The sequence below is a fragment of the Micromesistius poutassou genome (genome assembly GCF_964030765.1).
Source record: "Micromesistius poutassou genome assembly, chromosome: 9".
NCBI classification, from domain to species: Eukaryota; Metazoa; Chordata; class Actinopteri; order Gadiformes; family Gadidae; genus Micromesistius; species Micromesistius poutassou.
The window spans coordinates 3120158-3189784 of NC_140279.1; the positions used below are offsets into that span (position 1 = coordinate 3120158).

At 44.7% G+C, this 69627-nt stretch overlaps 2 protein-coding genes across 5 annotated transcripts; one reads left to right on the forward strand and one right to left on the reverse strand.

Moving 5' to 3' along the window:
• Positions 1 to 3415: 3415 nt before the first annotated feature.
• LOC311352897 (guanine nucleotide-binding protein subunit alpha-14-like) lies at positions 3416 to 14101 on the reverse strand. 2 transcript variants are annotated; one of them, XM_084472726.1, is made up of 8 exons: positions 13925 to 14101; positions 13519 to 13680; positions 11409 to 11593; positions 9890 to 10044; positions 8425 to 8553; positions 7456 to 7585; positions 6435 to 6588; positions 3416 to 3646 (listed from the first exon to the last, which is right to left on the reverse strand). In XM_084472726.1, exons 2-8 carry the CDS (start codon positions 13667 to 13669, stop codon positions 3441 to 3443), a joined length of 1110 nt encoding a protein of 369 aa, XP_084328852.1. In that variant the 5' UTR covers positions 13670 to 13680; positions 13925 to 14101; the 3' UTR covers positions 3416 to 3440. The 2 variants fall into 2 exon arrangements, with proteins under 2 accessions (XP_084328852.1, XP_084328851.1); XM_084472725.1 differs by lacking the exon at positions 13925 to 14101 and adding an exon at positions 13772 to 13848.
• A 3354-nt stretch (positions 14102 to 17455) lies between these two features.
• On the forward strand, positions 17456 to 39938 carry LOC311352800 (guanine nucleotide-binding protein subunit alpha-11-like). 3 transcript variants are annotated; one of them, XM_084472610.1, is made up of 8 exons: positions 17456 to 18722; positions 30907 to 31091; positions 31891 to 32045; positions 33374 to 33502; positions 34125 to 34253; positions 37327 to 37456; positions 39060 to 39213; positions 39688 to 39938. In XM_084472610.1, the coding sequence occupies exons 1-8, from the start codon at positions 18587 to 18589 to the stop codon at positions 39876 to 39878; spliced, it is 1209 nt and encodes a 402-aa protein (XP_084328736.1). In that variant the 5' UTR covers positions 17456 to 18586; the 3' UTR covers positions 39879 to 39938. The 3 variants fall into 3 exon arrangements, with proteins under 3 accessions (XP_084328736.1, XP_084328734.1, XP_084328735.1); XM_084472608.1 differs by lacking the exon at positions 33374 to 33502 and having other exon boundaries at positions 39688 to 39937; XM_084472609.1 differs by lacking the exon at positions 34125 to 34253 and having other exon boundaries at positions 39688 to 39936.
• Positions 39939 to 69627: the final 29689 nt, after the last annotated feature.

A 69627-nucleotide genomic window follows, 5' to 3' on the forward strand; every position in this document is an offset into this window, starting at 1 on the left:
AGGCAGGGCGAGCCAGCCACACAGAGGCCACCTGTTGTCTAATCCCTCCTCCGGCAGCTGGGCTGAGTGCACGCCGTATCGAAGTTTAATCAATCACTTTAAATGTCAGCCATGCAGAATTGGATTTATGCCAAAACAGAGCTTCATTCCATGACTTCTGTGGGAGCGGAAGTCAGTGCATACTGTTCATCAGACAAAGAGAGAGTTTTCAAATTTCAGTGTCTGCCAAAAAGTTTATGTCTAGTCCTATTACGTGTATTAGTTCAACTACTTAATGTGAATGCGAATGAGCGTTGGGTATCTTCACTCATTCATGGCATGGAGGGGTTCTTTGTGTTGACCGAAGGTGACAAGGTGCCATGGCTTTGATCTGATGGTGGGGGGATGTCGCTGTCCTTGACTGGGGATATCACATGCATGCACACACACACACACACACACACACACACACACACACACACACACACACATACACACACACACACACACACTCACAAATACACATACACGCGCACATACATGTGTCCATACATACACATATACACATGCACACACACTCACAAACACACACACACACACACACACACACACACACACACACACACACACACACACACACACACACACACACACACACACACACACACAGACACACACACACACACACACACAGACACACACACACACACTACATACACATACATACATACATACACGCACATGCACTCACACACGTACAGCGAGAGAGGAACAGCCACCTACGGCCCCCTCTGACGCGTGAGTTGGCAGCCGTGAGAATGTCAGTGTCTGTGTGAGTGACAGTCACCAGGGCCCATGATGCACTGCAGTGGCAGTCACTAGCCGATAATGAGTGGGTGAACGCGGGGCTAAGTGAGCGTGCTTGTCACTGTGCGCGCTTGTCTCTGCCAATTTGTGGATTTAAGTGTACCCCGCAACATGACGTGTGTGGCTCTCCTTTTGTGCGATATGGAAGATCTAAATTGTTTTTGTGTTTGCGCGCACTTAGGCTTCGGCAAATTGACTCGCTCTAGTCGGACACTGGCAAGACAACCCCTGCTGCTGCTATGACTACCGCTGAAAAAATAAACCAGCGCTGATATATATACACAGAAATACGCACAGTGCGTTTGACAGTGTCGCCTAGTTCAATGGGCGCTGATTCATGCCCCAGTGGAGCACATCCAGGAAAGTAATCTGTCTCATTAATGGTTCCGGGAATAAAGCAAGGTTTTGCAGGTCTGCGAGAAGTTGTGTGTTCACTGACACAAGCCAGTGGTGCCGTAGAGAATCGTCAACGCCAACGCCAGTCAGAGCTACTCAGAGCCAGTGAGAAGTCACAGCCACTAAAAACCAGCCAGAGCTGGTCAGAACCAGTCTATGCCAGTGAAAGCCAGGCTGAACCATTCCAGACCAGCTCAAAGCCAGTTCGAACCAGTGAGAGCTAGTTAGAACCAATCAGAACCAACAAATCAGAGACCACTTTGTCATGTCATTTTTGTTTTTAATTTCGCTTACAAATTCTCCCATCAAAAAACATATAACAACAGCCTACATCCACCAGTGTCTAAACTTCACTGTCACCAATGTATGCCCATGGTCAATATCTACAATACAGTTAGGCCTACCCAACAATATAAAATTACATATAAAAACTGGCAAGTGTTCCGTAAATATATTATTAACATTTGTCTTGAAAAGGCATCAATGCAAAACCCACAGCCTACGGTGATTTAGATAAAATAGAATAATAACAAAATAATAAAAAACATCTGAACACAAAAATGGTGATGGTTGGGAAAATAGCGATTCCTTCCAGCAGTCAGACCTTTTAACAATCTGTCTTCCCAAGAGAGGTAAGAGCTACTGTTTGTTTCCTATCTTCAATGTTACAATTATGGATTCCCCATCTTCACCTGTAAACAGAAATAGGTTAAATAGCAATGCTTGGTTTACTCCAGCAGCTTCTAAGAAAATTGTCGTCACCTTTAACACCAGCACTATGCTGGAATCACTAAACAGCAAAGGGGTTGGAAACTCTGTGGGGAACTGGGAAATTTCTCTACTTAATTCTCTGAAGATAAATAAATCGTGTTGTCATCTTCTGATATCATAAAAAACAAACAAAAAACAAACTTTTTACTTTCCTTTTTAAAAGAAGATTTTAACTTTGACACAAATATGTCTGGGGGTACATTTGTGTGTGTTTCCTTGTACAGATGTGTACACTGAAGTACTAGGCTTTCAAATCACACATTGCGCTGGCATTAATACTGAGTGATGTTGACAGTACCCAGAGTGTAATGGTTCAGAGGCCCTCAGGGGCCACATGGGGGTCCATCCAGCCCCCATTAAACGGCTCTTGCTTCAGTGCGTCCAACTTCCAATCATGGTCGATCGGTTGTGGAAGAAAGCACAATGCTGCATCTCAAACTCTTACCAGAATGTTATCGCAATCATTTCATTATATTATTTTCACTATTAGTTTGACTGTGATTATGGATATAAATATCTGCTTAAATAATTCAAAGGAATTTGGGTTCTGATTTGCAAATTAAAAAATGTAATTGAACAGAATTGTATTGCTGTTGTATATTTGGAAAATATCAGTGTGTTACATTATCCTATTGTCATTACCCTTGGGACATTAAGTATGGCTGTGTTCAGGGCCTCAACCACTTGGAGTTTCTTTGTAGCCGCATATCCCAGACAGCAATCCATCAATCCTATTGTTTATCAGCGAAGAGTGAAAAAAGTCCCTCTCAGAGAGTGGTGACCACATAACCTAAAACAAAATGGGAGCATGTGGTTGTTTTGTGTGTGTTTGGTGTGTGTGTGTCAGTGATTGTGTGCAAACACACACACACACACACACACACACACACACACACACACACACACACACACACACACATACTCACACACACACACAAACACACACCATTTAGAATTTTCCTTGCGTTTGAGCGTCAGCGAGTGAGTCCACGTGGGAGACGGATTGCGGTTTCACTGCCAAGACGCCCGGGTTCTCCTCGGCAAACCGTTCCTCGTGTCTACGACTACAGACGCAATCTCTAAAGCAATCTCTTTAGAGATGGCGGCGGATGCTGCTGATGCCCTGCTTTCCCCCTGGCTCGCCTGAGCAGGACTCTATTGACACGTCGGAGATCGAAGAAGGAATTCAAAAAGGACATTCCAGAAAGATTTCCTGTAATCCATGGTGTGACAGTGGCTTAGTTGTCCGTGACTAATAAGAACCCAGTGAGTGAGCAAAAGCGATTCCTCAACGAGTCCTCCCTTCCACCCTCCGTCCCTCCTACCCTCCCTCCCTCCCTCCCTCCCTCCCTCCCTCCCTCCCTCCCTCACCCTCTCCGGTCCTTCCCTCCCCTGCCACCTCTCTCTCTGCTGTGCGGGGGAAGCCCTCAGATGACCCCGTACTCGATGAGGGACTTGAGCAGCACGGTGTCCTTGATGTCGCTGAACACCTTACGGATGTTGTTGGTGTCGGTGGCGCAGGTGAAGTGAGGGTACAGGGTCTTGCTGTCTTGCTGCCGGTCTCGGTTCTTGGCCTGCTGCACATACCTCTTCTTGATGAACTGCTGGGCCTCCTCCGCGTCCCGCCTCCTGCCTGTGGGCGGAGAGTGGGGTTAAAGGTGACGATACCACCAGGTGTGGGTGTGATTAGCCGCCACAAGCCGTTTTGAAAATCAGCCTCTTCTGACATCACAAGTGGGCGTGTTATACTTTCTGAATGTTTACATTTTATGAATGTTGTTTACATGTAAATATGATTGTTTATTTACATTTGAGATAAATACAAAAACGAAATGCAACATGTTATAGTGGATTGGAAATTAGTTTTATTCAAGCTTTATTCATGATATCCATTATTCTTTGTTAATTTATTCAGCCTTTTTATTTCTGTACTTGCAGTTTCACCTTTTCCCTTGCATCCAATAAACCTGTGGAATTGAGACATAACCTACAGAGTCCTGGGCCCCGTTTCCCGAAAGCATGGTTAGCCTAACGACGTCGTCAAAACCGTCGTACGATCATCGCAGAATTTTCGGACCGTTTCCCGAAAGCATTGTTACGTAACAACGTCGTTAAAACCGTCGTAACTAACGACGGCTACAGGGGTACTCGTAGAGCACTAGGATGCATCGTTACTATAGCCTCAGTGGAGTCACCAGCTGGAGATTCCGTGTATAGGATGTGTTTTATTAAAACACTTCATCCAATAGGCTACCACTGAATGTCCAGCTGGCACTATTTTGCAATACCCCAAAAACAGTGGTTCCCGCATATATATTACTCGTAGACTACTGTTAGATTTAAACAGCAAAGACATAGACATGTTAGAAGTCAACAAAAATATTACTTATTGCAGCAATTTAAAATTCCAAAAAGAAATGTAGGCCTACCGATGAAACGCCACGTCACAAGGCAACCCTATCACAAGGCATATAATAAAATCAAATGATTCCATTGCTCGTGTGGGAGGTCGCTTCACTTGCTGTCGCCCTCTGATTTTAATTCAACCATCGTGGTTAAAATGTCCTCATATTGATCAATGACAGAAGACATACTGTAGCCTACATGAATCATGCTGAGACCAGCGGGTGTCGGAGAATTTCTGCAGGCATTTTTTGTTGCGATTGTTTGCCATAAAGCACTGTAGGCACGTCGGTGAGGCTGTGATGAAGTTCACTATTTATTGGACCGTGTCTAGACAGTTATGAACATCCCTGACCTAAGTGGAGTGCACAATCGCCAAGTTGAGAGTGTGGTTTCTGCAGTGAACGTAGACTGCTGCGGGAAACTGTGCTGCGATGCGTGCTTTTCCCGCTTACATTGCCCGCATCATCATACCCCTGCCCAACAATATGGGCAGGAATCGATCTAGACCAGCAACAGCAATAGCCGTGTCAATGCCTCTGCGTTTGAATGATAATGAATGAATGGAACGTTGCATTTTTAATGTTGACACCAAAGTTTCTAGAGAGTGCGCGGCGCGTCAATCACTGAATGAATGAATGAAACGGAATGCAGGAATCAGAGAAAGTCTGCCCTCTTTGCGGCACAAAGCATGTTTCAGAAATCAGCACATTTAAATAAATGCTATAGTTGTCACACAGACACATGCTATTTTTTATTTTTGTAATATGGAATTATTTCAGGGGAGAAAATGCCGTGAAACAATGTACGCACGGTGCGTTCGGGATTAGGACTGATATAGCATATCTCGGCCTAGACCTAATCAATTGTGTTTTAATATTTGTAGCATTCATATTAGTCTATTCTTTTCGTAGGCTAATCTGCTGTTGGCCTTGATGGGGAGATATTTTTTTTCTGCCACAAAATATAGTTTAATCCAACAACATTCCTGCGTCTCCCCCTCCTACAGAGCCCATTTCAGCACCGTGTCAGTAGACAGCTACAATCCTACGACGTCGTAAGAGCAGAGCACGCGCGTTCATGTTAAGAGTTTCGGGTAACGCTCCCCTAAAATGAACGATGCATCGTGAGATCCATCGTACGATGAATCGTACGAGCATGGATCCATCGTTATCGGGAAACGGGGCCCTGGTGTTTGGGAGAGAGTTTAGCTGGCCGTCAGGGTATACGATAGACATACCGAGGACGGAACAAATATAATATAAGCACATCTCAATATACAAATCTTAAGAATGAATACTTTGTGATGCCAAACAGAGAGGGGATCGTGAAGGAGTGAATAAGTACCTAATGCAGTGAATAAGACCTCCTACCTCATGTATAGGCCTGCCTATGGGCCTACGGCCTGGGCTCTACATAGAGGAAAAGCTTTCGCAGCCTTATTTGCCACAGGAACATTATAGTGGAGGCTACTGTTTACAGGAAGTTCCCATTTTCCATTAAAGGGTCAGCATGGACCAGTGTAAACAGTGTGAATCCTCATGTGTCTCTGCAGGTGCACGCACCTGGAAGAAACTCAATAAATTCTATTGTCAACATTGTAAAAAAGCAAGAGAGGAACACATCTCTGTGTAGCTCAACTGAGAGAGCATTGCATTCCCATTGCCAGGGTTGGATTTTGACTCCCACACATGCAAATAATGTAGGCATGTTTGCTATTGTCAGTTACTCTGAAAATATGGACCAAATGGAATATATTTAAGAAAGAAAGAAAGAAAGAAAGAAAGTGGCAATTCTACAGAGTGCCTCACTTGGAATATATCAGGGAACATTACTTTTTATGACATATGGCTGAAAATGTTTCTTTCTAATTTCCTCGAATGTGTTATTTCTATCAATGCTATCTTGTGGATTGCCTTTACAGATAATTGCGAAGGTGGGAGGAAGTAGGAACCATACTGTTTATAAAGTATGGAGACCCACACCAGACACAGCAAACACGCAGACCACAAGCTCACCCGTGAAGTCTGGAAAGTACTTCTGCAGGTCCGACGTCTGGATCTTGTCAGCCAGGATGTCAGTCTTGTTGAGGAAGAGGATGATGGACGTGTTGGCAAACCAGGGAGAGTGGATGGTGGTGTAGAACAGAGCCAGGCTCTCAAGCATGCGGTTCTGGAGACAGAGAGAGAGAGAATAGAGCGCGAGAGAGAGAGAGAGAGAGAGAAAGAGAGAGAGAGGTTTCAATTCTTTCACAATACATATGTCTTATTTAATTGAGAGAGAGAGAAGAAGAGAGAGAGAGAGAGGTTTCAATTCTTTCACAATACATATGTCTTATTTAATTGAGAGAGAGAGAAGAAGAGAGGGAGAGAGAGAGAGACTGTGAGATCAAACATGATAGGGACAGAGAAAAGTTGACAAACAGTGAGGGAGGATTAGGTGAGCATCGTGGGTACTGCCGTGATGAAGAGGTAGTTAATCAGGTTCGGATCGCTGCAGAGGTTAATGAATAGGTTGGCATGTAAAGAGAGGCGTGCAAATGAAGGGCTGAGAGACACAGACAGAATGAGAGAGAGAGAGAGAGAGCGAGAGAGAGAGAGAGAGAGAGAGCGAGAGAGAGAGAGAGAGAGGGGCAAACAAAGAAAAGTGATGGAAAAGCTGATTCCTAACACAACAGTGAGACCTGTTGGTGGAAGGGAGGCCCTACCTGTGGAGAGTGATGCTGGGAGCAGTTTGATCCCTACAAGCAGTACGCCCAGGGCTAACCCAACTAGCGGGGAGTTAATATGTGGCATGAAGGAGGACAGAGAGAGAGAGAGAGTGAGAGAGAGTGGAGAAGAGAAAGAAGGAGAGAGGCACACAGAGATAGGTTGGAGCAGACAGGCAGAGAGATTGAAAAGGCAGGTGGGTGGTCGAACATGCAGAGGGAACTAGAGAGGCAAAACCAACAAACCAGATAGGGCCTATAGAAAACAATTACAACGCTCATACAAAGTCAACACACACACACACACACACACACACACATATTGTTCTTACATCTGTATCCCTCTCCTCCAGGACCTGGTCGTATTCGCTGAGGGAGGCCAGGAAAATGAGGGAGGTGACGTTCTCGAAGCAGTGGATCCACTTTCTGCGTTCAGACTTCTGACCGCCGACGTCCACAATCCTGCTCCGAGGAGAGGAGGGAGAGAGGAGGGAGAGAGGGGAGAGAGAAGGGAGAGAGGAGGGAGAGAGGAGGGAGACAGTAGGGAGAGAGGGGAGAGAGGAGGGAGAGAGGAGGGAGAGAGGGGAGAGAGGGGAGAGAGGAGGGAGAGAGGAGGGAGGGAGGGGAGAGAGGAGGGAGAGAGGGGAGAGCGGAGGGAGACAGTAGGGAGAGAGGAGGGAGAGAGGAGGGAGAGGAGAGAGGAGGGAGAGAGGAGGGGGGGAGGAGGGAGACAGTAGGGAGAGAGGGGAGAGAGGAGGGAGAGAGGAGGGAGAGAGGGGAGAGAGGGGAGAGAGGAGGGAGGGGGGGGAGAGAGGAGGGAGAGAGGGGAGAGCGGAGGGAGACAGTAGGGAGAGAGGAGGGAGAGAGGAGGGAGAGAGGAGGAAGAGAGGGGAGAGAGGGGGAGAGAGGAGGGAGAGAGGGGGAGAGAGGAGGGAGAGAGGGAGAGAGGAGGGAGAGAGCACATCTTTACAGCTCTGATGGAACCTCTCAGGGTGATTGGCATCTTGTACTGCTATGGGTGTGTGTGTGTGTGTGTGTGTGTGTGTGTGTGTGTGTGTGTGTGTGTGTGTCTGTTTGTGTGTTTGTGTGTGTGTGTGTGTGTGTGTGTGTGTGTGTGTGTGTGTGTGTGTGTGTGTGTGTGTGTGTGTGTGCCACCAGTACACACACACACACACACACACACAGTTTTGGGTTTTGCTTACTGCACATGGAAGTAACATCAATAACCATAGAACAGCAAAACCAGCAATACAAAATAAGCCCCCACATTATTGTTCAGTCCAGTGCACTGTAGTGCCCACCTGAGTGTAATGGTCTTGACGTTGAAGGAGTAGTCATGGATCCCTGTAGTCGGGAATCGAACCCGCAGCACGTCTTGGGCAGTGGGGATGTAGTCTGGAGTGGAGATGCGATCCAGATTGGTCATGTAGCTATGGAAAGAAAAAAAGAGAGTTAGGAAGAGAGAAAGAGAGAGAGAGAGAGAGAGAGAGAGAGAGAGAGAGAGAGAGAGAGAGAGAGAGAGAGAGAGAGAGAGAGCAAGCATGGACAATGTATAATATTTCAAATGTAAATGTTTAAATGTAAAAATTAGACAGGTGAAACAAAGTTCTAACGCTATGAGTTATGCCTGTCTGATATACAGTCCACCAAATGGACAAAAGGAGAGGGTGGCACACCGCTCAGAGAGGAGATGGGTGGTGGGGCGGGCGAGAGACGAAGGGGACGGGGTAAATTTTTCTGTCTGAATACAAGAGGAAGAAGAAAATGGTGTGTTGTGGAAATGGTGGAAGGTGGAGGATGGGGGGGGAAGGGGGGGGCGAGTACTTGCCGACTTTGGCAGAGGCGGTGGATGTGTCCGCTTTATGGCTTGTTCTAAAACACCAGGTCATTAACTCAATGTTGACAGAGTGTGTATCTTATCACCGGTATTGTGGTGAGTGAGACGCTTTAATACACAAGGAAGAGAGATAAAACGCCAAAATAGATAAAGCAGAGTGATTGTTCTATTGCCTATTGACTGTGTTTTGAATGTTATTAAATATGGAGAAAAAAATCTTGTATATAAATATATATATATATATATATATATATATATATACACAAGATTTTTTATTGATTGATTGATTGATTGATTTTTTTATTTATATATATATAAATCTTGTATATATATATATATATATATATATATATATATATAAAAATATATTTAATTTCTTAATACATTTGGTTTAGCTGGCATGACAGGAAATGTTTGCCATACATGGTTCTTTCTAGAAGGTTTTTACTGGTGGTCAGAGAACAAGGATGAGAAAGAGATGTATTACCATCCCCCTCTAGTGGGTTGATTCGGAATAACACATCACATTCTTCCCGATATCTCAACATAAGTTTGCTAGTCCCTATAACCCGGCCTATATTCTATCTGATAGTCTAGACTATATGCTTAACTAAAGGCTGGACTATATAATGGACTATAGCTAGACTATAGGCTGGACTATGGGCAGGGCTATAGCTAGACTATAGACTGGACCATAGATAGACTATAGCTAGACTATATACTGGACTATACGCTGGACTATAGACTGGACTATAGCTAGACTATAGGCTGGACTATAGCTAGACTATAGGCTGGACTATAGACTGGACCATAGATAGACTATAGCTAGACTATAGACTGGACTATACGCTGGACTAAAGTCTAAAGGCTAGGACTACAGCTAAAGGCTGAGGGGAATCCTGAGCGAGGGACCCCAGCTAGCGACTCACTACTCGGTGGAGTCCAGGAGCTGGTACTCTCCGCGGCGGCCGTAGCAGATGCGGATGCCTCCGTCGGCCCAGAGCCGGCGGATGGCGTCCACATAGCCGCGGTCCAGACGGGTCACCTTCCCAGTGTCCTCCTCATGGATCCACTTAGCATACATCTGAAGACCCAAACACAGAACCCCTGTATGTATGAATATATGTATATAGAGAGAGATTTAAATCAGAGCCCCTGCCTGTACTTAGACAGGCAGTCTCATTGGGGGAAGCAGTAAATCAAGCTTTCTGTTCATACTTCCTGGTGCACTATACATGTTCTATATATAAGTTATACATGAGCTTCTTTGTGAGTATGAGTATAAAGCCCTGCTGCATATGTGCCAAAGCCAGGTTTGGCAACAGGTGACTTTGTAGTTTTGTGTCATTTGTTATCATAGATTCAAGAAGAAGAATAGATAGATATTTGAGTGGGAGCAGTGAATGGGAGAGGTTTTCAGGTTTTAACTCAACTACTGATTATATTGATACAGCCAACATCAGTAGTGAAAAGGAGCTGCTGTGTGTAAATAGTGTGTGTCTGCAGGATTATGCAGACCTACAACAGAGATTTAGCTTTGTTTGCATTTTTTTTATTTCTGGCTGAGTTGCATGTTTATATGGTCCCAAATGTGGGTAAATATACGTGCATGTATGTGTGTGTGTGTGTGCCTGCGTGTGTGTGTGTGTGTGTGTGTGTGTGTGTGTGTGTGTGTGTGTGTGTGTGTGTGTGTGTGTGTGTGTGTGTGTGCGTGGGTGTATGTGTGAGTGTGTTTGTATTAAACTTTCACATCATGGGCAGTAACAACTAAGGAAACAAAGGTGAGGGGAATTGATCATTGCGTCAATGGGGAGAGTTTAGGATTTGGCCATGGCTGAAGTCAGCCTAGAGACAGAGACATTATTGTTATTGTTATTTTGCAATGCACTATGGGGAAAAACTGACACATCTGCAGGGCTGCAGGACGGATAGAGGAATCTACACATCAAAGAAGTCAGTAGATTGGCATCGCCTCAGTATCAGATTTATTTTGGCTACAGTGGAATGAATCTACACATCAGAGAAGACAGTAGATTGGCTTGGCCTCAGTATCAGATTATGTGTCTACAGTGGCAATGCAGAAATCTCTAGATGCAAGGGGAATGTATACAAGTGCCTTTTCAATCCATTAGTAAGTAGTAATGATATAAACAAGATTTATATCATTTGTATATATCTTTTATAAACATTATGATTAATAATTCCACAACAGTGTGTGTGTGTGTGTGTGTGTGCGCGCACATCCATGTGTGTGTGCGTATGCATGCATGTGTGTGTGTGTGTGTGACTGTGTGTACATGCTTGTGTGTGTGTGTGTGTGTGTGTGCATGCTTCTGTGTGCAATCATATGTGTATGTGTGTGCATGCTTGTGTGTGTTTCTGTGTGTGCATGCTTGTGTGCGCATGCATGCAGGTGTGTATGTGTGTGCGTGCTTCCGTGTGTCTGACCTCGTTCTCTGAGTTGGAGTAAGGGATCTTCAGGGTCTCCATGGCGCTGGTCAAGGCCTGAATGGCAGTGAAGATGTTCTGGAAGATGCATTGAGCGAAGGCCTTCCTCTCGTCATCCGTGAAGCCCCTGCCGTGGATGATCCTCATCTGGCGGATGAAGGTGGTCTTGCCACTCTCCCCCGTGCCTGAGACCGCAGACAGGAAGAGAGTCGTATGCTGTGTCCAGAACTTCTATTCTGGGTTTTCTCATGGTATCATTAAACATTTGAATACGTTTCATTAGGGAATAATGTGCGGAGGGAGGGTGTGGAATTAAGGGTGTTGGCAGGTTCAAAAAGTGCAATAAATTGGTAATTTATTGTTATTTTGTATTATTAATTAAGAGACTTGCGAGGAGACACATGAGTGAATGTGTGAATTTCTTTCTGTGTGTGTGTGAGTGAGTGAGTGAGAGAGAGGTGTCCAATCGTTCAGAATAGTGCACTAAAATGTAATAACCAAAAGTGACAGCAACACACTCCACAACAAGGCCCTCACCCACACGAGAGTTACATCCAGAAAAGAGTCCCCTTAACCAGCTTGTCCTGGGACTCTGTCCAACACACAGCATCCACCACATCAGGCAGAACCAAATTATAATATATATATATATATATATATATATATATATATATATATATATATATATATATATATATATAATATAACAAGAGTGAATTGGCATGTTACTTGTCCCTTAACAGAGAATACACAGTTGCAGAATACCTGACTACCTTGACTGACCCAAAACGGACTAAACAAACACTATGCTTCCACTGCCCACAAAAAAACAACTGGGAACTGAGCTGCACTTCCTATCTTCCAAAACATCAGGAACACACACTTCCCATGGATTACACAGCCATCCAAGGACTTTGAAAACCCTCCGGATGCTAACAAACAGTCATATCTGATGGGAGAAAAACAACAAAATGCGATCACAGCAGCCAGATTTGTCACCTGTGTAATTAAGAGAAAGCAGACGGAGACAGAGAGAGAGACAGATAGACAGATAGAGAGAAAGACAAAGAGAAAGAGAGAGAGAGACTCAGAGCTTGAGAATGTGTCTCATAGCAGGGATGGTTGATCTGACCATTCACAGCAAATGACACATGAGAGGACTGTACCACTCATGCTTTCAAGACCAGGTTTGCAAATACATAGATTAATAATTATGTATGTTCTCTTTTACTTTTACTTACTCTAAACTTTATTGTTTATGTTGCTTCATAATAGAAAAACGTATATGACAATTTTTTCAACATCAAACCTGGAATCCTCAGGGCGAACCAGGGATCGAACAAGGAACCCTCTGGTTACCAGACAACCTGCCAACATTCCTAAGCTTGACCACATTGTTTTGAGATAATTGATTCAGGATTGTGATGCAGTGGAAAAAAGGGAAGAGGTGGTTAAACAACAATAATACGTTATCAATGAGTGTAATGAAAAATAATATTATAAAATGTAGACGAAGAAGTTCATGTGAAGTGCCAAAAAAGTGTGGTTCAGGTGTGTGGTTGAACCGATATTAAGATAACATTCTAATTGAGTCATGGTATATGTATTTTAAAAAATGTGGTTCCCACTCGCTTGCGCGAGACTATGCAATGAATATCATCGCTTCGCTCACACCAACCCATCTGCAGATAAGAGAACAACGTAAACTCGTGGGATCGGATTGATCTCACGAGGCTACCCATACTTTGGAAAATAAATAGCCATGTCTGTAATCAAGGCACAATTCGGCACTCGGCAACATTATCAAACCAAAGGAGCAAGCTTTTAACAACCCGTTCATTCTTTAAATTCTCACACGTCAACACATGTTTGTCATAGTTGACGTTGTTTCAAATCGGGCCATTCGGGTCATTGGCCAGTTGCCACTGATGCGGCGCGCCTTAGAAATAGATCACAGGCCTGAGCGACCACATCTTTATTGTCTTATTAATACCGAATTGTATTATATATAGGCCTAATGTAAATGGATGTTCTGGTCAATGATCTTTAACCAATCGCCTAGTGTCAGGGAATACTTTCAACTATGGATGACGGCAAACGCCTCTTATACCTAGCAGGAGAACTTTAATTTCCCTTCGTTCTCTCTTTTTCTGTTCCCGGAGAATCTTCTGGATTTCTTTGTCCAACACGATGGTGTTCTTGTCCTCCTCTGACAGGCAGCACACACAGGTCCGATGGCACCATCGGAAACAACCGGCCATGGCGAAGACCACTGAAATGCATTGGTTCATTAACGATCACACATGACAATGAGTCTTAAATTATTGGAAATTAGGTTAATGTTGTTGACAAAGTAGGCCTACACTGTTTTACTTGGCTGTTTATCATTATGTGTTTACAACCTCAAATCTGTAAGTCGCGTGAGTCACATGAACCATAGCCAACGCTCTTCTTCAAACCATCAGGTTCGTTTTCAAAAGTCCTCACTCAAAACGCTTACAAACTAATACGCCTACCTTTATGTCTGTCACAATCCTCGGGGAAAATCGGACGCAAAGTTTTGTGTGCGCGTTTCGCTGTCCATTTTCCAAAACCAATCAAATCACAGCATGCTTCTGAAACTCCAGCTCCAGGCTTCTCATTGTCAAAAGCGCGTTTAAAAAGCAAAACGATAAATCCCCAGGTAGCCTAATAATAACCTGCTCCTCGGGTATTACTGGGCTCACCACGGTGGCGAGGAGCACTCTTATGCCGCTTTTCCACCGCCAGTACCAACTCGACTCGACTCGACTCGCCTCGACTCAACTCGGTTTGGTTGCGTTTCCATCTAAAAAAGTACCTCTTCAATGTGGGCGGGTCGTAGAAAAGAACCTCTCCACCATGGGCGGGTCGTCATTAGGTTTTAATCACGGGAGACGCGATTCCCGGGAAATCTGAATCTGATCAAGACTATTTCCTGATTCCCGGGAAAGGTTATGATGGGAAATAAAATAAAATAAAAAGCGCAATGACTGCGCGTCTATTGTTGTCATACGGTAACGTTGATAGAGGCGAAACTCGAGCCCTAGGAAAGAAACGACACTGAAACGAAACAGCGAAACGCTGATCCTCCGGAGCCGGTCCGTGGACTCCAGCCACGCCGGACACACACAACCACGCCGGACACACATAACGACGCGCAGCCTAACTCTAGCCCCGGGAAAGGAGCGACACACACGGCGAAACGCTGATCAGTGTCCCCCTCGGGAGCGGGTTCGTGGACTCCAACCACGCCGGACACAACTTAACTTTGAGTGATTATTCCCATTGACAGCCGCTGGCCAATCAGTTACCAGCAGCCTGTTTACGTCACACAAAAGTACCTACTCCGCTCGCTTGGAACCTCGACGGAGGTAGTACTAAAAAAAAGTACCCGGTACTAGGTACCGGGTACTTTTTTTGCCAATGGAAACGCAAAAAAGGCGTGGCGAGTCGAGTCGAGTCGAGCTGGTACTGGCGGTGGAAAAGCGGCATTAGTGTGTCGTGTTGTGAACTGCACTCTCGCCGCTCTGCCAGTGGAATGCGCCCTGGGTGACTGGCCTGATCTGCGCCATGGATAAAGTTTCGACTGCTGTTTATCCCTCCTCTGGCCCGCTACCGTAAATCCCCGCTCCTCTCCGCTCCGCTGTTTATGTCCGTGTAGTCTACCGAGTTTATAGGCTGGCAAATCTCAACGGCTATAAAACACACAGGGCCGTTAAGGGAGAGTTGATTGTAATATACGCACGATGAAGTGATCGAGGCATGTAGGTCGACACTTCTCTTCTGTCCCTATTCTGTTTATGTGCGTTGGAAATAATTGTTGTGTTCCTTTAACTTTATTTTTTATTTGTGTGGAGCGATCGTGAACGTGTTTTCCTAGATAAAGGCGTTACCTTGGGCACAACAGGTATTTGTCACTCCTACCCCCTCTCGAGTTGTTCGGATGTCTATCTTTTGTGTCTGCCAGCCGAACCGGTTTGTCGAGGCTTTCATTGACTCACTAGCCGGTCTCCGATATTAGGATCACCTGAGCTCCCCATTTCCATGGCAACAGAAGAGTTGAGGGGGAACCGAGCAGGAGCCAGAGTAAGCAATGGGGGGGGGGGGGATATGTGGGGTATGAGTGTCTGTCTGTCTGTCTGTCTGTCTGTCTGTCTGTCTGTCTGTCTGTCTGTGTGTGTGTGTGTGTGTGTGTGTGTGTGTGTGTGTGTGTGTGTGTGTGTGTGTGTGGATGGGGGCACATTCAAAGGGACCATAGATGGGTGATCCATAAGCGACAATGGGAAATTAGAAATATATATATACAGTATATATATATAAACATTGAGTATTTTGGTAATGGGTGGGCCTTGACAAGAATAGAACAAAAAACAGGTGTTCCCCTCTGTCAAGTAAGGAGGTACCCTTTCAGCCGAAGTACAGCCTCCGCCATAAGAGGCCAGTGTTCGGAGAGAGCAGTATAATGGTGTCGCACCGGCAGGGAGAGTTCAGTGCAGCGAGAAGACTTTGTCCCTTGACACTCGCTTACAGTGAACGATTAATGATTAATCTGACGACCGTCAATTGAGTCATATCGCAGCAGCATTTGGTATAATGTTTGCACACCATCCAACAATGAATCAACACTTAGTTAATGCAAGGGTTATACCACAAAGGCACCACACAACCAAGGCTACAGTGACTTTTGAATCAGAAAGAAAAAAAAGCCATCTTTGTCCAGCTGGGCACTTTAAACCAACCAAATGTTGACCATAATAACAATACAGTAAATTAAAAATCCCCATTCACAATTACATGTCTGGAAGTAGACCTATGTTTTTGTATTTGCAATGGGTCTTCTTGGCTATTTGTGAGTACAAACATAAGGACATATATGTTTTGACAATTACACCTTTATGTGTCCCTTTCAAACAATTCGCGGGATGTATATGGATAAACTTTATTGGGCCTATACCATCAGTTTTTGATGTTATGCTGGCACTCATGCAATAACACAACACGTCCACAGGATGTCACTAGGCTAAATTACAAATTATTCTTCTATTTTGCAGGCTCAGTAGGCTAAAAGGATGGCTTAATAAAATAACGTTTCTAAAATAATGTCAAGAGTTTGATTACATCTCAACAATGCTGTTACAATATATATTGTATATATATATATATATATATATATATATATATATATATATATATATATATATGACGTCACTAACCGCCAAGTAATGTGATTCTGCACATGCTCACAATAAAGTTGATCATTCTTTATTCTAAGTTTGCTATAGGCCTACGTGATTGGTAGAGAAGTATAGGAATGCTAAACAGATACAAAATACTGTTGTATTTGACATTTACATTTGTGTTGTTGTATTAAGTGTTGTATTATCATGTAGGTGGTGGTGTTTGACAGAAATGGGCGTTGTCCATCCAGTTAGGCAAAATGCCTGTTTCTTGATACGCCTCCAGCTCTGGATAATTTCCTTGTTTCCTCTCAAGCCAACTTTACAAAAACAAGACTACATGAGCCGGCCAAGGCCCCCCGAGTTGTGTTTTAATATGCCTTCGTTCGATCCCTCACTTCACTTCTATCTAAAGCATCGTCAGTCAGCAACCGCAAGTTAGAATGCGTCTCCTTCACCTCGTTCCCAGGCGTTCTTGTCTCATGACAGAGCCTGGAATGGGATGCTCCAAATTAGCGTTATTGGCGAAAGAGAGGGAGGGACCGTTACATAGGTCTAACAGCGAGAGAGGGAGGGACTTTCGATAGATAGATATGTTTCCGTTATAGGTTTTAGATATTGCTTTAACATATTGTACGCAACATAAGGTATCAACTAGATATTTATTATCCCTTTCGTTGTTGTTCTACTTCTTGCCATGTTCTTTTCTCCACGTGTCGGGGTCCATCACCTGGCGTGCACAGTTCTTTGGAAGTAAGAGACCGGAAATTGCGTTGATATCGACCAGGATAACGCTACACCTCAGGATCCTCTCTCAGCCTAGCGTTTCTTTTACCGGGGTGCTGGAGAGTGGGTGACGTGCGATCATCACCAGGAAAAAGATAGCTGGAACGATACAATGCACGGAATTTAGAGGACCATTCGGGCTGATTTTGGCTGTTTCGCACATTTCACCGAGGCGGGAGGACGTTTTGGATAGCCAAGAGCACGTTTTTTTTTGCCATATGCCTAACGTTACAGCATCAACTATGACTAGCTGATCCAACGCTACGTTAGCAGCGAGCTAACCTAGTGAGCTAACCCTGCTCGTTTGGTAGTCTTCTCCTTGCCAGTAGATCTCACCAGGACAAGCTGAGCTGGACTCAAATGTAGAGATTCATTGCTGGTCGTAAGCTCTATATATATTTATACATATTCGTCGAGTGGTGGTAGGGGCGGTGGGCTACATTGTGTGTTTATATTTAGCTATAGCAGATGGGCAGTGTGACAGGCGTATACTCGCTTTGGGGCGGCTAGGCTTTTCTTCTGGACAGCGAACAGCAGACTTGTACTAATGTGGAAGTCCTGTAAGAGCTAAACTTGTCCCGGTGTCTCTGGTTCCGAGGATTTTTAGATTGTGTCTGGCTATCCGTGTGGTTATTTTGAGATGCTTTGATAGCGTCCACTTGTGATGTTAAACTGACCATTAGTGGAAGCCTTTCGAGTTATTCCCATAAGCAAAACACGACTAGCATTGGATTAACGTGACTGGCGGACGGTTGTTTAATGCGGGTTATAACGTAGGCTCCTAACGTAGAGATACTCTAACTAACTAATTTAACCTATATTGACAGGTAAGGCATAGATACATCTGGATAATCGGTCTGCAAGGGTGTTGATTGATAGCTCATTGTTTGCGGACGTGTAGAGATCCCATTTCTGACTCTCACTTTAGCCCTACGTACAGTGACTTGAAACTTGGAAGAAACTGTCAATATTTGACAGCTGCACGGCCCACCAGTAAGAAGGCCACACTTTGCTATATCGAAGCAAGGACGTTTGCCTCAGGTCTTTAAGAACATATATCGACCAGGGTTCACTTACAAACGTTAGCTGCCATTGGCCCTGGCTATCCAATCTATCGTTTTTCTTGAGGTTGTAGTTCGTTGACTACAGCTCGGCGACTCCATGTAAAACGGGATTTTCATTATTGATGCGGTGATGACTTTAGAATCCACGATGGCTTGTTGCCTGAGTGAAGAGGCGAAGGAGTCCAAGCGAATTAACCAGGAGATCGACAAGCAGCTCCGACGAGACAAGAGAGATGCGAGGAGGGAGCTGAAACTTCTATTGCTGGGTATGCATACATTCAGATCTCTCTCACAATGGTGCTAGTAATGTAGCGTTGTGTTCTCTCTCAATCTGACATCCACTCACACCAAGTCCGGTGACACCTCAGTTATTCAAAGTCTAACATTATTTGGATTATTCTGTATGCAAAACGTTAACTATTGTTGTAGCACTCTAACCAAGGCCCCATTTACATAAACCCCGTGATAGGCAAAACAGTTCAAGTTGACTGAGTTGAGTTGGCGACTGTGGTTTGTTAGATATTTCAGGTATATTTAACAGTGATTGAGGGTTATTAAAGTCGTTTAGCTGTGAATTATCGATTCACCAGCGGCATGTGTGTGGAATTATTTTCAACCGGATGTGAATTCTAAAGATCCCGTAGTGGTGTATCATAGAATTTGTCAATCAATTAGAGTATCTAATCTACCTAGGCCTAAATCAAGACTCGATTAGGACCCACAAATGACACTGCCTGGTGTAATTATAACATAATGTACACAACATCGCAATGAATTCAGATGTCATTCAGTAGCAAAAGTGAAAAACTATCAACTTTATGTATGTATCTATGGGTATATGTTTGGGGGCTCTGTAAGATAAATAAGTGATGAACAGTAATCCAATTATAATGTTATCCAATGTGTTCTTATGGCCTGTGATGTTAGCTGTACAATGGCCATGCCTTTGGAATAGTCTTACTCTTGACAGCACCTCACAAATGTCTGCCTTTTCAAGCATAGATTAGTGGGGAATGATATCTAACTATTTAACCATTCATCAGTGTTTCAATATCATTTCACTAATCTATTTAAAAAAAGGATTGGGCATACATTCAGGCCTGTCCACAAACACACACCATAATGTCACGCTTTGTCTGTCTAACTCTCTCTATCATTCCCTAGCATGCAGCTTCTTTTAAATTAATTCCTCCGGCGATGAGGGGGAATATCATCAGTCTTCATGGGAAATGATGGTGGAAAATGGTTTCCAGAAGCTAGGCCATATGATCACAGGCAAATTCCTGTTTCAAAGGAATAACCTGCACGGCCAATGTACAGAATTTAAAGGTTAAACAAACTAAACACAGTGTAGGATAATTTTCTAATATGTCATTATAACATATATATATATATATATATATATATATATTATAACGTCTTGTATGATGCCACATTCAAGAATGATCGTTTTAACATGGTCATTCATACATGAATCGCATGAATCTGAAATCATAAAGGGTTTGAAACTATCTGCTACAGTTAACAGGCTGCAGGTAGCAATTATGTTAATTAATTTATATTCTTGAATTATTTAGTTCCCTCGAAATGAAGATACCTTTCCCATAAATAAGAGATTTTATTTGAATTCTGTTGGCATATAGGCTATAACTTCTTGACGAAAATTTTGTGCTAGTCCCCTGTAGTAAATCTGTCCAAGATTAAAGTAACTACAGTACCTATGAAGCTTATTGTGAAACACTAGATGTGCAGTCCTCCTTTTAGATTCAGGGGCATTTCTTTTGCCATCCACCGGTTGCCATTTTGTAGCAAAGTACAACTGCTAAATGTCTAATGGATACCGAGTGAAGAGGACAAACTACATTCCGTGTTCAGAGTTTGATGTCTTGGATCTATTGGCCGCGCTCGCCTATTTTGGCATTGATGATGCAAAACCAAGCATCTGTTTGGTGTGTTGTTGGCCACCACACCGTTCAACACTGATTAGGAAATATAAATGTGGCAGCAAGGACGAAAAAAAAGAAAACACGAAAATATTATAGTGCTGCTTTTCTGGTTGCAGATAATGAGATTGTGGGCTGATGACTCACTGAGAGCAAATTGAAAGAGATTGTTTTGGAAGACTACTCTTTTCTCCCGTAATTACCCTGTTTGATGAAAATAGCCAAACTAAATGGGAGAAGTCTAATTTGTTTACAAAGGTGTTGGGCAGCCTGATGTCACTTTATTTGACCAAAGAATAGGTGAATAAAAGATCTAAGTTCTGCCCGTAGATGAAGCTTTCTAGTAGTTCAGTTGTCTCACATCATTTGGAAGCGATTATAGAGCTTTCTTATTGTCTTCTAGACGTGTAGTGTAATGTAGCCTGTCATTGCATTCTTGTTGTTGGTAGTTTCTTTAAGTCAAATTGTTTACATTGACTGGCAGGTTCGTAAATGCTACACTTTTTTCAAAAGCCTCAGAGTTTGGGGGGAAGTGGCATTGCTCTCAGTTTTCATAACTAATATAGTTCTGCCTCTGATGTATTTATGGTGGCTCGGAAATCCAGCGGTTTGCCAGACTGGCAGCCTATAGCCATGTCAATTCAGCAGCAGTACTAATGTAACTGTTTGGTTTAACTGTGATGTAAGGGTGGTGCTTTGTTTGAACAGAGGTCTGCATGCCCTCTTTGAGGACTGTAACAGGTGTGTGTTGCATTGCTGTCGTGCACAGAGGCAAGTGTGGATGACCTCTCTGTTGTAGTGCTGAGGCAGAAGCCTACACATTTCAGGATTAGATTTCCACACAGCCTGGAGAGCACTGGTTAAAGGGCATCCATTTTATTCTCTGGATTAGCATTTTCTTTTTTTAAATTGGAAGAGTCACAGAGTTGAATTCTGTAGCATGCTAACGTCTGGTAGCTTACTTGAAAACATTTGCGTCCGCTTCTTGTCACCAACTCAGACATTTGCTTCTATTGATACATTTTATAGCCCTCAAAAGTTCTCGGAATTTAAACAGATGGTGAGACAGTTGTTGCAGTAATAGCATTGTCTGAGGCTTTTAAGTGGAAGACTCGGGAAGAGCTTGCATAGGAAGAGCATTGTGCCGGCTGCTCTGTGTAGCTAATGAAAGTCACAAGTAATTAAATGAGAACAGCCACTGGGGGATCCACAGTAACAACACTGGCCTCTGTGCTGGACATTCCTCGGTTGAAAGTACACGTGTCACAGGCTTGGTGGAATAACTGTATATGCGACTTTGTCTATCTTTGTCATTTCACTCTGATATATATCATACACACTTCTGGCCTATAAAGCTCTGTCTGTGTGCATGCATGTGCATTGGCACACATGTTTTTGTTTGGATTTTGAGTTCACAGAATTTGTCCACCACATTGTAAAAAAAATATCTCTATCTCCCTCTCTCGTGTGGTCACATCTTGTTGGATATTGACAGTGTTAGTGGAAACATTTCTGGTAACACAGACTTCTTCCTTATGTCGAAGTTGGGCGATTGTTGACAGATATCGTTTGGCTAAGTCGATGCTATGTAAACCTGCAGAACATGTGCTAGTGCATACAGCACATGTCACATGATGTTGACTTTTGTTTTCTCTGCGCCAAGTTATGACTTAACAAAGCAAGTTATATATTCCTTCTGAGCAGGAACATCACCATTCATTTGCTTAATGTCTCAAGGGTATTGTTTGTCTACAAATCTACAAACCATTGACAATCATTCATTCATTATTCATTCATTAAACCATTAATGAATGGTTTAAAAAATGTTTTTTTTGATAACTGTACTTTTAGGGTAATCACTCACTTGATGTTTACGCTGTAGGCCTGTGTACCTGAATACTAAATTATCCTTTCAGCAAATCGAACCCACATGGTTAAAAATGTGGCACAATTTCGAACATCTTGGTGCGTCTTCAACATAGTAATGTGCCATTTTGTCATTACTAAAATAATATTGTAATTCTGAAAAAAGTGTAAAATCCGATATATTTTGTGTACTTTCACAAATAAGGTATTCCGACGCTGAGATGGTACAATAACACCACGTTGTGCATGGATCAGGCATGGGATTTTTAACCTCTCGTTACGATCAAACTGGCCCAAATACTGCAAATATTTGTCATCCTTTTCAGTGCAAGACAAACCGACAAGCCCTTCTTCAAATTATACGCACACACATAACAATCCAAGCTCTAGAAGCCAAATGAATGTGTTAATATACATTTTGTTTGTTTTTGGTATTTGTTTGATTTATGGGACCTTTCTAATGATGCCGATCATATTAAGGTTCTTCTTGTTTGAGTTGTTTGCCTTGAAATGTCTGTAAATAGGCTTTTGCCTGTCTTACCCTGATTCAGACGAGCTGTGTAATTTAAAGTCATCACTTCATTGTGCATCCAGAAGGCTTCAATGGGTTTCCTTCCAATAGCTGCTTACATTGACTTGCAGAGTTATGGTTGCACAGCTCCTGTTCATGTGAGGGGAATAATACTCTCAAAAGATTTCCAAGGTGTCCCCAATGGTGGGAGTATTCAGAACAAGTAAGATGAGTTGTTGTCTGAGCATTTGATTTATTGATTATTATCTCAACCAATCAGCATTCGCTTGATGGTAGATAAATGTGTTTGCTCTTCTGCCAACCACACAAAGCCTTTGAGTAGATGCATGAACTAGATCTCAGCAAACCACCTTATCTGGACCTGGCAACAACTAGTTTTAAGCAGAAAAAGACAGTACATTTCGACTGTCTGCACGTTTAATTCATCAACATGTCCAACACTTGAGGTTCTTTGTTGTGTGGTCTTTTGGAAAACCCAAAGGTCTGTATTGCATAAAGGCTACCTACGCCCATCATATCATGGGTTTTTAAGCTACAGTAAGCCAAGGACTGTGTTTATTTGGGTCCCTGTCGACTGCTGCCACGGCAACAGGAATTGTTACAGTACTGTTATCCTTGTCTGTGTTTGTTTTTTGTGTGCATAAACAGCCCACACGTGAATGTCAAAAGACGTGTAAAAGCAGCATCTGCGGAGATCAGATGGTTGACCCCCGTGTTTGCCGAAGTTGGCAAATGCTCTGAAGTAAAGATTTTTTTCAATGTGCAGTGCTTTGGGAAGTACCCTTCAACAAGTCAGTTGGGATTGCTTCTCCCAAAAAAATGTTGGATCCACAGAAAAGATTCCCCTGTTGCTGCTGACGTTTAAAAAAAAAAAAAGGTTTTTAGCCTAACCCTCTGGTTTCGATGTATTGACTGCTTGAATTGAGATGACTATTTGAAAAAGTGCAAGCCTACTTCTGCTTGATCATCATTACTAATAAAAATGTAATTGTCTCTTAATGTAACATATAATTATAACATTTATTCTACTTAGTTTAAGAATGCTTGATTCTGATTGGCTGGGAGGAGGGCATTAACCCGGCAGGTTGCCCACTGACTGAGCACAGCATCATCAAATAGTAGATCAATACGCCGCTTGTATTTTTTTTCTATCACAGAAAAGTCAAACATGAGGTCCATTGTAAAAATAAACCTTGTTTAAAAAAGTTTCTAAAATGTGTCGGAAATCTATCGGAGGGTCAGTCGATAAATGTTTCGCAAGCGAGATACAATGTAGCAACTACGTTATTAAACTAGTGATCAGATGCAGCCTTGTGTGGTTGCTATAGAAACTAATAAGCTACAGCTGAGCTAACGGGGAGCGTACCTACCTATGTTCCCCGGTCGGTTGTTTTTCGTAGGCGGAATCCGGGAAAAGTTCTGCCTCAAGCGCTAGGATTGGACAGGCAAACTCACACGCTGACTCCTAACCGTAACCGTAACCCTAACCATAACCATAACCGTAACCCTAATATTCATGATTCTCCCGGATTCCACCTACGAAAAATTCGCTAACGTTATTCACCGTAGTTCTAAAGGGGACTACTTTTTGAGGGAGATGAACTCAAACAGAGTATACATTTATTAAGCATGCAATACGAATAAGAAAAAGCATAATTATTAAAGTATTTTAATTGTTTTATTATGTTGGCAAGCAAGAAGTAGAATAAACGGGATAATCACCTCAAGGCAGGGCAATAAACAGTTTGATATGCCCGGCTAGTGGGCGGTAACCTTCCACTAGCCGGGCATATCAAACTGTTTATTGCCCTGCCTTGAGGTGATTATCCCTTACATAATTGTTCCTTGATTGAAAATTTTATGAGATTTTAGTAGCAGTAAGTGAAAGTTATCTGAATTATCGCTAGTCGTTTGATCTTGTGTAACTTTATTAGAATGTTTTCAATATTTAGATTTTAAAGCACAGATGACAGGCCTGTTTTCTAACGGATCCTAATTTGGTTACCGACTGTCTCCTAAAACCGGCGATGTGACCTGGGACTACTGATTATGACTAAACCACAATGAAAGTCACACAATCCACCCAGCAGCAGCAGCACACTGTGTCACATGACTATTGCTGTCTGTATGATCGTTGAATGTAAATTATCTTGCAACACGACAATCAGGACTCCTCCCAGTAGACATGTTGGATGTGAATCAACAAACGAGAGGGGATGTTTCGTCCAAAATATTGCACATAAGCTGCTTTTCATTTTCACACCCGAGTCGAGAGATTATAAAAGATTTTCGACATCAATGCTTGGCGATGTCCTCTTGTGTGGCTGTTGTGTTTTAAGAACCTATTTTGTTATTGTTTTCCAAATCTTTTGGCAAATTTTGCCTGTACATTTAAATTGCAGCTAGCACATCCAGATTTGACTTTTTAAGGTAGCATATTTAAAAAAAGAAAAGGCTACTCCTGTGGATCCAGTGAATTTTACTGCTGGAGCAAGGCAAATAAGCCCGATAGGTGTGTGTAGTCGTGTGCTGTGTTAGTCCGTGAGGCACTGCTGTTTGTCAAATAGTGATGTTGACACACCCAGTTTCGGTAGCTATGTGGCAAGCAGGCAATCAGCAACTATACCTTCTCCACACGGCTCCCATTCCCATTATACCTTATATACATGCAAATTCACCCCTAAATACCCCCCTATCCAACCATGTACGACCTGGATGTCTGTCTGACCGCATATTTATACCTAGGTCTTTATGCAGAGGGCTGGATTACCTTAGCACAAAGAAATGAACACCAGATGCAATTCTTGACATGGATGCTCATTGTCCACTCATACATTTAGTGAGAAACACACCAGCATTTTGCGTTCATTTCTCTGCTCTGTGATGGTGGCGAAAGGGCTTTTGGTACTTCTCATTGGCTGTACTTGTGGAAAACTTCTAGGTTGGTTGTGCGAGTGGTTTGCCAGAAGGTCTGCCATTTCGTAGAGCGATATTCATGGTCTCGTATGGCGGAGTTGTCGTGGCGTGCAGTTGTGGCTGCCATTGGCCATGTGGTCGCCATCTTGTTCACAAAAGGCATGCTGTGCTGATGATACGGGAAGAGAGGTTGGAGATGGAACGGTTGGATAATACCTTTAGAAGAATGAATTGAATGAATTGCAGGGCTGGATAGAGAAATGAAAAAAGTACTGGTGAGATTGGATCTGAAAATAGGCAAAATGAATGATGATCATCATGAAGTCCTTTTTTAGGAGGGAACTAATGACGGGAATGTCCTTAAAACTGAAATAGAATGTAAATTGTATACTTTGCTTCCCCCCCACCCTCTCGCTCTCTGTCTCTCACTGTCTCTCTCTCTCTCTGGCTACTGTCAGTGTTGATAGTGCAATATGTTTCCTTGCGGCCCACTCACTCATTGCGCTTATTCAGAGATCACATATCTGAGCACAGACAGGGGAGGGAACAGGACACAGGAGGACTCACAGATCCTCGTCCTCTTTCCTCTCCGCTCCCTCCCCTTCATGATTATGACGGACGGCTTTTCCTGTCCGTCCAACGCTTTTCATATTGGTTGTGTTTTTAGTGGATGAAGCTAGAGTAACCGGGGCCAACTGACCTGGTAGTCAGCATCGCAGAACAATGAGTCCTCGAGCAAAGATGATTCTTGGCACCCAGATGGGAGGCAGTGTCCCTTTTGGTTTATTTCTAAGAGAATTCGATTCCCCCTCTCATTCCATCTTATTTAAGTATATTTATCTCCCAATATATATATATATCTCCATAATCACCCTTTTTAAATTTTCAAACCCTTTTTTTGGTCAAGAAATGTGTACTAATCTCCTAAATTTCTGATTTTTGACGCTGTATTATTTTCATCAATACATTAAGCAGTGTTTCTTGGATGACTCCATCGGCCACAATTACCGTTACCCCAAAATTAACCTTTCATTCGGGCTTTTGCCCGTTTTTAATATTAAAGATACAAGTTATTATGTTTTAAAGCAAATTTAATACGCAAGATCATGTAATACGCGAGGAATACAATAGTTGAAAGGATACAATCAAATGAGACCATTTTATGAAATAACTATTTGCAGTGAAATTCCTGTGCAGGTATGAAAAAAAATGTAAACTGAATGTCAAACGTCTGTTTGCTCAATATTATGGACTCTGAGTTTGTTTTAACATGTTAACTATATAAAACTTCATGTGGTTTGGTAGGAAATGGTTGTCTCTCAAAGCCTTCATGGACAATTAGCCTGGATGAACCTAGATTCAGCCCAGGAAAACCCCTTCAAAACTCAGTAAATCAAAAAGTTTGCGTGTCCACGTGCAGTCACAACGCCAGCCATGCAGTCCTTACTTTAGTCCGCCTTTAGCAGTCAAATTGCAGGGTGTGTGTAAGGTCAGATTTTGCTGAGGCCGGCTGTAACTTCCTCCTAGCTTCGATCAGGGGGGATCCAAGAAATCGTTTACACAGGGGGCCTTTCTCTTCCACTTTGTCACACTTGCATCTCCTCCTTCCATTTTTTTTAACTCCTTCTTTCTTTCCATGTCCCCCCCCCTTCGTCTCTGTGCAAAGGAAAGTTGTTATAGTAGTGCCCATGTGATCTGGAGAAGGGAAAAAGCCTCATGCAGCCTGCGGCTAAATTGGAACAGAGTGAAATTGACCCGTTTCTTTATCTGTTTGGTCATTTGTGAGTTAATGGTTATCCCACACATTCAGCTCGGCTCTGGGTTTTTCTTGGGGTTTTTTCGAGCATGGAAAGGACAGAGTTTAATGGTTGTGTTTCAGTTGACGTGCAAGGTTGTGGTAATAATATTGACTAAAATTAGACTTTTTTTTTCTTTTTACATAAGTGTTTATTTAAATAATTGTTAATTTGACTCATTTCGAGGATTGTCTGCCATTATGACCCATGTTGGCTGGTTTGCTATTGAAAAGGAATGTACCACATGACTATTCATTGACAAAGATGACCGCCCGAGACATCCAGAGATGTTTTATAATGGTATAACAATCTCTATTAAGTAGTCCAGTTTACTCTGCTAAACGTGCAGTGGCTTAGCCATATATGCCTGTCCTCTCGGCTGGTGATTTCCTTCATGGATCTGTGAGTACAATACAGTGGTCGCCATGGGAACTAGAACTTGGCCTCAGGAGTTGCACCAGTCACTGTACAGTAGCATATCCTTGAGAAATATTTCTACCAGGTTTTCCAGCTTGGCATGTGAACAATGGGATCTGTTGAATTGGGCTGATTATGCCCGACAGAGGGGGGGGGCGGGGGGGCTTGGTGTGTGTGTGGTGCACATGGCACTATTGATTGTGTATGACTTGGTTAGTCCAGTGATTTCCTCTGGGCATGTGTACACACAGTGTAGGCCTTGTCTACATCTTATTAGCTGTAGGTCATCTATAGTGGAGGCCTCACTGCTGTTCACTTTGCTTCTTCTTTACAAGATCTTTTTGTCGTTAACTTGGCAAACCCGGGTCTATCTGAGTATGGCTCTTATTAATTCAGTGTTGGAAGAGGACGGATTCACCATGGGTTCAGCCATTTCCCAAACACACACACACACACACACACACACACACACACACACACACACACACACACACACACACACACACACCCGGATATGGTGTTCCTTCACATGCTCAGCTGGGCCCTGCATGCTAACGACAAAATCCTAACTCAACCTTGTCCTGGCAGCTTCTCTGCTTTATAGAAAAAATTAGCTTCTATCCACCGTCCAATTTTACGACATTATCTATCTCTGTCACTATCCCTAAGTGCTAAAAGTGTTCTTTTTTTTCTTTTAGTTCTTAGCTCAGTGAGCTCAGTGTGCAATAGCACACTGAGCTCACTGTGCTAGCCGTAGCCTAACGAGCCTGCTCCTAGCGCACTGTTGGCCGTAGCACAACTAGCACACTGTTGCTAGCTATGCTATGAGAGCAGGGTATATCGCTGCCTGGCATTAGGTCTCGGCTGCTTCAGCAGGAGCAAGAACGGCTTGTGCACAGTAGACACTATGAAAACAGTGGTTACGCAATTGGCCTATTTTGTGGCACCCTTTGTCTGGCTCGGTCTGGCCCTGCCTAGTATGTGTGTGTCGGGGCAGCAGGGCAAACGCAGGGAGCAGGCATTGGCAGGCTAAACGAATCGGGGAGGGAAGGGTTGGAGCATATGTGGTGCTATTCCACGGTTAATTAAAAAGAAAAACAAAGATGTCGGCATTTGTCTCGAAGACTTACTTTCAGCGCACAGCCTCAAACGAGGTGCATGGAACAAGTCTCTCGCAAGTGAGTTGGTGTTCATGACGGAAAGTCTGGCGAGCCTATCTGTTGCACAACATCAGTGACATGTCAACAAATCTGCAACTATATCTGCATATCTCTTTATGGGCGTATTGATCTTCCAGTGATCAACTAGTTTGAATGTGGCTCACTGTCTTGGAGTATTAGTTTGGTGTTTGTGCATGATCTCATGCAAAATCTGTATAATGCTTGGGTGATGGAACTGAATCAAGCACTGGCATAGCAGGAATAATGGAAAAGGGAAATACTCTGTAAAAGGACAGAAGTGTGAATAAAGGGGGGGGGGGTATGTGATCCTGTGGAGGATAGATGATTGGAAGCAATGGAAGGCATGAGGGACATTGAGAAAAGTAGAACAGAGACGGGTGAGCAGGAGAAGGGAAGGCTAGGAAAATCCAGAGAAGAAATGAGCAGTCGTGCGGTCTCTATTTGAAATGTGGCAACAACAACAAAAAAATGAGTGTACAGGCTGGGGTAGAGGCCGGCCAGTCAAAAAAGAAAACGCAAGTGTGCTAAAAGAGGCCGGCAGAGCACAGCGCAGCCAGAAGTACACGGCGTTGCACAGAGAGTTTAGAGACGAGATGCCGAGGTTTCGGTTAGATTTTGTAACTCAATCATGTCGGTGAGCCTCTTGACTTCCTCTGTCGTTGTTCATCATAGTCAGTTACTAAGAGCCAAACACTGATTCCCCCCAAAGCTTGGATAAGTAGAGTGCCAACAGAATATGTCCATATAAAGATGCAGAGCCTGCAGAGGAGGCGAATCCCCTGGGGCACTTGCTGTGGCTAAGAGGACCTATAGGGGTTTGCTAAACAGGGTTCTTTCTTAACCGACTGTAAAGTCTTAACAGTGAAACAGGACTGCATGGATAATTCATAATGCGGCTACCGTCCTCCCCATATGCATTTGGGTCATAGAGGTGGGCTTGCATGTCAGGCCACAGACCTTGATGACTAGAGAACCACTGGTAAACATGTGTTTAGATAGGCCTATATGTAATTGTTCTTCATGTTTAGGCGACACATTTGTTTTTTATAGAATGTTCTTTGTTGTTAAGAGAGAACCATGACCACCGCTTCAGCTCCAGAGTGCCCAGCCCAACTTTACCACACTCTTTCCACACTCTTTACCACACCATCAGAGTTCATAAACTGAATATACTTGAAATTAAGTATTTTTGAAGTACACAAGTTTTCCCCAAAAGCATTTTGTATGTTTGGATTATTCTGATAATGCTGAAGTGCATTGTTTTGTTCATACTTCCCCATGTATTCATATCACCTCCTACAGTAGTCTAGAGCCCAACCGATACATAGATAGGCCAATATCGGCCAATCACAGATATAGTTTGGTATCAGTGGATAGGTTAGCCCATACACACTGATATAAAAACTAGAGATGGTGTCGATTTCTAAATGTCATTACCTCAATAAATCCTTTACTGTGTTGGTTGAACCGCTAAATGCTTTTAAATTAATGACCACATCCACATAAACCCTCCAACAGAGTTTTAGATCAGGTTCTCTGTGAAGGTTATTACCTCCTCCACATACAATTAATCGATTCCCTTGACTCATGATTTGAATGTGATGTTGCTGTGGCCCGAAGCATTGCTGGAGCTGCTACTACCCTAGGATACCACAGTATACATACCGAATAAGGGCAGATATATCTTTATTTGTATCATTGGACGACCTATCAATATTTGCCCCTAAAGTCCAGTATCGGTCGCGCTCTACAGTCAACCCCTACCTTACACCCTCCTCCCATGCTTTCTATCCGCATAGGTACCGGGGAGAGTGGCAAGAGCACCTTCATCAAACAGATGAGGATCATCCATGGGACGGGCTACACAGACGAGGACAAGAGGAGCTTCACCAAGCTGGTGTACCAGAACATCTTCACCTCCATGCAGGCCATGATCCGGGCCACGGAGAACCTCAAGATCCAGTTCACGTACGACCAGAACCAGGTGGGCCGCCGCCTCCAGCCATGACCTTTTACGGCAGATGTTGTCGTCTTGTAGTTTGTGTTGCGCTCTTCATGTGGGTAATCTCTTTATTCTGAAAATGATTCAGAGTCCGAAGGTACAGAAGTAAACGTTGACCTGTTATTTTTTTTTTTTTAAGATTTATTTTTTCAGCTTTATTATAGAGAGACAGAGAGGAAAGTGTGGAAGACAGAGGGGAAGACATGCAGTAAATGACCCAGGCTGGATTCGATCCTGGGTCTCTGCAATTAGGACTTTGCCTAGTACATGGTATGCGCCTTAGCCCAGTGCGCCACCGGGGCGACCAAATGTTGACCTGTTCATTTAACAGACTCCTCAAAAGTGAACTCTTGTACCATTGATGCCTACTGATTTAAAACAATGCCAATTTTTAAGTGTTTCAATTATGTTCCCACAGGGCAGGGGGGCCATTTTGAAGTGTATTTTTATTACCAGACACGACTATTTGACAGTAGCCTTTAAGCCTTATCACTCTCAAGAGTGAGCACATCCTACCCTCGCCATCTCTTCCCCTTCATATCTTCCCCTCTTGTCTGTAGGCTGAATGCTTTCTGCCCCCCAGAGTCTCTCTCTCTCTCTCTCTCTCTCTCTCTCTCTCTCTCTCTCTCTCTCTCTTCTCTCTCTCTCTCTCTCTCTCTCTCTCTCTCTCTCTCTCTCTCTCTCTCTCTCTCTCTCTCTCTCTCTCTCTCTCTCTCTCTCTCTCTCTCTCTCTCTCTCCCCCCAGAGTAACGCTCTACCTTCTCTCTCTCCCCCCCCCCAGAATAATGCGAAGGTGGTGCGCGATGTGGACGTGGAGAAGGTGTCGTCGTTTGAGCAGCCCTACATCAGCGCCATCAAGATGCTCTGGACGGACCAGGGCATCCAGGAGGCCTACGACCGCCGGAGGGAATACCAGCTGTCTGACTCCACCAAATAGTAGGTGTACAGCCTGCAGCCTACTGCTCGTGCTCTGGTGCTATCGGAGTAACTATGTTCATCATGGTGTTGACTTTTGACCTTCTTATTCATGCAGATAACACATGCAAAAAAGACAGATATTTTTCCCAAATACAAACATTTTGAACCTCCTACTCTACCTTGGTTTAGACCAGCACCCTTTAAACTGTCTTGGCTGATACCATCATTTATATTCAGAAGCTATTTAAGGCCATTTTCGTACATGGTGGATTTTGTTATTTTTATGAAATGCCCCCCCAAAAAAACTGCCATTAATATCGTTTTCACTTTTTCACACCATCTGCTGATATGACACATTTTGCCGATATTTGCTGTTGGACACGTCTCTTATTTAGACTAAGCTAAATAATGAATGTTGATTTGATATATTGAGGCCAATGTTATTTTCATTTTCATTTAGGGCATTTGGCAGATGCTTTTATCCAAAGGAACTTACAATAAGTACATTTGTCAGAAGAGAAACAATATATCACTGTCAGTACAGTAAGGATGTTCATAGAACCAAGTGGCAAGCACTTGCAATTGTTAGGTAAACCCCTTCCCCGTATACAACAAAGCTAGCTAGGATAAGATGCTACACAATGCAAAGAACTGTTTTTAAGTGCAAGGACGTACATACACGTACAACATACAATAAGTGTGTACATTAAGTGCCAGGACGTACAACATGTAATGTATGTAAAGGTGTATGTGTAACTACTGCCGTGTTTTGTAGATAAAGGAGGCAAGCATGACGCTTGCAGTGGAGACCAGGGCTTTAGTTTTCAGTAATGAAACTTGGCACTTTGAGTAAAAGCACCCTCAACTAAATGTTAATGCAAATACATTTATTTTGTGTAAATGCTTTGGAGGTTCACCACTATAGTTTTGTTGATTAACTCCTGCCAGCCAACTGAGAATGAACGAGGGTAGATAGATGGGCTGAAGGAGGAAATGGACATTTTTAACCTACTGCTAATAATATTGCGGCTAATTCCATTTGCACATTAATCCGACTAATGTAGCCGACTAAAAAATGAACTCTAATCATACTAATTGTGGTAACATCGTTCATGTTAAAGGGTCGATTCCATTTGTTAACTTGGGGCTTGTTTTTCACCTCAGTGTGTAGGTGTATTAAATGGCAATATATGTATTTTGTGTGTGTATGAATGTATGCAAAATAATTACATTTGTGACATTTTCTCACACGACATGTCCGCACGTATCTCGTGAACGTGTCTGGTTGTCTCTCCATTTTGTGTGTGTGTGTGTGTGTCTCTCATCCCACCGGCTTCATTCCACAGCTACCTTAGTGACTTAGACCGAATAGCCACACCCGGGTATGTGCCCACCCAGCAGGACGTGCTACGGGTTCGAGTCCCCACCACCGGGATCATTGAGTACCCGTTTGACCTGGAGAATATTATCTTCAGGTACTGCTGTGCCCGACTGCTACAGACGCCGCCGCCACCCCCTGGTTGGTTCTGGCCGGTCGGCCGGCAGGCTGCGCAGGCAGTCGTCGGCCCGCCGGCCAACGGGAAGCCGTCGAGGCCGCTGTCTCCGCCCACCTGCAGCTTCAGCACAATCCCCGATGACCCGCTTTCCGAGACTCCAGCCCCCCCCCCTCCCTTCAAAAGACTAAGAAGCCCCCATACGGCCTGAGAAGAGCCAGTTACCATTAAGCTCAGCTTGGATATTTACCTATGATATCCAGATTGTCTTCAAATGATGTCGCACACAAGCGGCGGCCCCTAGTCGATTGCCCCCCTCCAAATTTAGACCACCATTTTATTTGAAGTGCTTTGTCAATTTTAAAATGTAATGGGGTTGCGTCTAGTCTTGAAGCGCGGCTGTCAAGGGGGATGCCAAAAGGAAACTGCTCCTGGTGAAGGAGGGTGATGAGGGAATGTTCCTTAAACCTTCCATCTCTTTGTGGGTTCCCTCTTGGGGGGTCGACTCTTGGGGAAGAGGGGATTTCTGCTGCTGTACTTTACTTTCTCTCTCCCTCCCTCCCTCTCTCTCCCCCGTCTTCTCTTGTGCTTCCTATCTCTCTAGCTATCTAAGTGATCTGGATCGTATTGCAGAACCGTCTTATCTGCCCACCCAACAGGACGTTCTTAGGGTTCGAATCCCAACCACTGGGATCATAGAGTACCCTTTCGACTTGCAAAGCATCATATTCAGGTAGAAGATGAACTACAATACTTTGACTAACCCTCATCCACCCCCACTCCCCAATTGATCTACCTTGTGTAACACCTGCCAGTGTTCTATGTAAGTCGTCCTAACCCTCCCCTCCCATGCCATAAATGATCCCTTCATTTGTGTTGTTCCAATAGAAGTCCTCCTGTCCTTTTTGTCGGTTATTTAGTATAGATAACTGGGCCTCAATGGATTTTTTTTATTATATTGCTAACTCTGAACTGGCAATACACCTGAAGGAGAAGAGTGGATAAAACTTGTTTTACATGACCTTGGGCGTCATTCTTCCACCTAAGCTGCTGAATGTGGTAACACTGCCCAGCAGCATCGGTACTGATATTGGACACAACAGAGCTTTGCTAGCGTTTCCAACCATCCCAGAGAGGTAGGGCTCAGTTGGCATAGCGAGACGCTGGAGATGTATTTTTAACACTTTTTCAAAGAATCTCTTTCCTCCTCGCGGCGAGGGAGAGACAATAAAGGAACCGCGGAGATGGCGGCAAAGGATCAGAGAATGATTACAAAAGAGTGCAAATCGATAGGAAGCCATCATGTCAGGCCCCCACTCCTACGCTTGGCATCGCTAGAAATAACTCCACTGGCAGCGAGTGCTGGGCTGAAGAGGTTCCCAGGACCACTGCTGCTGTTAGCCAATCATCTGGACCCAGCTCCGCTCAGCTCCTGCTCAGCTGCTGCTGCTGATGCTGGTGAATCATTGAGTCCTCTGAGGACATCTGTATTAAGACAGGAATAGTTGTCATTCGGGGGGCGGGGGGGAAATACAAAGATGCCCTTTTGGCATTGTGTGTGTTGGAAGAGGAAATGTACTCTACAGAGCTCTTATTCATTTATTTATTTCATGAGGACGTGTGGTGTGTGTTGTAGAAGGAAACCATCTTGTAGCCCCAAGGTGAATTAATTAGCAATTAAATGTACCAAGGCTTCATACTGAACAGGGGAATTTCCCCCCGCCACTGCTTATTAACTGTAACTTCGGTGCTGGTTACATGCAATGAGAGGGGTGGAGCATCAGCCATTCGGTTGACAGGGCAGCAGTCCCAACAAAGGAGCCTTTCATAGGCAAATATGTCTGTTAGGCAAGCTTCCAGTTCTTCTTATTGCCTTTTGAAGTCTAAGAAAATGTCCTTTCTCTGGACCCGGCCAACCCAGGGGCACTTATCATGGATAAGTAGATCACACTCATCCTTGGTTTGCAGGGAATGAGGGTCACTGGGCGTGGAGGGCCGCTATTGGGGCTGCGACTCCTGAACCCCCCCCCCCCCCCCCGTGTGTTAAACACCCTGCCTCGGCCTGAAGCCTGGAGCCCCCCCTGGGTTAAACACCCTGCCTCGGCCTGAGGCCTGGAGCCCCCTCTGGGTTAAACACCCTGCCTCGGCCTGGAGCCCCCCCTGGGTTAAACACCCTGCCTCGGCCTGAGGCCTGGAGCCCCCCCTGGGTTAAACACCCTGCCTCGGCCTGGAGCCCCCCCCCCCCCCCCCCCCCGGGTTAAACACCCTGCCTCGGCCTGGAGCCCCCCCCCCCCCGGGTTAAACACCCTGCCTCGGCCTGGAGCCCCCCCCGGGTTAAACACCCTGCCTCGGCCTGGAGCCCCCCCCTCCCCCCGGGTTAAACACCCTGCCTCGGCCTGGAGCCCCCCCCCCCTGGGTTAAACACCCTGCCTCGGCCTGCCCAGGGGTTCCTAGTTGACGGTCTGTAGACGACGTCAACTAGGAAGTGATCTAATCGTGAACCTCAAGGGCTTAATTGTTCTTCGTACGGCCTGGAGCCCCCCCCCCCACCCCGGGTTAAACACCCTGCCTCGGCCTGCCCAGAGACTCCCTGGCGAGCTCACCTTTTATGACAAAGCATTCCCACTTTAACAAGGGGTCTGTAGACGACGTCAACTAGGAAGTGATCTAATCGTGAACCTCAAGGGCTTAATTGCCTCAAATTAAAGTAATTTAGATCAGGCACAGGTTTTTGTTGAGCCCTGGCTGATCACCTACAGTTGAGTACCGTCTGAAGAGGAAGCATATGATATCATCTTAAAGTCGACAAGCAATACTGATACTGAATCAGATTATTTCCCACAGTCCTTTTTTTTTTTTTTTTGCCTGTACTTTCATTTTACCTTCAACTTCCAAACCAGTAAGCTAGCATGGACATAGTTCAAGAGCTAGCTCCTGTTGTCTTTCCCATTTTCATTTTCAGTCCTCTCTTCTTCGTGCAACTAAACAATGTCAAACCGTGCCTCCATTCGTCGTCTCACCTCCCTGGCCTCTTTGCTGTTCTGATTGGTCCTCCTCGCTGAAGAAACCACAGCGATGCACCTAAACTGACCCATGTATTACCGCTTGGCTTTCTATAGGCCATATTCACACCTGCAAACACTTAATTGAGAATGGAAAGCAGGCACACACACACACACACACACACACACACACACACTTGCACAGACAGATCATATGTACCAATACTTGGTGATTATGATGGCTCATTTGACTTATTTTTGGGTCAATTTGCATTGCTCTGTGTCCTCTTCATTGCATGACCCCCATTCTGGGTACAGGTGTTCAGTGCATAATGGCTACATGACACAGACATGGTTCAGTGGGTGTTGTTGAGCTATTTCCTCTTGAACCTGAACGTAGACCCAACTTGCACTTTAAATATATGACTTATATGAAATAAATGACAATTGTAATTGTATCTTCAGTCAAGTGGCGTGCCATGGCTTTCTGCACTGACCCCTCTTCTCCTGTAACCCAGGGAGACCCTACTCCTCTGATACCTTTTTGTCTTGCATGTGGGTGACAATCCTTCCTTGTGGCTTGCGCTTAACCAATCAGCAGTTTCCCTTTTTGATCTATTTGTTGTATTGCATAATAATGTGTTGATTGGTGAAGCAAATATATAATGTACAAATATATAAATATATACTATCGCAACGGGATAATTTGTCCTGGAACCATCCATACTGCCTTGTCTTTCTTTTTCTCTCTCCCCCTAACACTGCCTGAACTCTAATCCCGCCCTTCTGTCTTGGTCCAATCAGGATGGTGGACGTGGGGGGTCAGAGGTCAGAGAGGAGGAAGTGGATCCACTGCTTTGAGAACGTCACCTCCATCATGTTCCTGGTGGCGCTCAGCGAGTACGACCAGGTCCTGGTGGAGTCCGACAACGAGGTGAGAGGAAGGAATACTGAGCAGATTTGGTTCTTGATGGACCTTTCACCATTCACTGAGCGGCCATCTTGGTTCAGAATCACTAGCAGGGTAATGGAACTGTCCTCGGCATTCCACCATCAGTTACAGCACCCTGCTCGTGTAGATAACCAAGATGGCCGCCAGGACGCTAATGGTTAGTATGTTTCTGGATTTATGGTGGAAACATAGCCTGGTTTGGTTTACTTTTGTATGTATGGAGGCCATGGATCAGAAGGTGAGGGAGGAGTAAATGACTGATCCTATATGATAACCTCCCATACTATATTACTAACACTATATTTTGAAGATCATTATTTACATGGAGACGGCTTTAATGTCTGCGCTTATACCTTTATGATCCATTGATGATTAGTTGCAGAATCAACATCATACCCAACTCTGATTTCTGTGTTCTGAGGAATGACAGTAATTTGACATGTTGGATTAGATTTGATATATCAGGACCCAAATAACAATACTTTACACAACTTTTTACCATGCTAGCTAATTTCTCCAGTCCATAATAAAAGTAATGTAAAAATAATACACTGATATTAAAATCAAATTTTAGGTAAATTCTTTATAAATGCAAAATACGCTCAGAATATCAACAGATCTTTTTTTCAACTGAGTCAAGGAGATACTGCTGAACTGATATTCACGCTATGACATCGATGGCTCCCAGAATGTGATAATTAAGCCCTGATCTTGCACTCCTCCTATGAGTCTTCCCCCCCCCTCCCCCCCGCCCCCTCATGACTATAGAGCTAGAAATACGGTTTATGGGATAACCCTGTGTGTGTGCTCTGCTCCCAGCCACAAACCCTCTCTGTGACTCGGTCATATGACCGCTGGCGTCTCCGAGTAGCTCCCGCTGCCAACCACGGCCCCCAGGAATCTCTTCACGTGAAATCATTCACAGAAGTGGAAATGTATTCCTTTTATCCACCTTTATTCACACAATAATAATAATAAGCCACTACTCTTATACACCCCTTAACCCAGACACTCTTTACACACTTGATAAATCAACCCCTTGCATCAGGAGCCCAAATGTGTCTTAGCAATCTTAAGGTGCGTTGCTTTGAAACACGGTTGTAGCCCACGCAGGCCTAGTTCTGGCGCTGTAGTCTCGTGTACGAATACTTATAAACACACTGGCTCTAAAACTCTCTGGCCCAGACCAAACCGGTCTGCCTGGACTGTACTGAACCTCTAGTGGTTGGCGAGTTAAATTTTGCGACGCGCTGGGTAGAAGTAGAAATTCGTTCAACTTTGAAGCAAGCCACCAGGTCTGTGCATCGCCCCTACCCTTCCTGAAGTTGCAGTGGAGCTTTTGCCATGCGGTGGGTCGAAAAAACAACAGTGGGTTGAAAACAGCAGCAAACTCCATTGATTTTGACCACATCTCAAGTGTACATGCCTTCACTGACGTCTACTAGTTTACTACTCACGTTCAACTTTGAACACAATTGCTGATTGCTTAAGCAATGTCAGCATGTTAAAACAGAGTAGAAAGTCGTGTTTGTTTGTCTGGTTTTAAAAAATGTTGTTTGTCATTTCTATTTTTTGTCTTGGTTAGAACCGCATGGAGGAGAGTAAAGCTCTCTTCCGGACCATCATCACATATCCCTGGTTCCAGAACTCCTCCGTCATCCTCTTCCTCAACAAGAAAGACCTGCTGGAGGAGAAGATCATGCACTCTCACCTCGTAGACTACTTCCCAGAGTTTGATGGTAACCGTCGCACACACTTAACTATACTACTTACTAAAGCAACCACCTCATGGCAGCCATTTATAGTTTGTTGTGAGGCAGTGTGCATTCTTTACTTCACTGTGTGCAGTAAATCCACGCAGAAACTCAATAAACCGGCACAGATTGAGCCCTGATGCAAGTGTGACACCTTGTGGTGGAACTACTGCACTGCAGCACAGTGTTGCATGCAATGTAGCCACTGACCCACATAAAAATAATTGAGACAGCCTCTCTTTTGAGGATTGAAGCAATTTACATTGCCTTTTTATCTCTTAATACTACTTTAATACCACTTAATATCACTAGTCATATATTTCACTAGTACCAGGCCGAAGGAGCACACATCGAATCTGCATTGAACGATTCCATCACATCGTGGAGCAATGATGGCCGTATGCCGTCGGTGCAATATAAAAGGTCCCCATACTGAACGTGTCTTGACGTGTGACCCAGGGCCCCAGCGGGACGGCCAGGCGGGACGGGAGTTCATCCTGAAGATGTTTGTGGACCTGAACCCGGACAGCGACAAGATCATCTATTCCCACTTCACCTGCGCCACCGACACGGAGAACATCCGCTTTGTGTTCGCCGCCGTCAAGGACACCATCCTGCAGCTGAACCTCAAAGAATACAACCTGGTGTGATATAAGAGAGAGAGAGAGAGAGAGAGAGAGAGAGAGAGAGAGAGAGAGAGAGAGAGAGAGAGAGAGAGAGAGAGAGAGAGAGAGAGAGAGAGAGAGAGAGAGAGAGAGAGAGAGAGAGAGAGAGAGAGAGAGAGAGAGAGAGAGAGAGAGAGAGAGAGAGAGAGAGAGAGAGAGAGAGAGAGAGAGAGAATAGAGGAAATAGATGGAGAAGGAGAGCGCCCACTCCTCATGCACTTGTATAAACGTCCCCATGCACACTCAAGCATGGAAACACACACACACTCACAGGGCCTTAATGTTGGGGTCACGGACTCTGTTCATCTCCACACTCTTACATACATGTTGTACCATCTTGATTCTTGGTCGTTTTGATTATTTTTCATTTGACTGTTAATTATGAAGTGACCCCCCCCAATTCAAAACATTAAAGTACATTCACAGCCAGTTCTTTCCTCCCTCTCCCATCGTACGGGCTGTTTGCTGTGCCACTCATGGGACAGCAGTAGGCTAAGACACCTACTGCTTTGTCTCCTCTGGTTAAAACAAACACAAGGCTCTCTCTCTGGCATTGGTACTGGTGGTGGTCAAGATCCTTTATATTTCTGGTTGTTGAGTTTAGGTTGTTGCTGGGATAACCCTTCAAATTGATGTAGATAAATGATTTCTTCTTTTTTTACACTAATTTAAGTTTTTGGCAAATTCTGATGACCTATCCGGACTATCCAGATTATTCCTGAATTTATTCAGTTCTGAATCATAGCAGAGGAGCTCAGTGATTTCCTTTTTTAAAGCCCAAAACTAATTCATTTCCCAGCTCCGTCTTTTACAATGTAGGTTTACTAATTGCATAACATGATTTGTGCTCGCCATTGTTGTTGTTTTTCTCTTTTCTTGGATTTCTTTGAATTCATAATTGTATTAGTACTGTGATTGATTCTGTTCCTTAGTGGGTGAGAGAAAAGCCCTTCCTATACACTATGTGTGTGTCCGGACAAGAAACGGTGCAATAGTTTGATTGTAACGTAAAGAAAACAAGGAGAGGAGGTGTGGTGGGTTGAATCACATGTTTGACAAATGTTTTGCTTCCCTCTACAATTAAGTTTATTCGGCCAATCTGATGAGCTTTGTACACAGCAAAGGGTCAATAATTCTGTATTTTTAATGTTGCAGACCAGATCTCCGATCCCCATTGATAAAGAGATGATCTAGTTCTCCCTGCTTTCCGCTCCATGTATTTCCAGTTGAGAGAGGGGAGGTTTTTTTGTAATGCTGTAAAAAAATCTACAATTTTATGGATAAGTGCTCTATCTTTCTAAGTATACTTTGTATATAAAGTGGTTGCAAATTTGTGCTGAAACGCTTGACAAAGGTAAAACCGTTTTTTATTTTATCTTGGCGCTTTACGCTAACGGTGAAATGAAAGCAAACAAAAAAAAACAGTTGTTCAATATTTGCTGTTCTATGATGCTTACATTTTTTTTGTAATTTGTGATTATATCTGTTTATAATCCCATATCTTGTCTTATACCAGATTAATTAAGATGACAATTATGTCACTAGGTGGCTGTTTTTGTCTTATATAATTCAGGTGTGTTCATAACGTCTTCATCACAAGGGCTACTACTAGTAAGGAGAGAGAATGGATGTGGTGCAATGACTAATCGGCAACGAATCAGGGAGTTGGATTTGGTGGAAGGCTCTAGGGCCCCTGCTGAGGGGCATCTCCTATTGGTAGAGACGGGAAGGAACGTTCCAGTGTTAAGGTCGATGGCAACCCTTCAACCGAACCAACGGAGTAGTGGCTGTCACGGTTCTACGGCCTGAGCAGCCTGTTTGGATCAGTCTGAGAAAGTCGGGATTGAATTGAGGATACTATCTCGCCGACTTGGCTAGCGTCCCACATTATCACTTTATGCCAGACTTTTTTGCTTCATACGTGAGTTCTTAAATGCAGATCGATGTGGTTCTTATTATGTCGTCGGGTACCCGTTGGGATGGCGGGTTTGATCTCTTGCTTTTGGGCATGTTTGAGTTTATCTTCTTGTGTTGGTAGTGTTGGGCAGATCAGTGGAAGTGGTACTTAAGTACTTTCGGTGTACATTATCATTTGCAGGCTCAGTTAAAGTATCCATTTAGATATCCTTTGGTTGCTGGCCAGCTCCATATATTGTGCATATCCCACTTCAGTGTTGCCAAAGGATAGCAAGGCAGATTTGCATGTGTTTTTAATCTAGAAGTGACATCTTAAGATTTACAGCAATGTGTTTTTACAGAGTACTTTGAGTTGACAGAAAGGTGATTATTTGCCTACCGGTGGAGTGCAATAGTGCAAGTATTCTAACACATTTTGTGCCGTGTATACAATTCAAAGGCTAGACTTGTAGCTTTACGGATAGGTCCTGCTCCCTCACTAACCCTAACCCTCCAAAGTAATTACCGAATATTCTAAGTATTTGTGCAATCTTTATCCTTTTTAATCAAGGAGGGAGGTATTATTTCCTTCTTCAATGAAGTGCCACAATATTCTTAAGAAAATAAAATAGCAATTGCTTTCTTTTTTATGTAAAGAGTTTACATTTGCAGTTGTGGGGCTTTTGTATGGCAGCTTGTATTAGTAAAAGGATTCACCTCTGGTGCTTGACACGTGACCCGAGTTTTCTCAGCCAGTCTCTTCCCCATCCTGCAGATGTGTCCTATGCCATGAAACAAAGTGATTATGAGGAGGAGGAGAGCACATCCTTAAGCAAGCAGACGTTCTGCTACCAAAATAGCCAAGCTCTGGTGGCATTTATTATTTAATATAAGAAAAGACTATTAAAAGACTTTGGTTGTGTTTAACAACTTGCTGTCATTGGTACATTGACCCATCGAAATGCTAGAATAAATTATTCCCGCTCATATTCATTTTTACTGCAGTTTTAATGACAACGGCAGCTTTCTTTTGTTATGGGTCCCAGCATGTCTGCCATTGTTCATTTGAATCAAGAAACACTCCCTTCCCTTCTTTTAATCCAGGCTAAAGCAGAATAAGTGACCGTTTTGTTAACCAAGAAAGGGAATAAGGATTTGGATTTCACACGCTAAATAAGCAATTTATTTTCTCTTGGATTATGTTGTGATGACATCTTCATTACCCAAATGATTTGATTTGTCTTGGATGCCATTCAGGTTGACTGCTAATGGCCAGACACTATTCGTACAAGGAACCTTTTTGGATAAAGGAGTGTGTAGCGATTGGCTTTATAGTGGTTTAAACACAGTGATTGCAATGTCAAATCACTGTGTGCCTAAGCATCAATGAATCTGTTTTGTTTTTCTTTCCACATGATTGACTGTAAAGCGTATGTGTGGACTTAGATCCTCTTTCCTTTCACTATGCCAAGAGGGTTCAGGAGAAAGGCTTTCTCAACACTACATCAACAACCCATATACCAGAGGTTGTGTGATGAATACACTATGATGTAATGATGTTCATGGTCACCTTTTTGTAAAAAAAGATATATATAATAATTCCACTTTTGATTACATACTTGTTTTTGGATTTTTTAAATTGCTTGAGCTTTGTACTTGAAGGACTGACCAATTCATTCAATTGTGCCACATAAAGCCAACCAATCCTAGATAAGATATTACTAAGTCAATAAATTGACCCAGGTGCCTGTAATTACTATGGTCTTGCAGTTTGCATTAATACACCTTTGGAATGGGGGGAGGGCAGTTTTCTGAGTGAGGCATGGTATTATGCTTTGGTCCAATTCATTGAACACAAGCCAATTGAAGGTACTACTATGTGGCTGTTTTACGTTGGGTGGGTGGGTGCTGAGGTGAGTGAATGAGTAAGAGTGACTTCTGGCCATGTGACCTGTTTGCCACCCTTTTTTACTCTTCCTTGATTGGACTGTAGTTCTCTCCTATTTTGGGTCGATGCACTGAAAACTCAATGCTGCAAGGGGCCTGCCGGCATTCATGCAACCTACATGTTCATTCAGCACATTGGTCAACCCTAAAGGCGTGTTGACAGTGCGCACATGCAAGTGTGTTTGTACACTTGTAATGGATACTGCATATGCTTGTTCATTCTGAAAAGAGGAGTGGACACTTATATTAAAAGCTAACCTTGCATTGTTTGTTTTCCTGTTTTTGTAAGGCTGAAAGATTAGCTAAACACTTGTCTTAGGACCACTTAATATATATATATTTTTAAAGGTAAGAGGCTAAAATAAAAATTTGTGTAGTGGTGTATAAATTGAAAGTAATGTATTTTTTTGTTTTGCTTTGATTTTCTTTTTCTAGTATAACCAAATGTAAATTATGTAAAATGAGTGTGCCGATTCCCTTCTTTGTGGAGCCAGACTCTTACCAAGTGCCAATGTTGTGAAAAGAATCGGTGGATCTATGAAATCCATGGTCCATTTTTTTTAACAAATAAACACTAAGTATATAATGAAATATTGAAAGTGGGACGATTTATTCTATATTCAAACAGCATGACAAATGCTGTTTTTAAAGGAGAAAAAATATTTAACTGCATGTGTTTGCCACTTCAAGGATGAGGGAGATGTAGGGTGGTTCCCTGATAATTAATTTTCAGTATTTTTGTTTCCATATTTCTCTTTTGTATCTTTCATTTCAACCACTGTTGCCTAAATCTCATTTGAACATGAAATGAATTTCATATAGCCTTCTCCTTAAAAAAAAATCTGTAGTAAATTGAAATAAAACCTGTTCCTATACTGTATTCGTGTCTTTAAATTATTGGGTTCTTATTTTTTTTTTTTCAAGAAAGCTATTTAGATAAATGGCTGCTATGTTAACGAAAACCAATTTGGAGTTAATTAAGTTAGTAGTATGCGATGAATTATGACTCGATGACAAAACTGCTGCTTGTTTAGCAACTGCACCACCAGGGGCACTGTTTGCCCAGATATAATCTAAGATAGAAAATCAGAGAGTAGAATGTACCGTCCTCAGATCTCATGTTGTAAGTCTTTGTGGGGCGTTTTGCAGCGTCGCGCCTAGCCCCAGGAATGACTTCTCAGTTTAACACTATTGACAAATCGAGACTGTTTCACTGAAACTCCGCAGAGGAGAACTGTTCAGTTTGACACCCGCTGGAATTATTTAATTTCAAGTACATTTGCGCTCGAAACGTTAACATTTACTTGCGCCCTATACCTTTGTCTTAAATTCCACCGAGTCAGTATTGTCTTGTGTGAGCAATCGGGATTCAACTTCAGCGCAACCGGAGACATTTTGTTATTTTTGAAAATCTGACTTTTTCTCTCTTGACGGGCTGCAGCGTGTTTTTGATTGAGATTGTTACGACTGGTGGCAAGTGGAAGGAAATACGCTGTCAAGTAGAACCAGGGCAACGATATAGCGGGCAAAAGCTTACCAAGCACTGTGTACACCGTGTATCGGTACAATAATAACACAGCGTACCACAAGTACGTTCCGGGGGCAGAAAGCGTACAGCGGTGATGAATCATTTGCCGTGGCAGCTTTTGAACATTTAGCATAGCTAGCTACGTTGTGACACCGTGGGCTGTGGTGTTCCTCTCGCTCGTTTTTTGCGGTGAACACATCGTGGGGGATACACGCAGCACCGCGCATAGCGAACGGTTCAGAGTCGTCCTCCAGACCCAGAGCATTCGCGTTCCGTCGTCTGCGAAGTGTACCGCCGTGTTTTCACGGGGACGAGCCGCTAGCCACCGTTAGCTCGCCTTCCTGCTATCGCTGGTCAACCCGTGTGTGTCTCTGCTCGGGCTAGCTTGCATCAGCTAGCTGTGGACAAAGGACCAACAAGGCAAGGCAAAAGCAATAGCAGAGCCAGCTTTTTTTTTAAATCTATAAACATTCATCATATCAAGGAACGGAAAACAAACAAGGGATTGACATGATGTTTCCACAATCCAGACATTCAGTAAGTGCGGTTCTTTGTTTTTATATTCGTTCCTATTTTTCAACACTTGCTGTAAGCTAAAAGTAATGTATTCAGGTTACGAGACTTGTGCGTGGAAGTTATTTTGTGCTATTTTTTCATATTGTGATATGACCCGTTGTGGTATTTGTCTGGTATTCGTGATTTTTATGGAACAAAAGAGGCATACTCGATAGTGTCCGGTATTTGGTTCTGGTAATTTCTGCGGATGTACTTGATAATGGGACATTAAGACGTGGTAAATCTGTACGTCTAAATTAGATCTGCACTCGTAAAACCCCATATGTGGGAAAAGTTGAATAGGTACCAGTACAACAAAAAATGTGTTAATTAAACGTTTTGACCAAATTGCACGTCCTTTTGTTTGTTTGTTAAATGTAATTACCAGTTCGTGTTATTTCTGTGTTCTGTCATTCATGATTGGTCAGATGCTGCAATCCCATTATTTCATTTAAACAGAATTGTTGTTTTTTCACATTCATTGAGCACATTCTTGTTCCAAAATCTCAAGTTTCCATGGTAACAGAAACTGAGTTATTTGCATGTGTTGATGTGGAGCAGGACCCTTCAGCCCATTGGTCAACATTTAGGTCCGGTGACTGACATAATGGTGTTACTTGTCAGAATACGTTTAACAGAGGTCGTGGTGGAAACATTTAAAAGCCACAAATTGCCTCAGACTAGCAGCGATACCTTCTCGCTTCGAGAAAGAATGACCTTATTCCATCAACCAACCAACCAACCAACATACAGCGTTTCTTACTACACACCGATTGTACCCCTACACCATATTGAAGGATAAACAGGCAGGTGAACACAATAAAGATGAATGTGGCGTTGCCAGGGTCTGTCTCTTCTACCTTCTCCCTAGCAACGGCTTGACTTGTTCCTTTGTCACTGGAAGGGGCAAGAGTTGTTTGCGGAGGCTAGAGCCTGAATGTCTAATGTGACATGAATGCTTTGCCCTTTGGCTGTCAGTCAGGGCACCAAGCAGGCTCACTGCGCTACCGAGAGGCAGCCAACGTGTGTCCTGCACTACCAAACAGAATGTGAGGAGTTTAGCACCTCTGCTGATTACGACACCCAGTGTGAGGCATTATTTATAAACAGTCGATGGTGGAGACTCCTGAAGAACAGGATGGTATGGTTGCTAACCAAAAAAATGGTTAGCAACCATTATTACTACATGTGTCTTGTATCAGGGCAATGGATACGGCTTAAAATGTTGTCTTTATAGAAGTATCTCTAGTGTACGAATGTGATTTGCTCCCAAAATACCCATGTGTGTTGTGAGATGTTATGTAATCCCCAACTGGTGATACAGTAGTGAAATTAGGGCTGGGATCGCGATCGGATTTTGATCGCGATTTCAATTTCAGAGTGAAACGATCACCAAACGAATATAATCGACTTGAAACAATTTAATATTTATTTATTTTTATTTTTTAATAGAAATTGCAGAACAGCTGGATTCATATCTGGACATTATTTTCTATTTGACCATTTTGTGTATATTTTTTAAGGGGAAATTTCAAAGTTCTCATTTACAAAGTTTTTTTTTTTGAGAGAAATTATGAATAAATGCATCATGTTTTCAAACTTAAAAATAATCGTTTGAATAATCGAGATTTCAATATTGACCAAAATAATCGTGATTATGATTTTTTCCATAATCGAGCAGCCCTAAGTGAAATGGCAATAGAAGTCAAATAGTAAACCGACCAAACGCTAACCGCCATTGAGAACTTGGACAAATGTATCCTATAAAGCTTTATAGTTACTATAGAAGAACACTGGTTCATTTTAGAAATATGAATTCAAATGGATGTGCTTTATTAGCCCCAAGCATGGCCACATTGGACATGATTCCATATGCACGGCAACTCTCCCCGTGTACTCTTTATTGGATGTGATTAATCCTAGAGAACATGATGGTAGGACGGCTTGGGGCGTGTAGAAGAGGGAAGGACAAACATTGGTGAGCAACGCTCACTAGCATCAGCTATTTTGTGTAGTTAGCATTTTACTTATGTGATAAGGTGCGTTTTCAAGCAGGATATTGGGCAGGATGTGATCAGGAAGGTGGGAGGGGTCAGGAAGGGTTGTATCTTGAGCTTTCATGCTTTGATTTATGAGAATGGGAAGGCGCCCCGACGGTATAAATTTAAAGAGTGTTTGCAGTGTTGATTCACTCTGCTAGGATCCAAACCAGTTCATGAGGGTTTTTTTTGTTTGTCCTCAAAGGGTTCAAATGTGTGTCCTAATTGGTGACCCACCCCCACGGCAAATGTGTTTTTCTGCTTGTGAATTTGTGCTGAGTTATATCCCACATGCAAGTAGCCCTGTATGTAACCGTTGAATAAGGATTTATGATGACGGCTAGTAAATTAGCCTATCCAGTACATACCCAGGGAATGTTAAATCACAACACCTCAATACACTGGATAAATGTTTCCGGCATCTTCATTTTGCTGGTCCCTGGTGGGCCAGGTCCCTTGTGGGCCTGGTGCCACCAGTCACCTTGTCCCCCTTGCGATTAATGGCAGTACACTGCATTTCCATTTGTCTTCTGGTTAATCTACATCATTTGAGCTAAATTGGTTTCCAATCCTCCACTACCCATTGCATGTATGCAATCCCATTTCTGGGCAAAGGGTTTCTACAGTGCAGCCCCGGCTCAAGCAGTCATGTCGTTTTCCAGTATAGGAACTGGCTAACGTTCAGTCACCTTTCCCTGGCCAAGGTGAGCGAAACTCTACCCCTCAACTCGGGCCTGCCTATCTCCTAGTAGTTTTATTTTTTTTTTCTCCATTCTTAATCCAATTGAGTGCCCTTATGCAGCCTGATTGGAGTATTAAGACCCAACACGCAGGATTAAAAACGGGGATTACGGGTTTAGCACTACGCGTTGCCAGAGCCAAGGCACCAGCAGCTTGTTCAACCTTAAAGCATAAGCAGTCGGTTGGTTCAGGCTTTACCTAATGCGTCCCCCACCTCCCAATCCCCCTATACTGACCCTCCTTACCCCTGCAATTCCCTCTTCAAATCCAGCTCCTTAACAGCAGCTGCTGCCGCCGTGGCAAGCCCCCATGGATGGGGAATATATGTGACAGCCTTATAGTGACAGCCTCCTAGATAAGAAGCTGGAGGCTACCGCGTGGCATCTGCACTACGCAAGATGGATCTCAAGCTGACTGGATTGCCATCAAATCACGGACATAAAATTGACAAATGGTTTTGGGTGGGTGTGATTGTGTGCTGCGAGGTTGTGTTGAACTCGCAAAGGTGGTTGGCCAGTGTCATCTCTAATACTGATATTTTATTTTGCAAATAATTGATAACTCAAACGGAAGTAAACCTATCTTGGGGATGACTGGTGACGATGACAACAGCCTTGTTGGATAGTTATCCCACTTGGAAACAATTAGTCCCAGTATAAAATACTTCTAAAAGGCCAAAGGCAGTGACTTTCGGACCGCCGGGGTTTAACACATTTTTTTCTCTATTGTTTTCCTGTTGATTTAGCCTAATGCAGCGTCAACAAAGTCGCTGGTGGTTATCTGGAGCAGTAAACAACAAAAAAAAGTGTAGCACCAAAAGCTTGCATGGAGCACAGGCTTAAATAACATGGAGCTGCACATCTCCCCCAGCCCCCACCCAGGCCCCAGGGCAGGCCTGGACTCCAAAGAAGGCCACAGGTTGCGGACACACACACACATACCCCCCTCCTCCTCATTCTTGTCTCCTTTTATAATGCGTTTCCTCCCCGATTTGATGTAGTGGTGGGATGGGCAGGGGCAGGGGCTGCACCGGCATTATTAAGCCCACTTGAATTAACAGAACAGCCCCCAGCCGTCCCTCTAAAGCCTTCTGGTGGGGGGGGGGGGGGTAATCCCTATGGTCCCCTCTCTCGCCCATTAAACACACACGCACGCACGCACACACGTCTATGCACAAAGGCAGACAAGCACAGTCAGGAATGAATCTTGCATACAAAGGTGTGTGTGTGTGCGTGTGCACATACACTTGCATGTCCCCTCATTTCTGTCCCGAGTACCCTTCACATTGTAGTAATGAACACACACACACACACACACACACACACACACACACACACACACACACACACACACACACACACACAGTGTACGCCTTTACTGGCCTCAAGGGTCTTATCTGCTCTTTGTATCTAGGGGAACAAATTGAATATGGAACTTGACACACACAGACCAGCAGATGTCTAGGTCATTAAGGGCAGGCCAACTAATTAGCATAACAAACAGAACCTCCCCCGTCCTCCACATACACACATCCCCCCCGCCCCCCACACATACACACACACGCAGCAGGGGGCCCTGCTATTGCGGGGCCTGTCTGGGGCCACAGGTCACAGGTGATATTGATTTTTTTTTAAAAATAATTAATAATTGTCTAAGCCCGGGGAACTTGTCCAATCTCTACACTCGACCACATGATGCAAAGGCATACACAGTCAGGCCCCGCTCAAAATCTATGGGGAGGTATAGCTCCTGAGCAGAACTTCAGTTTCAACTTCAGCTTGCTGAAATATCGGGATGGGGTAGCGTGCAATAGCTTTTAATCTGTCAGAGATATAGCTACACTGGTCTGTATCTGTTTATTTACTTATTGACAGTCTTCTTCTTGACCACCTTATTTCAGCGGCTTGGATTTCGCACTTTCTGCCTTGTTTGTTTTGGGTAACTTTTCAGCCCAAGGGTGGTAGTGTTATCTCCCCAAGTTGGAGTATTTCATCAGTAGTACATGCAGGGTTTACACACTAGTAAGTAAACGATGCAGCACACTATTTTGTGCTGGCTACAAATACCTTTTAATGGCTGGCTATATTTAATACTAGGATATTTCATAACTCCAAGCCCAAAGGCAACATCCTCCATATGTTACACAATGAAATATGATAATTATGCTGTTTGTAGAGGTGAATAATCATGTCTAGTTATTCTTCTAAAGCCTGTTATGCGTCTAGTTTGTGAGCAGAAGTGACCCTCTGAAGTCAGTAACTCTAAGGTAATGTCCACTGCAGGTGATTTGACTGGCGGATTAGCTGGCTGATTAACTGAAATATCAAGTAAACAACATTTTTATGGCTTCTTTTGAATTAAGTAGCTGGATGATAATTGCAAAAAATGTTTAGCGTCACTTGGTATGGGACTTGTTTTTCATAGCGTAACATGAAAAAACATATTTATTCTTTATCTGGGGAAAAAAAAAAGAGGTAAATGTCGGATTGTGAATCCTTGGGGCTTTGCTGACAACTTCATGGACACTGTCGAGCGAGCGCCGCAATAGTAACCATAGTAACGCCACACATGCACTACGCGCACGCAGCAGGGCTCTGATGAGAGACCGTAAGACCCGAGGGGTATCCAGCAGGATCAGGCTTTGAATTTTCCTGCAAAAAAAATAAAAGGGATTATTGTCTTTGAAGAAGAGTTGAGAAAAATATTTTAAAAATAAATGTCCTTGCGAGGGGGAATAGCAGGTGTGTCGTGCTTACAACTGAGAGAAAAATGCAAAGATCGGTTTTTAAAAATGCAGATGCATGAGTCGAGACCTTTTTTTTTTTTTTGCGTCCTCTGTGCTCGCTCCTGGTTGCTTTGTATTTAATTTCTGGACACTTTATGGATGGAAAGGCCCCTGTAAGACTCGCCTGTAAAAGTGATGATCACCACTATGTCGTCAATAAAGTGAGATGGGAGTTTGTTTAAACCTAACCCAGGAGGCACGCAGTCAGTCAATTGCCCTTGGCAACTGCCTTCACTGCACAACATGTCAAATTCAGCAGACTGAACTTGGTATAAAGAAAAACAGATGTCACCCTGGCTCCACACATAGCTTGTAAGTTGTCTGTGTGTGTCTGCAGTATTTATGCATAATTCTTGAATGTTGACGTGCCGGAGGAATGTAGCGTGGGCTTTTCGGGTTACAAATTCATACGCTTTGCTGCTTTGTTTGTGTGGGATGGCCTTTTGTTGTCTGTCTCCATACATTATTTCTTGTATGTATGTATGTATGTATATGTGTGTGTGTGTGTGTGTGCTGTCATGAAAAGAAGTGTGTGTGTGTGTGTGGGAGGGCGCTTGCAGGAGGGGCAGTGGGTGTGTGAAGTGGTGCTGCAACATCAGTATTCAGCACGAACTGTGACGAGGTGTGTGGGAGGGAGAGAGCAGAGGGGGGTAGGGGGAGGAGGAGGAGGAGGGGGCCCTACCCCAGAGCGGGGCGCTGGGATGGAACAAAGCGGCTCGGCAGGGGGCCGTTTGATTGGCCCGGGCCCAGCCCTGGCTTCCCTAGGCCTGCCAGAGCCGAGGGCTCTGCACCGGGTCAGACAAGAGAATTAGCTGCTCTGTCTGCCTGCCGGAGAGCATCTACCAGCGTGGACGGACTGGAACAACACGAGGCCTCATCCCCAGTCAAAGCCTGTTCAAATACCGACAGGATTGGCAGCAAGGCCATCTTAAGCTGTACTGGGCCTTGGAACCGGGAACCTTTTGTCTTGTAAGAAGATCCGCTATGGGACCGGGCAATTCGGGCAGAATGTCTGTTTCACGGTGTGACACTGTTCCCATTGTCCAACATGAAACGTGTTTCGTTTTTTTCTTATTGGACTTCAAGGGCCATTGAAAAAAAACGTGCATAGTAAAACATTGCTTTACTTTTTAATACAGTTGGCAATATTAACTGGCATTTAGGGCATGGCTGGCATAATTCTACACATTTCTATCTCAAAGACTTCTCCCCCGCTCACAATTAGTGTCTATCAAATGAAGCGAGGGACTTTTGTTGTTGGAAAGCCTGTTTAAAAAACAAGTCGAACAATGAGACGAGATGTCTTGTTGCTTTAGTCAACAGAACCCGTCGTCATTAATTCGACCAGCCTATTTTGAAGGAAGTAAACACACCTTTGCCCCCAATCTGCCACGCTGCTGTTAAAACAAAGGCTGTTGATTGTACCTTGTAAAGCAAATGGAATTGCAATTGATGTATTTAGCAAAGAGGCTAGATGTCGATCTGCCTTTTTAAACCTTAAGATATTATTGGCTGACAAGCGGGAATCTAAGAAAAATAACCCTAATTCCTGTGTGGCTTGCTGTTGTCTTTGTAGCCTTGTTCTGCATTTGCATTGGTACAAAACTAGGGGTAAGCGATGAGGCTGGCTATTGTATAGCCAGCCTCATTGCTTTGCTAACCCACTTCTGGTGCTAAATCGTAGTTCATCCAGATGAACACCCTAGTTGGCTGGTGTTGAAGCACTTTGACCAGCACTGCTCCCTTGTGTGTTAGCCACTTTGCTCAAACTAAAAAAAGCATTGGTTGATATTGTTTTTGAAACTAGTGAAATGCACATTCTTTCATCAGCTCTTCGGCCTGTACACGTTAGTTAACTTGTGGGATAGATAAGGAGCACTTGTTTGTTTTTTTAAGCCTCCTGATCTTCCTATTTCAAAAAATATCAACAATGCAATGACTTATCTTGGGTATACAAGAAGGACATTGCACAAGTTCTGAACGGTGACCTCCGCAATTAATTGTGCCCTCACATATTTAAATTCTATCGCTGTAATCTCAGACTCTACCCAACCCTCCGATCTCCCTCTATTAGAGACAGATAATAATGCTGATACTCAACATAACGTTGGCATGCAATAGCCTGCATATGTGCAGCTTACACCACCCCCACCCCCCCCCCCCCCCCCCTTTATACTGGAACCCTCAGCTGACCAAACGGGCGCCGTTGGTTCCCTGAGGGTGACTTGGTGTTTGCCACATGCTGACATGCTTAACCTTCTGCTCTCATTGTCCACTTATTTGTTTCTGAACTCTTGGAGTAATCTTCTAGCCCCCCCCCCCCCTGCCCGTCCCTACCCCGTCTGCCCTGCCTCTAGGACCACTGTAAGTAATAACCTTGGTTTTTACAACCAACCATCAATCATCCACACAAGCGTACTGGGTGTAATCTCACCGCTCCCTTCAGCAGAACTGGCTTTAATCTCAGCCCTGCTCTCCAAACACACAACCCTGTCCTCCTCACCACTTTCCCCACGCTTGACAAATTGCCCATTTCCCTCGGCTTTGCAGTCCCTGCACACTTTTCCCCCTCTCGTTCGTGTGTGTGTGTGTGTGTGTGTGTGTGTGTGTGTGTGTGTGTGTGTGTGTGTGTGTGTGTGTGTGTGTGTGTGTGTGTGTGTGTGTGTGTGTGTGTGCTAATGCGTGCATGTCCTTCAAGGTGCCATACCTGCCCCTCACCTTGTGTCAGCAATGTTTGTGTACATGCAGCAAAGCATGTACAGCAACGTGTGTGTGTGTTTTCCTTACTGCCACGCTTGGTCAGCCATGTGCTTGGGACTGAGATGGTTCTGCAAAGCGGGGGCCAAGCCTATGTTTGCTAGGGCAGTTCTTTCGAAGTGATAAAAGCAGAGTAATCCCCCTTAAAGCGTCTTAACGAGGTCAAATTTGCGTGCGTGTGTGCGGCGAGGCGGAGGATAACGCTCTTGAAAACGGGGGTAAGCCTCGCCTTGGTCCACGAGAGATAATAATCAAAATCAAATTCCTGGCCCAAACAGGATTAGGCTCTCCCAGTGCTCTATCTAAAGCCCCTGTCCAGGGCAGCTGAAGACACAATCCTATTCCTTAGCACAATCCTTAGCCCCCTCTAACACATACACACAAGTACGCTCAGTCGCTAACCTGGCTAGGCTACCTTAGTCGCAGCTAGCCTCGGCGGAGGGCATCAACCAGGGCCATCCTGGTCGTTCTCAGATCACCCGGCGCATGTGCTGTCAGATACGCTAATCCAGGATATGTAGATCAAATACAGTAGTTTGACTGGGGCGATTCCTGAATGATGATTTAAGATTATTGTTATTTAATGCTTGTAATTTAAAGAGGAGGATTAATTGAACTGTAATTCCGACCAGCTGAATGTCATGTGGAACTTAAGTTAATACCTACATTTGATCAGTTCAACAATTTTCCTTCTTCTACGCAAGTAGGGCAGGGGATCCACTTGGATAGACACCAGACTTTCTTTGTCATTGGGGATAATATCGAGGGGCCACTTTCTGTCCGGTCATTGGTCCCCTTGCATTAGAAAGACTAAATGAGTCAACTGCAGTGTCTGGTGCAACCCCCTTTCTGCACAGCCTGCCCTTTATAACAAGACTGCCTAGACCCCTAAACAGGGCTTTTGGTCGTGGCATATGAGATGAGAAATGGCAGCTTCTGCAGTTTGCTGCCGTGTGGCCAATGGCCAGACGAGCTAGTGCTGAGCCCCGGCCCAACTGAGGCAGTGCAGATTTCATGCATTAATTTAAAAAGCGACAATGAGATAACATCCAGTCATTAGTGAGCGATTACAAGGCGGAGACGTCCTCCATCACCACACACACACGCACACACCCCTCTCTACGCCTGAAATGCATGCAGCTAATGTATGCCTCTGGAAATACAATCCCCCCGCTGTAACCCCCCTAAGGCTGGACTTACATGAGGATGACATTTTCTTCAGTTTGACTGTGAATATACAAAGCAACACCCATGCATATAATCTCCCCCCCACCCTCCTTTGTCTACTGGTCTATGGTGGGGTGGGCTTTGTAATCCTTATTTAAGATCGACATTATCGTTAAGAGTATATTTCACATGGATTGGATCAGATGAGAAGGGGGGATGTGTGTGTGTGTTTGGTGGTGGTGGGGGGGGGGGGGGGGGCATATTCCTCAGAGAGAGGCCGTGGGGGTGGGGAGGATTGTAGGGGTGGGGCAGCAATTTCCTGAAACGATGAATCCCATTTATTCGCTGAAGACTGTCTCAATTGCCCCACCAGTGCACAAAGCTTTTTAATGCTTTAATTACGTCTCAAAGGAGCAGGGCAGAATCAAATTAGAGATATGTGTGTGTGTGTGTGTGTGTGTGTGTGTGTGTGTGTGTGTGTGTGTGTGTGTGTGTGTGTGTGTGTGTGTGTGTGTGTGTGTGTGTGTGTGTGTGTGTGTGTGTGTGTGTGTGTGTGTGTGTGTGTGTGTAAATATTATTTTGGGGTGTGCGTTTGTAACATGCAAATTTGTGTGTGGGTTGCTGCATGTTATGATTCATGGAAGTGATGCTTGTTCCTCCGGCAGCCGAGCATCATATAGAGGCTTATCACTGCCTACACACAAACGCACACAAACGCATATTCCACTTCTAACACACGTTTCACACACATTTCTCACACACACACATTCATACACGCCTTACCTCTGACACAAATATATTTACACTCACAGCGTTCAGCCGCCTTGTTTTGTCACAGCAGATGGCATGTGTCACGTATTACAACGATATTTCATTAACATTATGGGCATCCATCTGTTGTGGACTCTCTGGCCCCCATGGAGCACAGAGTGAGAGGAGGAGAGAATTACCACACTATTCTCCACAGAGTTGGAAGAACTACTGCAGTCTTCACCAGGCCGTCGATGCAAGTATTGTCAGCAAAGATGCAGCGGACATGGCCTTCACACCGCAAACTCAAGAAATGAGCCAATCTCTCTTTATATGCATAGTGTGTTCTATACCAGCAGGAAGCATGTGCCAGGGATACAGTCTGTAACTCTGTTGAAACGCACTGCTATGCTTTGTTGTGCCTCGACCGTTTCCCACTGTTAGCCGGGCTCCAAACAACCCTCTGCTTCAAGCTAACCTCCGCCCACGCCAGCAAATTAACAGCAACCACCCGCCAAATGGGATTAAACCAGGCCAGTAAATGTTTCTACTGCCATAGCATTTGGCGTGGTTATAGACGATATTTGGCCAAATCGTGGCACACTTTTGACGGTGAAACGGCTGAAGTTTAGGGTGAGCTACCCTGTGTTCGCAGCTCTTGGTTGTTTGGTGGATGCCAGAATCACTTGAATGTTTACACCTTTTTTCCCCAGGCGGAGTTGTGCTTTCCTTCTGGATCCGTGGTTTAGTCTCTGAGCCCTGGTGTGCTACTATGTTGATCTCCTTGCAAAATTCAGGATTTCTTTTATTCCTTGCTGCTTCTCACCGTGCACCGGGTTCTCATCTGGCAAGCGAGAGTGTTTTGTATTTCAGACGTTTGCATGCAGTGATGCACAGGTCTGAAATCACATCCATGACCCTTCTTGCCTTTGTGCCAGTGCATGGGTCCACCTGCAGGCAATAGCCTACGTGCAGCATAAAAATGGTTTATCCGGTTGTCACGTTTCTGAGCCGTGGGTGGCGAAATTGTACACAAGGTTTTGATATTTGATGGGAACCATTTCCCTCTTCAGTGTTTACATTTCACTCGACGTTTACCCTGGCCTTCTCACATCAGCTCTGTTCTGGTTTAGACAATGCACAGCTTTGTTCTCCGTTTCCCAACGTTGCATTCACGCCTCGACAACACAAAGCACATTGTCCAGCCTGTATTATCAAGACAAATTTTTTTAAACTAATTGAAAACAATGAATTGGTTTCCTTTGTCATTTCTGTACGATTTGTTTTGTCGCTACCAGATTGCCTTTCTTGCTCAACAATTCTGCCTGTTTTATGCACAGAACTGCAGATCAATGTTAGGACAGTGGTGCCGTGATAGGCTAGGATTTAAGAGGCATGTACATCTCTATTCTTCTCCAGGGTTCAGTTTACCCACAAACACCCTCTGTGTGTCACTTACGAGAAGCTACCCGAAGCACGCTTCAACCTTTAGCACTATGTTTTGACTCAAACCAGCCGGGGCGCGGGCCTGGCTCCGGCTGCTTTGAGGCCATGCCGGACTTGAGATGGCCTGGTGGAAAAGGTTATAACACTCAGCGGTCTCTGTGTGTCCTGCGCGACTCACTGGTTTGTGTGAATGAAGGCCTTTTTTGGGGGGGTTTGAAAGGGTGAAGTCTGAAGTTGCTGCAATCTGTACACCATGTAGTGAGAGTGGGTTATATCGGTACACCATGTAGTGAGAGTGGCACATGGTTACCTCTCAGCAGAAGTATGAAATAAGAATGAAGAATACCACTGAGTGAAGCCGTGTTTAAGTTTTGCAGTAGAAAATTTAAACATGATCTATATACATATTTACTTTTTCTAGGTTTTGCTACCCAAAGCATAACATGGGATTTAAGCACAACATTGCCAATGGAAACACAAAAAAAATAAGAATTATATTACTTTACATGAATTATATGAATATTATGCTAATTTGCTAGTCCTAATAAAGGACCAAAATATTTGCTGCTCCCTGTGGTCAACTGTCTTACTGCTACCTGCCCTTCATGCCTGGTCATTTCTTAATATTGAATCATACTCATGATGTAAGGGTATCTTTCCCACACTGTGTCCACCAGCATTTGGATATTGCAAATCACATCAAAAGAGATGGATAAAGACCCAACAAGCACATTTCCCCCGGCCCCTCCAGAATTCACCTTTGGCCATCCCCCACTGCCTAGCATCCTCCCTGGCTGTGGCTGGTCTCTCCTGTGAAAGAGAGGCTGTTTGCTGTTCTAAAATGAGGCTGAGCATTACAGTAGAGGGGAGAGCAAAGGCACGGGTCATTCCCAACAGCGTTGATGCTAGCTTCCCATAAGTACCGCAATCAGTTTTTCTGTGTGCTTTTTTTTTATACTCGCAGTCAAAGTGGGGAAAATGTCGATTTTTCCCACCTGACCCATTATGCAGCCTGCTGAGAAATAATGAGATTTTGTCCCCTTTTTCCAGGGAGAAAGGGGGTTTTGAGGCTTGCTGTGCACAACCAGGCCATCTAGCAGTGCTGCTTTGGGAATACAATGTGGACTGAATGACAATAAGGGCTAACGGCAGCAGTCTGTAACTAACTGCAAGCAGGAGTGCTTCATAGCCTTCCATACGGGTACCAGAGACAGCATGCACCCGTATAGACTTTTAAGTGCTTCAACATGTCATCCGTCATTTAGGAGTGGTTCCTCCAAAATGTCCTGCAGAACCGGCAGTGTTTACATTGTGCAGTATGACCGACCCTGCAGGGAATCCCTCCCCCCTAACCTTTGTAGCCCGGGCGCCACCCTGCTGCTGCACCCTCCCGCTGAATGTGTGTAGTTCTTCAGTGGAGATACGGTTGACTAGGAATCAAAAGAGTGAGCTTTCACTCCGCTTCCTCTTCTGTTCTTTGTTCTGTTCTGTTGGTTTCTTGTGTTCTATTGTTCACGCTGTGCACATCAGCATACCAAAGCCCAGGAACGCTCATCCTTGTACCTGACAGGAACGCTGCTGCTGCTGCGGTTTACGTTTGTCGCTGGCCTCTTGTAACCGCCAGGTTGAAAAACGGTTTGATTTCATGGTCGTGTGTCTAATTATTTATTCCTGCTCTCTTTCTCTCCCAACCTCCCTCCTGCTCCCATTTTCTTTCTTCTGCTTTCTTTCTCCTCTCTCTTTCCCTTCCTCTTCATATTGCCATGGCAGGCTTCATCACAGCAGCTGAAGTTCACAACCTCAGACTCCTGTGACAGGATCAAGGATGAGTTCCAGTTCCTCCAAGCACAATACCACAGGTACGCACACTTGCACACGCATACACAAGCACAGAAGAAGCCATCGGGATGCCAGTTTGCCAAGTGCAGCAGTTAATGTAGTGCGCAGCGTAACTCCAGGCGATGTCGTTTTATGAATTTCTGATTCAACACCTTGTTTTCCTGCTAGTTAGCAATGCTTAAGATGGCTGGCTCCTTCATCCACCACCACAAAGGCTATTCCGTGGAACATACGCAAATCTGAATACATTTTTGGGAATACATCACAACCATAAAAAACAATTGTATTGGAGTATTTTCACTCCAAAAAAGAAATCTACGAGGCTTACTTAGGGAAAAGGTCTTCTGATTTGAAGCGAGTTGAGCTGACCATGCCTGGCGGGGAGGGTAAATGAAGCCTTCACTTTCCCCCTACGTTGACCTCAGAGTAAAGATCCTCTATTGATCACCTGGATGGATTTCTGCCTACTTCTTCGAACCACTTAAAAACTGAGGACAAACACTTTGTCATGTTCAAGTTGTGTCGAAAGTATAGATCTTCACAATCCATATTGATTCAGAAGACATGACTGGAAGAGGAGCTCTTTCCCCTCATTTAGCCCAATGACAAAGCAAAGTCACAAAAACGTCTTGTATGACTAAAAACCTAAAGGACTAAATGTGTGGGTCTGAAACAGGGTTGTTCAAATCAATGTTGATGTCTTCCAATTTAAGAAAACAATCTGGAAAAAAACCGAATTGATTTAATTAAAATAGATTGATTGCTGTTTCTAGCAGTGATTTACACACACTTGCGTCTATCTGATTACTACAGATTATTAATGCAGTTTGGATTGATTGCTTCGAGGTTCAAGGTCGTTTCTACTCCAAACATCTTCCCGTGCTCTGCATGTCTTTGGTTCAAAAGGCTCAGATTGTTAACAGTTATCGTTTAGAACGACTTAGCCAGGCTCACATCTTGAAAGATGCATATTGAGAATCTTAAAACCTTATTAAGGTTTTAAAACCTTATCCTACCTGGTCTTTTTGTGTGTTGAATTAAACCTTGTCAGGGCTTTGCATTGGAGTTAAACAGTTTTTGTATCCTAAATGGTAAAAGAGAGAGTGAGGTGGTTGTGAAGGGTGTCTAGGAGGCCCCGCGCCCCCAGCATGAGGTCCTGTCTCTGGGAGAGAGTGGACCCCTTTTGAAGCGGCTTTTCCCGTGGAGCAGAGCTCAGCAATACCAGTGCCCCGTCTGAACCCTGGTTCTGCCGGATCCAAAGGCTCATATGTTAACGGATAAGGGCAGAGGAGAGCCCAGGCGATTTCCCATTCCCTTCGTTTCATCGCTGGCTGTTTCCGGACGGTTCTCTGGCCGTCTTAACCCACTGTTCGCCTTTATTTTCTTCCACGCCTTTGTTTTGTTTTTTTTCCTTCCCTTTGCGGCAAACACCACCATTAAACCCCCCTTTAGAGAGCCAACGCTTGGGTTGAAAGAATACAATTTCTGTGTGCACATACAGAACACTCATACTGTGTGTGTGTGTGTGTGTGTGTGTGTGTGTGTGTGTGTGTGTGTGTGTGTGTGTGTGTGTGTGTGTGTGTGTGTGTGTGTGTGTGTGTGTGTGTGTGTGTGTGTGTGTGTGTGTGTGTGTAGTCTGCGCAGGCCTAGGGAACCACAGACAGGGCTTTGTAGTGCTGCTGTGCAGTGCTTGTCTGCCGCCGAAGCCTTTAAAAGGCAAATGTACCGCAGGCGTTCCCCTGAGCATAGTAGCGAGCATTGTAGCTGTCGCTGTCTTCCTCTGCCCCCCCCACCTCTTCCCCCGATCTTCCCATCCACTCTGCCTCATCCTCCCCCGTCGCCCATCCCCCCCACCCTCTTTTTTTTTTTCGTTCACATACATAAATAGATCAGGGAATACATAAATCAAAATAAAGATGACAGCAGGAGCGATTTAGAGACGGAAGGAGCAGCAATAAAACTCCATCAAAGTATCGTTTGAGAGCGGCAGCCAGGGCCCCGGGGCGGCTGAGCACCAATCAGAGGAGGCGCAAAGCCAATCCCAGGTAGGCTGGCAGCAGGGAGACCCGTCGTCATGACAACCCACCGCACAGCCCATGCATGTACATGGGTTAGGGGGGGTTTGAATACATTTATTTTGGGGTAGGACTCGGGAGCTAGGAGGCAGGGGGGAGGCTGAGTTTGGTTTAAGTTGGGGATTCACACACACACACACACACACACACACACACACACACACACACACACACACACACACACACACACACACACACACACACACACACACACACACACACACACACACACAGAGAGAGTAGGAAGTGAAATAAAGCGGTGAATCCCGGAGGGCCTGTTGTTGAGGTGAATAGTGATGAGTTGGTTACAGTGTGGGGCCTGCTCACCTGGCAGAACACGGCTCCATCTGCAGCCCCCCCCCCCCCCCCGTATTCATTGGACTGATAAAAAAAAACGAGGAAACAACGGGCGGACTCACAATCACCCCCTTTTGTCCCCCGTATATATCTCCTCCAAAGCCCCCGCCTGACCCACGCTGTATCCCGAACACATGTAGCACAGTCCCCGCGTTTCAGCCCTCACACAATATGTTTGACGGCCAGTCCGAGCCCTCCGTCTGAGAACCTGAGCACAGCCGGTAATGCGGAGGTCCTAATTAAGCGCAGGGGGAAGGGCCCGCGAATGTGTGCTTGTTATTCAGTGGTCCACCAAACCAGCAACAGAAATTACATAGTTTTTGTGAAACGCTTGCACAGAAATCCCATTTCCCCCAAGAGCCACAAGCTGCTTTTAGATTTGATAGCTTATTAAAATCACAGCATGCATAATAATCGTATTAAATAGGATTTGGTGAAACTCGGTACAACATCATAAAAAGGAACCAAGAGCGGCCCTATGATCCAGTGACCCGACTCCGCCACACTCGGAATGCCTGAATCATTAGAGCTGTGTTTATAACTGTACAGTTTGGGCCGAGGTGGGCCATGGGGCTATCTCTACCTCACTCATTATAAAAATACCAGCTAAGGCCGTTTAGTTGTGGAAACACAGCCTGTTTTCAATCCCAACTCGTCATATATCGTTTCTTGGCTAGGATCCTCGGCGTCACTATAAAACCACATTAAACATAAGCACAGCAAAACAGTAAATGTTTACTGACCGTTTTGATAGCCCACATGTTTCAACACCAAGTAGCCATAGTGTTGGTTGACACCAGCATGCATTTAAAGTCTAATAAATCAAATGTTCGAATCGGCTGTCGCTCGGATGCCTCGTTTATTCTGGAGAGTCAACCTGTGGCTGTGTGCTGTCAGTGAATCCCTAAGCCAGACACTTAAAAAAAAATTATTAAATAACAGATAAGACGGGCTCGGATGTCAAAGCTGAATTGAAATAAACAGCCACCACACATGAGTAAGTCTGCTAATGTAGGCCAACGCGTGGCTCCCTGCGTTTTAAACACGTAAGCGACAGAGACTCAGCCACTGCGTCCTCTAATCCACCCCCCCCCCCCCCCCCAGCCCCCGCCTCTGCTCAACATCCAAGCCATCAGCCACCTCTCACACACATCCAACTCTACCCATTCACCATGCTTTTGTATCTGTCTCCATTTGTATAACCCCCCCCTACTCCCCCCTATCCCAGCACCCCCGCAGCTTCTGATCGTGCGCTAGCTTGACACCACCTGTAGCCGACTCAGGTCTCAGTCGTGCGATGGAGGCTGCGGTTCTTATTTGTTCTTTGACGGGCAACGTCGACGTGTCAGATCCTCATTCTTCCCTTTTTTTTTTTTTGTCTGTCAGCCCGAGTGACATTGGCACTGACATAATTACAGCTAATGGCTGTCGCGGAGACCGCGGCGCCTGCTCGCTCCGCCGCTCGCTCGCTCTATATTTAGACAAGCCGTTTATACTTGGACGCCATTTGCCCTGGTTTAGTGGCACGTTTGGCGGTGGGTTTCTATGCCAGTGTCGGGACGAGCCAAACACAAGGCTTGAGTTTCCTAGTATCTGGCCTCGGTCGGGTAACACTGTGTTGTGGTGATGAAGCCACGTTGGCTATGCTAGCAACCTCTGTGGTAAAAGAGGAAGAGTAAGGGGGGGGCAGGATAGTCTGGTTCAGTTCCAACCCCCAACGCTTGCAGTTTACCTGTCGGCATCCCTGAGCAAGATGATCAACAAAAGAGTAGTGACAGATAACATGGCATTCAGAGTGTCTTACTCTGTTTCTGGACATGTTTCAAAGTGAAAGCAAACCATGTATAATTAGATTTCAGATACTCACACACCCCACGGATCCAAATAGGCTCGTTGTCTAATGTTAATTTAATTCAGGTTGTTAGACCAATGCCCATCAAAGGGTACTATCTTGCTATACAAACCGTCATCCCATGCAACTGTTGACTGTAGTGGCTAATGCTGGAGGTGATGGTCCCTGTTTGTACCCCAAAAAAGATCATTCTGAATGACTCTCTCTCTTCCCGTCTCTCTCCGTCTTTTAGTTTAAAGCTGGAGTGTGACAAGCTGGCCAGTGAAAAGTCAGAGATGCAGCGCCATTACATCATGGTGAGTAAATGCTTGTGCGTGTGTGCATCAAAGATCCTCTGTTGCGTCGTTAAATTACCTCTATGCTCACCCGAGGAGGAAGGAACATAGTCAAATGTTATGTAAACGACTTATTTTCAGTTTAGCTGATACCTCCAAGGCAACAGAAACGCTTTAGTATGCATGTTTTATGCCTCAAAGAAACAATTTGTTCCCCACACTTGTCTTCCATCTTTTCAAGGCTTCCTTTTGTGTGTTCCTTTCTTCATATTTTATTGTTCTCTCCGTGAATCCCCCCTCTCATCTATTTTTTCTTTCATTTCTGAAGTCGCTCTTTCTCTGTGTTCCCCTCCCACCCATCTCTATGTGTTTCCTCTTTGTCTTTTTCCGTTTTCCTTTCTGTCTTCTGTCTCTTCTGCACACGCATACTGAAGCGCACACACACACACACACACACACACACACACACACACACACACACACACACACACACACACACACACTCACTCTCCACCTTGGGGCTAATCTCATTGTTGCTAGCCGTGGCTGTGTATCCGTCTGATATTCTGCCTCTAATTGATCCTCCGACTGGCTTTAATCTCATCTAATCTGAGCCACCGCACTGCTCTGCCTCTATCAGCTAGCCAGCAGGCGTGTGCGCGCGCGCACACACACACACACACACACACACACACACACACACACACACACACACACACACACACACACACACACACACACACACACTATCCCTCTCACACTAACACAACTGTGCACACATTTTCACAGTAGTCACACACCTCATCAGCCAGTCACCACACACATGTACACCCACCCCCGTTCCCCCTCAAAATACACACACAGAGACACACACACAGGCATGCAAACAAAACACACAGGCACACACTGTCACTTTCACACACATACTCCATCAGTTAGGTGTGTGTGTGTGTGTGTGTGTGTGTGTGTGTGTGTGTGTGTGTGTGTGTGTGTGTGTGTGTGTGTGTGTGTGTGTGTGTGTGTGTGTGTGTGTGTGTGTGTGTGTGCATTTCTCTCCGTTTCCCCCCACCAACGGCTGGGCCCACACGGCAACTCCCTAAAGTAATTACAGTGCAGGCGAAATGGAGGTGCTGCCATCAGACATGGAAGCAGGGCAACCCGATAGGCTATTAGAGGGGGGAGGGGTCAGCCTGGCTGGAGGGGGAGGAAGAAGGGGTGGGTGGGTGGGAGAAGGGTGGGATGGATGTGGAGCAGAGAGGGGGAGAAATGTGGAAAGGAGGGGGACTCAGTGGAGATGGAGGAAGACACTGAGGTGAGGGGGAGAGATACATGGAGGATGAGGAGGAGAGCTAAATGTGGAGTAGAGAGGGAGAGACGTGAAGAGAGTGTAATGTAGGCAGGCATGCGTCAACAAAAGAAACAAAAGAAGTGTGTATTGTAGGCATGCGTTGAACAGAAGAGGTGTGTGTGTGTGTGTGTGTGTGTGTGTTTGTTTACCAGTGACAGTCAGTGTGCCCCTGCAGACAGAGTGGGTGATTAAAAGCCTTGATGCCTAGAGGGTGGCCCTCTCATTAACACTGAGCACCAAACACACACCTCTCTTTCTCTCTCTCCCTCCACCCTCTTTGTCTAATCCTCCCCCCACACCGTTTCCTTTCCCATGCATGTGTGTATCCGTGTGTGTGAGACAACTGGCCTTGCAGGTCTTGATAACAAGCGAGAGCCCAATACAGGGAAAACATTGAACTGCCACTGTTGGATAACCTGACTGTCTTCCTCTGTGTCTCCCGTCTGCAGTACTACGAGATGTCCTATGGACTGAACATTGAGATGCACAAACAGGTGAGTTCACAGGCCTTACCTTATGCTGTCAGCCATGAGCATAAAGCACAATTAAACCCCCTTGCCTTGATGTAGTGGACAGCTGCTCTGCTTCTCCACGCCCCCACCTCCCCCACCCACCACCACCAAGCATAAATCACTGGAATCTTATTTATTTTGAACCTTTTATTTTATGTGTGGCCGTTGCTTATATATATATATATATTTCTCTTTTTCTTGATTCAGAGATCTAGATTATCTTGAAACAGGGTGTGGGTGTGTGTGTGTGTGTGTGTGTGTGTGTGTGTGTGTGTGTGTGTGTGTGTGTGTGTGTGTGTGTGTGTGTGTGTGTGTGTGTGTGTGTGTGTGTGTGTGTGTGTGCGTTGTTCATGCCTAATATAAAAACGACCTTTTTAAAACTAGCTGTGACTAGCGCAGACACGCTGGCTGCTGTGCACTTGTTTTCCCAGGTGCACACCTGCGCCTGCGTTGATTGGCAGGTGTGGGGCTGGCAGATATAATCTCCCAGCGCCTCCTGAGTGTTCTCCCAGGGCGTGCTGGGAGGATTTAAATGGTGTCGCTGGGGAGAGAGAGAGAGAGAGAGAGAGCCAGAGAAAGATAGAGAGAGGGGGAGGGAAGGAGTGGGGGGCGGGTTAAATACAGACAATGGGAGGCTGGTGCTATCTCCCTTCCTGCCCCTCCGTATATACATCAGTGTCCTCCGTTGCCCCGGAACCTGAAACAAAAAGACACTGGAGCCCGCTGCTTGTGTAGAATTTTTCTGAAGTCACTTTTGGTTAATGAGGGCAAGGTTGGCTGCATTTGTATTTGTATTTACTCTCGCCATTTAAACACATTTTAAGATAGAGTCACGACGACTATTTTACCCCCGCCCCCGTATCCGCAGTAGCGCATGTCAACTGTCATAACACTCAGGTTAGCTCCGGCATGCTAATCATCTTCGCCAGCCCCGAATCTGAAGTCGAGTCACAGCCGCCACGTCTGGAGCCAGCCCAGAACGCTGACATGGAAAATGTATTGGAGGCTTTCAGCATGGCCAGGCCGTCTCCCAGGGAGAAGGGGAGGGTTGACAGGGTGGTGTCCATAGATCACTTTCTATGGCTGGGGCTGCGGGAGTAATTTATGCCCCGGCTGTGGGAGGAAGGGAGCAACGGGCCTCAGAAGGGCTAGCCCTTATCTTTGACCTCGTCTGGCACTTCTCCTGGAAACACATGCACACGCACACGCACACGCACACACACACACACACACATACACACACACACACACACACACACACACACACACACACACACACACACACACACACACACACACACACACACACACACAGCTGACACACAGCTGACACACCACACACACACTACATAGACACACACACAGCATTGTATGATTGACGGTACTTGGTGACAGCCATACGAGAGAGCCAGGAACCATGACAAATGGACACACAGACACGCACACAGAGGCGAGGGGTCTGGAAGCGGTTTACAGCGAGAGCTCGCGTGTATCCGCCCCCACAACTGATTCACAGCCGCAGCCAGCTCAATACAGGCACTGTAATGTACACACATCTGCAGCACAAACCCACTCGCACAAAAACACACAAGACGCGCTTACAAAGTCAAGGAAAACAAAACGTGTGTGGATGCACGCACGCACACACACACTTACAGAGACACAGACACAGACCCACACACGCACACACATGGCTGTGCACAGCCTCATGAGTACAATTCATCATTCCCCACTCGCCACTCTGACAGTGATAAAATATTTAGTGCGTGCATGTGTGTGTGTGTGTGTGTGTGCGTGCGCCTTTCTTTCTTCCATACCATGCTAATAGTCCTGGTATGTGTGTGTGTGTGTGTGTGTGTGTATGCAGGCGCATGTGCCCGCGCCGCTTTGTGTTGGGCGAGTGGGCGAGAGAGGAGCGTTGGTTCCATTAAAAGAGTGCAGATTGAAGGGGATGTGTGGAAAAGAGAGTCAGGGAGCATTCAAGTCCAGGCCCATTGTGTCGCTCCTCCGCGCTCCCATCTCTCATGCCTCCCATTTCCACATTCCTTCTTTCTATCCATCTTTCTCTCGCTGCTCTCACACGTTCAGGGCGCTCCTTGATCAATCTGCCTCTCAACACAGGGAGAAAATACATCTTCTACTCCTTCTTTGTGCCCGTCTCTCTCGTTTTCTCTTGTTCCCTCTTTCTATCTCTCTCTAGTTGTCTCTCTCATTCTCTTTCTCTCTTGTTGTCTCTCTTGTTCCCTCTTTCTCTCTCTTGTTGTCTCGTTGTCTTTTTCTCTCTCTCGTCTCTTTCGTTCTTTCTCTCTTGTCGTCTCTCTCGTTCCCTCTTTCTTTCTCTCTTTTCGTCTCTTTCTCTCTCTCTTGTTGTCTCTCGTTCTCTTTCTCTCTTGTTGTATCTCGTTCCCTCTTTTGCTCTCTCTCTCTCTCTCTCTCTCTCTCTCTCTCTCTCTCTCTCTCTCTCTCTCTCTCTCTCTCTCTCTCTCTCTCTCTCTCTCTCTCTCTCGTTGTCTCTCGTTCCTGCTCTTCACTCTCACTCTCGTGTGTGTTCTTCCCATACTCCAATCTCATGGTTTGACTTATTTTCCTGCTTGGCAAGGAGTGGTAGTTGTTCTGCCTGGGCCATGGATCGAAGAGAGAGGATGTGTTGAACAAACCATGGGCTGTTGCTTTGTCTTCTTTGTCTGGGCTATGTGTGTGTGTGTGTGTGTGTGCGTGCTTGTGTGTTCCCTTTCTTTGCCTGTAGCTACTGCAGCAACCTGTACTCTGCTCTCCTCAGCAGACCCGAACAAACCACTGTGCGCCTCTCCCCACCCGATACTACATCCCTCGCCCTGGCCAAATGTTTTTAGATTTCATATTATCATTGTATTCTGGTGTGTGTGTGTGTGTATGCGCACGCAACACATTTCCGTGAGTGGATTTGTATGGAACGAGCCAACGGTTACAGTATAGGAATAGATGAAAAAGAACAACGCTGGGAGTGATAATGCCAGAGAGGAGTGAGTGAGTGAGCGAGAGAGGGAGAGCGGGGGGTGAGAGAGGGCTGATATAAAAAAAAAAAAAAAGCAGAGGAGCAGCGATAGTTAGCGCTCATTGTGTCCCACCGAGGCGCCTGGGAGCCGACAGAGATGTCAGAGAGCGTGTGTGTAATGATGAGCAGATAGGCGAGCAGCGGCGGGCGGAGAGCCGTGCTCTGCATGCCTAATGACTATTAGGAGTCTCTCCCTTTCTCTCTCTTTCTCCCCCCGTCCTCCCTCCCTCCCTCCCGCCCTCCCTCCCCTCCAACGCACCACGGATTAGACTCTAACACAATTACAGCTGCTTTGCATATCTCAAACGGATTGGATGATTACGGCCAAATGTGATAATAGACCTGCGCATGAGACGCAGAGAAGTGTGTGTGTGTGTGTGTGTGTGTGTGTGTGTGTGTGTGTGTGTGTGTGTGTGTGTGTGTGTGTGTGTGTGTGTGTGTGTGTGTGTGTGTGTGTGTGTGTGTGTGTGTGTGTGTGTGTGTGTGTGTGTGTGTTCTCAACCTTGAGAGTGACAGAATTGCGTGGGTGTGTGCCTTGTGTCTAGGACATTTGGCATAATGAGAGCTGCATGAAATAAAAATAGATGAATAGTGATTTCCTGTGTGTTTTTGAATGCATTCTCGCAATCAGTGCAGAGCGCCTCCATAACAAACAACGCTGGGTGTTCTCAGAACCTTCCGTGCTCCCGTTCCTAACCCCAACCCTGGGAGACGGTGAATAACTGTAGGGGGGATAAGGGAGTGTGGTTTATGTTAAGCTAAATGAGACTTAACGGTTCACATGTGCTTATTCCCAGTGTATCTTAGTCTACCTCTGTTAATCTCTCTCTC

Excerpts from the sequence above, each read along its gene's own strand:
- LOC311352800 (XM_084472610.1), top strand. The coding sequence starts at position 18,587 with ATGACTTTAGAATCCACGATGGCTTGTTGCCTGAGTGAAGAGGCGAAG. Across the intron at positions 33,503-34,124 it reads CTGGAGAATATTATCTTCAG|CTATCTAAGTGATCTGGATC; the intron begins GTACTGCTGTGC and ends CTATCTCTCTAG. Across the intron at positions 39,214-39,687 it reads CTACTTCCCAGAGTTTGATG|GGCCCCAGCGGGACGGCCAG; the intron begins GTAACCGTCGCA and ends CGTGTGACCCAG.
- LOC311352897 (XM_084472725.1), bottom strand. The coding sequence starts at position 13,796 with ATGATAAACAGCCAAGTAAAACAGT. Across the intron at positions 6,589-7,455 it reads TGGAGGAGAGGGATACAGAT|AACCGCATGCTTGAGAGCCT; the intron begins GTAAGAACAATA and ends CTCTGTCTCCAG. Across the intron at positions 3,647-6,434 it reads GTACTTTCCAGACTTCACGG|GCAGGAGGCGGGACGCGGAG; the intron begins GTGAGCTTGTGG and ends CTCCGCCCACAG.